A 60948-nucleotide genomic window follows, 5' to 3' on the forward strand; every position below is an offset into this window, starting at 1 on the left:
GTACAGCAAGTTCTCAGACTTTATGACCTGAGTATACCACATCTAAAATTGGAAAAAAATGTACTTGGTGCACTGCCTTTGTATAGTTATAATATATTTTTGTTCTGATAAGCCAACCCTGCTTACCTTGTGACTGGCCCATGTGCCATTAGTTTTGAAACCACTGGAATCTTATATGTACCTGCTGCACTTTCATGAAACTGTTCAAAATCATTGATAATTAATATCACAATTTAACTACAGTATACAGGGATGGGTCAATTGAGAAAAAAATTTTGCTAAATGCTATGCATGTTAGTACTATTTCCTCAGTGTCAGTAAACAAGTTGCAAAGGAGGCAAATCTCTTATTGTAGCTGGAATTTTGCCAGGTATGGAAGTGAGGACTCTAGCATTCTCAAATTGCCATCTCAATAGCAGAACTTCCTGCAGCTTCACTTGTGTCACTGCACTGTGCAGTCTTCTCATTAGACAGGACAGCATGTCTGCAATAAATGGATAAAATTCAGAGATTCCAATGCCAAAAAGGACCATTGTGATCATCCAGTCTAACCTCCTGTATAACACAAGCCATAGAACTTCCCCAAACTAATTCCTAGAGCAGATCTTTTAGGGGAAAAATGCAGTCTTGATTAAAAATTTGCCAATGATGGAGAATACACCATGACCTTTGGTAAATTGTTCCAGTGGTTAATTACCATCCCTGCTCCATTATCAACTTTTTGGTTTCCCATAGAGGTACTTATGGATTGTAATCAAGCCCCACCCCCTTAACCTTCTGTTTTTTTAAAAGTTAGACTCAAGGAGCTCGATCTATTTATCAATGTAAGGCATGTTTTCTAATCCTTCAGTGATTCTTGGGGTACCTCTCTGAACCCTCTCCAGTTTATCAACATCCTTCTTGAATTGTGGTCACGGGAACTGGACGCAGTGTTCCAGCAGCAGTCACACCAGTGCCAAATACAGAGGTAAAATAACCTCTGTTCCTACTCTATATTCTCCTGTGTGTGCATCCAGGAGTCACATTAGCTCTTTTGGCCTGAGCATCAAACTGGGAGGTCATATTCAACTGATTATCCACCACAACCCCCAAATATTTTTCAGAATCACTGCTTCCCCAAACCTGCAAATATGGCCTTTATTCTTAGGTCTGTACATTTACAATTAGCTGTATTAAAATGCATATTGTTAGCTAGGTACACTGGGCACAAGCAATCCAGATCACTCTATCAGTAAGCTGTCCTCCTCATTATTTACCACTTCCCCAATTTGTGTCCTCTGCAAACTTTATTGATTGTCCTTATTGTGGTCCTCAGATGATGGGATTATTGTATGCTAAAAGAAATAATAATTGGAACAACACTTTCTGCAAAAGGAAACAGCTGCCAAAAACTGATCTAATCATTCCTTGGTTTTAAAAATATTTCAGTTCTGGGGGCCATAAGTAAGGATTCTATGGAACACTAGTGATACTCTGTGGGCTTCCACGTAAGTAAAGGGGTTCTACAGCACAGAGCATCTCTGCTCATAAGTTAGTGCAACCCTATGCTATTTTGGCTTCTGATCTGATTTTGTTTATCTGGTACTAAGAAGTTGCTCTGGGCTCAGCCAGTTCCATCCTGCCACACCCGCAAGGCATGCACAGGCTGCAGAAAGAGTTAAAAGGGAGCAGAACAGCTCACTTGTTGGCAGATTAGGGAGAAGCACAATAAACACAACCCTCAGCTCTTGAGGAAAGGGCTGACCTGAAGGCAGAAACTTCCCAGACAACCACTCCCTGAAGTCCCCTCCCTGAGGAAAGGGAGGGCCAGATCCCAGTGCAGCCTGAGAGGGAGTCATTCCCCTCTCTCTTATTAACTCTGTTTGTTTGTTTTTTCCCTTGCTGTTCATTTATAGAATACCCTGGAAGGGGAGACACTTTGAAGTGACTTGGCTGGAGGTCCAAGTCACAGGAATTGCAGAAGTGGAGCAGCTGGTGGCAGCAGACTCCAGCAGAGAGGGAACTGCCTTGCCATGCATGGCCATGAAGAGGCACTTGTGGTGAGTTGATCCCATCACAAGCACCCATCACCAGAGCATCCAAGTACCTGTTGGGGGGGGGGGGGAAAGATACACAACCACCTGAGGCTCACTGTCTTCCTAATCTTGAATCCTGGATCCTGCATAGATCTGGGGAGTTGTCATAAAGGTGGCTGACCCCTTATTCTGCATGAAGAGGGAGAAAGCCCAACCTGCTGATCGGGTCCATAGTTTTAAAAAATAATTCTTATTATCAAAAGGAAGGCAAATAAGCAAATGGACAGACCTACAGTTAGTGATGCTATTGGGACAAATAAATCAGTGTCAGAATTGTAACTATCAGAGGACAATGATTTCCACGTGAAAGGAGTATGTGAAGGGTTGAGATTCTCCAGCATGCCACCTTGTGTCCCGACTGGTGCATGCTGACCCCCTCTCCTTTCTCCTTGAGTTCTTTCAATCAATTATAAAACTTAGGTTGGTCAAGATCATGCACCACTTTTGTGGGGTCTGCTGTATTAAGTTTTCTACAAAGGGTGATTTACTTTGTTAGTTGCCCCAGTTCACCCCCAAAAGGGTATGTCTATACTGCACACAACTGGTGGGGACATGGAGGGTACTTGTGGCTAAATGCTGCAGTGAAAAGCAGGCTGAATGCATCATATGTCAGTGAAAGGCTCTGGCAGTGGGAAGATGCCCCAGTAGCAGGGAGCTTATGGGGCCTTTCCATGCTACCGCTCCCCTACCAGAGCCATTTCTTCACATCAGAGAGACTCCTGCAGCAGGGATATAGCACAGCACTACACAGCTAAAATAGCAGCATGGATGGGGGAGGCATTGCTTGGGTGAGTAGAGAGCTGTGTAGGGTACATTATCTAAGGATCTGGCATGTCTTTACTCACCTAAGCAGTGCCTCACTGCCTACACTGTTACTTGTACCAATGCTGGGGGGTGGGGGATGTGCAGTGTCTGCACTCTACACATCACTGTAAGAAGTGGGTGCAGTGCAGATGTACCCTAAGAGTCCTGCATTCTGTTCTGGTTCAGGAGACCTCTACGCCTCAGTCTCCTTCCTGGAGCTGAGGTTGTACTTTAAACAGCCACTCTCTCTCCTTGTAGGAGGAGGCCCTAGCCCTCCTCCTTAGGGTCTGGGTTATAATTTAACCAGGTGTAGGGCATAGGCCAGCTTCTGCCTCAGCAGGCAGCTTTTTCCTTGATTAATCTTCAAGCTAGGAGGATCCAGCAGGAAGCTACCTCCTGCTGGTGTTTACTCTCCCTGCTAACTCAAGGGCCTGCTGGAGTCTTCCTAGTCCCTGCAGGCATCTGCCCTGATATGGAGGAGGGGGTAGGGTTACCATATTTCAACAATCAAAAAAGAGGTGCCGCCCTAGCCCTGCCCCAGCCCCACCCCCTCCCACTTTCCACCCCCCTCAGAATCCCCCTACCTGTCCCCCCCACTCTAATTGCCCCCAGGACCCCACCCCCTATCTAAGTCTCCCCGTTCCCTGTCCCCTGCCTGCCCCAACCACTCTCTATACCCCCTTCTCCTGACAGCCCCCCAGATCCCCCGACCAATCTAACCCCCCCCCCCGTTCCCTGTCCCTTACCTGCCTCCCCTACCAGGCTGAGGGAGAGCTGCAGGCTCCACGTGTAGCCAAACAAATAAGGCACTGCTCTGCAGGGGAGGAGGGAGCAGGGGAGGGGGAGGGACTCTGGCTGCTAGAGGCCCCAGTGGCTGCCAGCAGTTTTCAATCAGGCACAGCCATCCAATCAGCCACACCGCACTCTGCATGAGGGGAAGGGGGAACTCCCGGACATTTCTACCTTATTAGAAATCCTCCCTCCCCCCCCCGGACGGCCATTTAAAGCTACACATGTCCGGGGAAACCCGGACGGATGGTAACTCTAGGAGGGGGCAGCTGGTCTCCTCTCCTAATTGGTTGGGATTGTTGCCAGCACAGAGGCCCAAGGACAGCAACAGTGGGGTTCGTTGCCCGGTGTGCTTCGCGTCAATAAACATACCGGGGTGGAGAAACAATCAAAGTTTATTTGAGATCTCCAAGTGGTGCAAGGAGACAGGCAAGTCGCAAATCAAGCACACCAGCAAAAAGTTTCTCTCCTTTATACATTTTACAACTAAGCCCCCCCTCTCTACCACTCCCCCTCCCCTCTCTACCGAAGGCATGTTTATACATTTAAGCAATTAAATCATTCTAGGGCTATAAATCTAGCTTGTTAGTAACACTCCTCTAAACCGTTATTTGGTTCTGTTTACCCTTAGTTTATTACCCCTTCCCCAGCTAGAAACATGCAAAACTCATCATTATCGTTTGGTACCTGGTATGAGCAAGGTCGTAATTGCTAACTAGCTGTTTACACATTCCAATTCCTGTCCTTGGTTGTTGAGGTCGATCAGAGTTAAACATGGAAGGACAGAGTTTAAACATGGAAGAACTTTGGCTCAGGTAGGCCTAGTGACCCCAACAGGATGGTTGGGGGAGTCTTGCCCTGCTCTTTCTGCATGACCCCTGGTCCTGGGCCCTTAAAGATAGTGACAGAACTCTCCCCCCCCCCGCCAGCATTGTTCATTCCTGAGACCACTTCCTCTCTCTCCATATCTTCCTCAGGTCCTTATATTGGACCTCACACTCCCTTAAAAGGCCATGCCACATGGCAATGTGGGTTGTTGGTGAGTAGGCTCTACTACCTTTAAGGGGGAGTCAGGCAGACCACCCCATCACAGAGCATACACACTGGAAACATTGCCTCCACCCCATAAAATTTAACTTACAGCAAACAAGATGTGTAATTTGCAAGATCCTGTGCTAAAATCTTCAACTTTCTAAATATCCCTTTAAAAAAAAAAATTAATTTCATGCAGAAGCTGATATTTGACCACATTTTGCATATTCGCTTCAGCCTCCTGTAGGCTTTAATTTTTCCACGGCACATGACAAGCACTGGAGTGTCCTAAAGCTGTCATCCACCTATGCAGTACAAGAACATCTGGACCTAAAAATTGTAAAGGCTGTGACATTTTCCTGAGCAGAAGCAGTAAGTACAGAAGACATCATAGGAGAAACAGAGATAACAGCAACCTCTAGCTTGGCACATTTCCTTTTGCTTGCCATTTTGAGTATGTGCCTTCATAAAGATTATAATAGAAAAAAATACCTCAGCAGATTAGTAATTCAGATTCTTTTTTTTATTTAAAACCCTAATACTTACTGCTATTATTCTGCTACCTGGAAAACATGAAAAGTGGCACTTTAATCACTTTACAGTGAAGTTCCTGCTTAAAGCTGACCTACAATCAAAAAATATAGTAGTTCTTCTGCCTTTAGCTTTTTAGCAATACATAAAGAAATCCTGAAAGGCTTTTTGTTTAAAAAAAGGAGTGGGAGGTAGGAAGGGGATGGGACATGAATAGGTTTCTCCTTGTTTCGTGTACTTTAGAAAACTTTATGATGAATTAAGAACAAGTGAAAAAACATTTTAGGGCAAGGCCAGCAGAAGAGAGGAGTGGAAATATGGGTTGCCACAGGTTACACTGCTCAACACTGGGGCACTTCCTTGTGGTTCCATCTGGGGAATAACTCCACCAGGTCTGACATCCCTTCCTGTCTCTCATTTGCACCACAGGCCCTCTCATGCTCAAGGAGTTAGTGCTTCCCCTTTGTGAGTTAGGATGCTCCCTCTTTCTGGCTTGGCCCTCTGGCCAGGTCACTGTAATTTTCCCCTTCCAGGAAATCAAACTATCCCTGGACTGACTGTCTGGGTATCATTCAGGGCAGTCATCCAATTCAAGGCTGGTAGGGGAACCTGGGCCTGGCCATTATACCAGGCTCCAGTGCAGTGACCCTACAATCAGCAGCCAAGATCTGCTCCCTCCCAAACCTTGCTGTTACTTCCCTGGACTGGTTCCTACTCTATCTCTATCAGGCTTCTTTATCCACATCTCTTCTGCGTAAAACCCTTCCCTCTAGATCAAGAGCAGAGGGCTTCTACTCTCCCCAGGGCCGGCTCCAGGCATCAGCTTGGCAAGCAGGTGCTTGGGGCGGCCAATCCGGAGAGAGGCGGCAGGTCCAGCTATTTGGCGGCAATTCGGCAGACAGTCCCTCACTCCCGCTCCGAGCGAAGGACCTTCCACCGAATTGCCGCTGCAGATCGCGATCGCGGCTTTTTTTTTTTTTGGCTGCTTGGGGCAGCCAAAACCCTGGAGCTGGCCCTGACTCTCCCGCAGGTTGCTAGCACATGATGGCATATATCCCATTAGTATATGTGCAGTTGAATGAGTCCCTGATGGTGTGACTGATGTGGTTAGGTCCTCTGATGGTGTTGCTAGAGTAGATATGGGGACAGAGTAGGCAAGGTTACAGGGATCAGTTCCTGGGTTAGTGTTTTTGTGGTGTGGTGCGTAATTGCTGGTGAGTATTTGCTTCAGGTTTGGGGGGGGGGGGTAGTCTGTAAACAAGGGCTGGCCTGCCTCCCAAGGGCTGTGAGTTAGGGATTGTTTTCCAGGATAGGTTGTAGATCATTGATGTGCTGGACAGGTTTTAGCTGGAGGCTGTATGTGATGGCCAGTGGTGTTCTGTTTTCCTTGTTGGGCCTGTCCTGTAGTAGGTGACTTCTGGGTACCCATCTTGCTCTGTCAATCTGTTTCCTCACTTCCCCAGGTGGGTATTGTAGTTTTAAGAATGCTTGATAAAGATCTTGTAGGTGTTTGTCTCTGTCTGAGGGATTGGCGCAAATATGGCTGTATCATAGCCCTTGGCTGTAGACAATGGATCGTGTAATACGGTCTGAATGAAAGCTGGAGGCATGTAGGTAAGTATAGCAGTCAGTAGGTTTCCGGTATAGGGTGGTGGTTATATGACCAGCACTTATTTGCACTGGGAAACTTTTGAAGGGAAAACTAGCAAACAAAACACAATTCCTAGCCTGAGCTCTTTCTCAATTCAGGTTGAACCTATTGCCACAAGCACATTCCTTTCTTCCTTCACCATAGTCTCTCACTAGATCTCCTTGGATATCGTTAACAGTACTATATACTGAGTGTAGGAAACTGAAGAGGCAAAAGATGCACTCTACAGTAGACTGTATGCCTTAGTCATATAATAAACGAAAGCCAGTTGCATATGATGTGACGCGTGCTAGGGAGGAAAGCAGCTGCAGATACACAAAGCATAACATTCATTGAAAAGATAATGTTTCAGGGTTAGATGGGAGATAAATGACAACTGTTTGATACAGTACTAACTATTAATTTTTTTTAAAGCCTCTTCTGCATGATTTAGTTTTTTCTCTTTCCATAGAAGATTATGACTAAACCACAGCTTTAGATAAAGGAGCAGACTGTTTGGCTGATACCCATAGTCAAAACTTACTATGCCTACACAGCAACTAGATACCCGCAGCAGGCCCATGCTAGCTGACTTGGGCTGCAGGACCCTGTGAGGTGGAAGGGTCCCAGTGCTTGGGGCTCCAGCCTGAGCATGGAAGACACTGCAATGAAACAGCCCCTTAACCTGAGCCCCTTAGCCTGAGTCAGCTGGCACATATTAGAGAGACACTGTGGGTGAGGGAATATACTTTATTTGACCAGCTTCTGTTGGTGGCAGGGACAAGCTTTCGAGCTACATATACCTGAAGAATAGCTCTAAACTTGAAAGCCTGTCTCTGTCACCAACAGAAATAAAAATGCATTTACCCTCTCCCCCCGGCTTGTTTCTTTAATATCCTGGGACCAACATGGCTACAACAACATTGCATACAAAGACCACTGCAGTTTCATTAGTTTGTCAAAAATAGAAGTTAGAAGCATTTATAAAGTAGGATTTTCAGTCTTTTGAAACAATGCAGATCTATTTTAGAATTGCAAGAAGGCACTCCAAGATGTATGTTACCTTGCATGTGTCATCTAGGTGAAATAACTTGTGGCAAAATCTTGGCCACAGTGAAATCAGTGACAAAGCTGCCACTGACTTCACTGGGGACAGGATTTCACCCTTCCTCTACATTCATCCTAGTGCCTGACAAGGCACCAACAGCACATTATTGTAGGAGAAAATCATTCCCTTGTTACTGAAGTATGGATTGGGAACACTCTGTTGTTGCTCAGTTCTCTCTATATATCACTGTATAGTTATAGTCATTACAAAATATTAAATAGTACTGCTTGTGCACTTTGAAAAAGTAAAATCAATTATCATTTGTGTAATTTAAAATGCATTCCAAATTCACTGATGGCATAGAATGCTCAAGTTGCTATAGTTGATATTATTTTTAAGAAATCAAGCTTTTAATTCCTATATTTCTGGGAGATGGAAGACACATGCATCATTATAAAAGGGTTGATTTCCTTTTGGTTATAGGGTATAACTTATGCTGATAAGTAATGTATGCCTTGATGTTTTTTCATGCCACAGTTTGTCAGGCAGTGAATCCAATTGGTGTGCCTTTTTAAAAAAATACTGGAAAAATCTTTAAAATCTTATTTGTCTCTAGCTTTCAAATTTAAGTTTCCCATTCTCATTTATCATGCAGTCTTTAATAATAAAAATATTGACATTTTGCATATAGGTTTAAAACACTGCCAAGAGTACATATATATTTTAATGTTGAGCATGAAATGTTTTCATACATTGGAACATTTGATTTTACAGATCAGTATTATCAGCTTGAGCAGTTTCTGACAAGCTATTAATCTTTGAAATACTTGGTCCAATGCAAAGATGGACTGTCAGACAGGAATTGGTACCCTTGCTTCAAAGTCTCCCTCAGACAGAAATGGAATATCATTGTCTACATTTATCATCCTCCCCCTGCACCCTCCTTTATTACACAAGGAAAGTTTGAGTAAATGAACTGAAGTTAGGCTTCATGTTGGGTCAGCTCAGTTAAAGGCACCTAGACAATATAAGCAAGAATCAAGACAGATTATTGTGATGTTCTGGGGTGGCACCTGATGTTCTGGGGTGGCACTGAGTAGCCTATTCTGCCAGTCTGGGTCCCCTTTACCTGGCCTTGCTGGGTTAGGCTCACAAACTTCCTCCATATCATAAGCATATTTTCATAAAGAATATGGAGTGAAACATCAGTTATGAATTACTGTCTTTGTTCAAGCAGTCTAATACTTATTCCTGTCACATTTGTCAAACTTTAGCTTTTTGAAACTCTCATGCTTCAACTCTGGAAATTTCTAATATATGGAATGTGTTTGTGGGATACCTATATATTATCATCATTATTATTTATTTATTTATATCACAGGAGTGCCTAGAGGCCACAACTGAAAGCAAGGCCCCTATTCTCCTAGACAGTGGACAAACACATAGTAAGACAGCCCCTACCCTGAAGAATTTAAATTATTATAATTAACAGTTATTATTAATCTTTATTTAGGTAGCAAACACACAATGTTCTAGGCTCTGTACAGACATCCAGAAGACAGTCCTTGTCTTCCATAATATTTCTGAATTGTTTTTATCACACTTTTTCTCCCCAAACCATAGCTTTAAAATTCATAAAACCTTTAAGCTCTGAAGAATCCCATATAGTGGGAGCTGTGAAATCCTGCCAAACCAGCTCATAGGTTAAAATAGCTCCCACAATAGGCTAGTTACTTTCCGAATATATAAAAAGATGTAGTCCCTGCTCCAAAGAGCTCATAAACTACAACTGCTATTCTTAAGAAATATCTTCTTAGCTAAGTCCTCACTGCTCCTGTTAAAAGTATATAAAAGCTCTGAAAGCTCCCAAGTTTAAACAGGCTTTTATTCATCCATACATATTAAACAGCCATTATTTCTCACTACTCAGAAAGAAACTTATCATTTTTTTAAATAAAGTGATGGCATTGTACATATTACATTATACATATCCATGAGAGTTCTAAAAATAAAACACTTAGCTACTAAAGGTCTTATTTCTTCAGGAACTGAGGCAAAGGGAGATTAGAGGCTTCCCCAAGATTATGCAGGGAGCCAGAATTCAACCCAGATTTCCTGAGTCCCACTCTAGTGCCTGAATCAGAAGCTCGTCATCCTTCTTTCTATCGGACAAGGCTGACTTGGTCTGGAAAAGCACCAGAGTTAGAATTGCAATCTAAATTCTAGCCATTCCTAGTGTTTCAAAGAGGGCTGGAAATATCATAGAAGGGGAAATTGCATCCAGATGGACCTCTTGACCCCTGTGGTCCCTGTACTGCATAATAATGGCCATACTGGATTAGACCAAAAGTCCATCTAGCCCAGTATCCTGTCTTCTGACAGTGGTCAATGTCAGGTGTCCCAGAAGGAATGAACAGAACAGGTAATCATCAGGTGATCCATCCTCTGTTGCCCATTCCCAGCTTCTGGCAAACAGAGGTTAGGGACACTGTCCCTGTCCATCCTGGCTAATAGCCATTGATGGATCTATCCTCCATGAATTTATCTAGTTCTTTTTTGAACCGTGTTATGGTCTTGGCCTTCATAACATCCTCTGGCAAGGAGTTCCACACGTTGACTATGTGTTGTGTGAAAAAATACTTTTGTTTGTTTTAAACCTGCTACTTATTAATTTCATTTGGTGAGCCCTAGTTCTTGTGTTAAGAGAAGGAGTAAATAACACTTCCTTATTTACTTTCTCCACACCAGTCATGATTTCATAGACCTCTATCATATTGCTCCTTAATCATCTCTTTTTTCCAAGCTGAAAAGTCAGTCTTATTATTCTTTCCTCATAAGGAAGCCATTCCATGCCCCTACTCATTTTTGTTCCCCTTTTCTGAACCTTTTCAAGTCCCATATCTTTTTTGAAATGAGGCAGCCACATCTGCACTCAGAATTCAAGTTGTGGGCATACCATGGATTTATATAAAGGCAATATAATATTTTCTGTCTTATTATCTATCCCTTTATTAATGATTCCCAACATTCTGTTTGCTTTTTTTGATTACCGCTGCACATTGAGTGGATGTTTTCAGAAAACTATCCACAATGACTCCAAGATCTTTCTTGACTGGCAACAGCTAATTTAGACCCCAGCATTTTATATGTATAGTTGGGATTATGTTTTCCAATGTGCATTACTTTGCATTTATCAACATTGAATTTCATTACCACTTTATTGCCCAGTCATCCAGTTTTGAGAGATCATTTTGTAGCTCTTCACAGTCTGACTGGGACTTAACTATCTTGAGTAATTTTGTATCATGAGCAAATTTTGCCACCTCACTGTTTACCCTTTTTTCCAGATCATTTATAAATATTTTGAATAGAACTTGTCCCTGGGGGACATCACTATTTACCTCTCTCCATTCTGATAACTGATCATTTATTCCTAACCTTGCATCAAGAACTACACACTGGTGCTCCTTGTGAGTGCATGCTTCTGCTTGTAGGACTGGGGCCTATAATCTCTATTTATGGATATATCAAATGGTGTATCAATGGCTCGGTAAAATGGATATATGTTTCCTTAGATGAAACTGACGCTAAAGCCTTTTGGCCAATGTAGACCCAGTGTTACCAAGTGAAATGCCATTGAAGTCAATGGAATTGCACCTCCTTACATCAGAAAATGGCACTTTATCACAAAACGGCACTACTCTGCCCTGAAAGAGGCAATGGGACTCTGAGTGCCAGCATTCCACTTGCTTCCCGCTGGCTTCCACTATGTATCTGACAATGAGCCATGAGAAAAATCCCAGAATGCACACAACTCAGAAATGAAGCAAAGGACCATGTGATACCTGCCCAGAATGCCACAAACTTAGTGCACACCAGTCACTTATCAGGTGTACACGGTGTGAATTGAAACAGGGCACAGTTGTACCATGTGTATGCTATAACAGTGGCTTATGTACTGGGCACCAGCTACCATGATTCAACTCAGTGCACATAAACTCCTTGTGTAGACAAGTCCTTAGGTATATACTTCATATCTTCTTTTTAATAGTTATAAGTAATAATAATAATAATTAATGAAAAGCCTTGTGTTCAATTTTACAACTTCCATGATAAACATGTTAGTTACAAGACAACTTAATTTATTAAAACTAACGCATCTGTTTATTTGCTACTACTTGCAATTTGTCTCATCTTTATTTCCTGCTAAAGTAACAGTGGTTCCAAGCAGCATAGATTGCAGTGACAGATAATGATAAAAATGTAGAGTGGGAAAGGATCTCAAGATGCCATCAAGTTCAACCCCCTATGCTGAGGCAAGTCCAAGTAGAGCTAGACCATCCCTGCCAAATGTTTGTCTAACCTATTCGTAACAACCTCCAATGATGGACAATGCACAACCTCCATTGGAAACCTATTTCATATCTTAACCACCCTTATAGTTGGGTTAGATATTAGGAAAAACTTTAAGTCTCCCTTGATGCAGATTAAGTCCATTACCTCTTATCCATCTGACATGGAAAACAATGTCCTCTTTATAATAACTCTTAACATATTTGAAGACTGTTATTAAGTCTCCCCTCAGTTTTCTTTTCTCAAGACTAAACATGCCCAGGGTTGTGGGTTTTTTTAAACTTTTCCTCATTGGTCAGGTTTTAAGCCAATTAGAGTGAGACAATTACCTCCCATGTCTTTCATATGATACTCCTGTTAATACACCCCCCGAATGCTATTAGCCTTTTTTTCGCAACTGCCTTACATTGTTGATACTCATTCAATTTGTAATGCACTGTAACCCCAAAATCATTTTCAGCAGTACTACTGCCTAGCCAGTCAGTCCCCATTTTGTAATTATGCATTTGACTTTTCCTTCCTAACTGTAGTACTCTTTATTGAATTTCATCCTGTTTTACAGACAAATTCTAGTTGTTTTGAATTCTAATTCTGTCCACCAAAGCACTAGCAACCCCTTCCAACTTGGTGTCATTCACAAATTTTATAAGCATATTCTCCAGTCCATTATCCAACTCATTAGTGAAAATACACCTCTACCCCGATAGAACGCGACCCGATATAACATGAATTCAGATATAATGTAGTAAAGCAGCAGGGAGCCCTGAGCTCTTTAAAGCGCCACCCACGCCGCGCTGCTTTACCGCGTTCTATCCTAATTCGTGTGGAGCCCCAGGCCCTTTAAATCCCCACCCGAGCCCCGTTGCCAGAGCTTTGGCGGTGATTTAAAGGGACCGGGGCTCCCCACAGCAGCTGGAGCACTGGGCCCTTTAAATCCCCACCGGGGAAGCCAGTCCAGTCCAACACGGTGTACCCGATATAACAGTTTCACCTATAAGGCGGTGAGATTTTTTGACTCCCGAGGACCGCGTTATATCGGGGTAAAGGTGTATTGAGTAGCATTGGACCTAGGACAGACACCTGCAGGACCCCACTGAATGTCTCCTAGATTGACAGTGAGCTATTGAAACTCTTTCAGTACAATCCTAGCTTGCCTATGACAACATCCTGTGGTACTACGTCAGAAGCCTTACTAAAATCAAGATATATCTCATGTAGAACTTCCCTCCATCCACTAGGCCAGTAACCCTGTCAAAGAAAGAAGTTAGTTTGGTTTGGCATGATCTGTTCTTGATAAATTCATGTTGAGTATTCCTAACTCCCTATTATCCTCTAGGTGCTTACAAATTGATTGTTTAATAGTTTATTCCAGTATCTTTCCAGGTATCATAGACTTTAAGGTCAGAAGGGACAATCATGGTCCGTAGTCTGACCTCCTGCACACACACCATCAACGTTAGGCTGACTGGTCTATAATTCCCCTTGTCCTCTTTGCTCCTCTTTTTAAAGTTAGGTACTATGTTTGCTCTTCTCCTGTCCTCTGGGACCTCACCTGTCCTCTGTGAGTTCTCAAAGATTGCTTTAGGTAGTTCCTTAAGTATCCCTAGTATGAATCTGGCTCTGCTGACTTGAAAACATCTAATTTATCTAAATATTCTCTAATCTGTTCTTTCCCTAATTTGTTCCTCCCCCTGGTTTTTAATATTAATTATATTAAGTATCTGGTTACAATTTGCCTTTTTTAGTGAAGACTAAAAAAAACCAGATATTAAACACCTCAATTTTCATTATGTTGTCCATTATTAGCTTCCCTTCCTTCCTAAGTAGAGTTTCTACACTTTCCTTTCTTTCTCCTAATATATTTATAGAACTTCTTCTTTTGATTTTTTTGTCACTTAATAGCTGTAACTCATTTTGTGCATTAGCCTTTCAGATTTTTTTCCCCTCCATGTTTGTCCTATTCTATTCTACTCATCCTTATCAATCTGTCCATTTTTCCACTTTTTGTAGACTTCCTTTTTGATTTTTCAGGTTACTCAAGAACTCTTACTGTTCTTTCTATTTTTCCTTTGCATCTGGAAATGTTTGCCGTTAAGCCTTTAATATTGTCTCTTTGAGAAACTGCCAGCTGTCCTAAACTCCTTTTTCCCTTATATTTTCTTTCCCTGGGACATTATCTACAGATTTCTGAGCTTTTGAATACAATTATCCTTATTCTGCCACTCTCAATCCTTCCTTTTTTTAGAGTCATGACATCTATCATTTCTTGATCACATCAGCCCAAATTGCTTTCAGCCTTTAGCAGGGGTGAAAGTAACCTACAGGACTTACCAGTACTGCCGGAGTCCTGAGGGGGCATGGTCTCATCCGGAAGAGGCATGGCCTCAACCAGAAGAGGCAGGGCCTCTCAAGATTTAAAGGCCCTGGGGCACCGGCTATGGCTGGGAGCCCCAGGGCCTTTAAATCAACCCGGGGCTCCCAGCTGCAGAGGTGGCTGGGAGCCCCTGGGGCTCAGGGGCAAATTAAAGAGCCCAGGGCTCCGGCCGCCACGGAGCTCCAGCTGCTGGAGCTGCGGGGGGGATTTGAAGGGCTCAGGGCTCCCTGCAGCAGCAGGAGCTCCGGGCCCTTTAAATCCCGGCCCCAGCTCGGCAGCTGGGCTTGGGCATGGATTTAAAGGGCCCAGAGCTCCCACAGCTGCAGGGAGCCCCGAGCCTTGCCGGGCTGGGGACAGGATTTAAAGGGCCCGGAGCTCCTGCCGCTGCGGGGAGCTCTGAGCCCTTTAAATCCCGGCCCCAGCCCGGCTGCCGGAGCTGCGGGCGGGATTTAAAGGGCTCTGGGCTCCCCGCAGGGGCGGGGAGTCCAGAGCCCTTTAAATCCCAGCCGCGGAAGCCTGTGCGGTCCGGCACGGTGTACTGGCTCTTGCCGGTACATCGGATCGGACCGGCTTACTTTCACCTCTGACCTTTAGACTCACAACTAATTCCTCCCTATTTGTCAGAATCACATCTAAAATGGTGACTTCCTCCCTCTTCTGAAATAAAAAGGTATCCCTAACACATTCCAATAACTTGCTGGACAATTTGTATTTGCCGTATTGCTTTCCCAACAGATGTCTGGGTAGTTGGAGTCCCCCATTACTACCAGTTTATTCCAGTATCTTTCCAGGTATCATTTATTTTGGATGTTTCTCTTTTGTTCTAGAAATGCACCATCCACCTTTTCCTCCTGATTTGGTGGTCTATAGTAGATCACTACCATGGCATCACCCCTGTTTTTTTCCCCCCTCTTTTATTTTGACCTATAGATTTTTCTACTAGTCCACTTCTTAACTCATTCAGGACATCAGAACACATGCGTATATGTTCTTAATTTATATTGCAATACCTCCTCCCTTTTTAAGCTGCCTGTCATTTCTGAACTAGTGTTCTATACAACAAATGCTCCTTAATTTTTTGTTCATGAGAGACATGAAACATTTCATTTATTCTTTTATTACTTGTTTTATTTGGTCTACAAAGGGAGTCAGAGGAGCTCTTAAATGGATTAAACTTCCCAGAAACTTTGAAAGAATAACCCTTTGTGATCTCAGCTGCTGTAATCTTGCTTCGAGGAGACAATTCAGGCAGAAGCAAAAGGGCAGATCAGCTCCCTGCCATATTTCAAATGATTACTAACTCTTGTCCTTCAGCAATACAATGGTATTGGTCATGTCTACAGAGCAGCTGGGCACATGCTTCCCAACATGGATAGACAGACTCATTTCAGCTCTACTTGAGCTAGTGTGCTAAAAATAGCAATGTGGTCATTTCTTCTCCACTTAAACTTGCCACACCTCTCCCTTTACATTATTCTCCCACTCTTACATTCATATCTCTCTGTCTTAGGCTACATCTCTATTACACAATACTGGGAGCAGCATGTACATACCCTTACAGGTAGCTACATGCTGCAGTGAAAAGCAGGATGAGTCCATCCTTCGGTGTGTAGCTCCGTGTGTGTGTGTGTGTGTGTGTGTGTGTGTGTGTGTGTGTGAGAATGTCTTTCCTCTGCCAGAGCCTGTTGGGAAAGGTTCAGCCTTTCCACATTACCTCCCCCCTGCCAGAGCCATTCCTCACTGCTGGAGTCTTTGTCTGCAGCAGGGAAAGGCTCCAGCAGCTCCCTGTGGGTGGGGGAAGGCTCCAGCAGCAGGGAGGCAGTGGAACACTATACTGCTAAAAATAGCAGTGTACATGGGAGAGGCATTCATTTGGGCGAGTAGGGAGCCATGTAGGGTATGTAGCAGGGCCAGCTCCAGGCACCAGCCCACCAAGCTTGTGCTTGGGGCGGCACCTTGAGGGGGGCGGCGCGGTGCTCCAGCTCCGGCCGCCGGGGAGAGCGGGGCCCCGGCCGGGGCTCGCCGCCCTCCCCCCGGCACTCTGGCTGTCGGGGAGAGCGGAGCCCTGGCCGGGGCTCGCCGCCCTCCCCTCGGCGCTCCGGCCGCCCGCCCCTGCCGCGCTGGCGGGGGGGGGGGGGCAGCTGGAGGCTTTTTTGCCGCCCCAGGCAAAAAAGCCAGAGCCGGCCCTAGTATGTAGCCTGGTATATACCCATACCCTTCAGGTGAGGCTTTGCTTGCTTAAGCCATGCCTTATGGTCTAAACAGAACTGTATACCTGTGCTAGGGATCTGCACATGTATTCACACTACACTCTGCTAAAAAAAGCATGCAATGCAGATGTTCCCTTATATAGCCCCTTTTCTTAAACTGGCCTTTATATCCCATTGAGACACACCATTCAACTTCATTTAAAACTACTTTTAGAACTCAGTTCTGCGAATCATACCAATGTGCACTCATGTCAGGAGAATTCTTCTAGGACGGTGACCCAATGGATCCTCTGATTCCTATCCTCTGCCTATTTTGGCTGTATTATTCGACTAGTCAAATTTTGTCCACTGAAACAGTTTTTGAAATTGGACTTGTTAACTTTAGGTTTTTTGTTTTGTAAAAATGTCTCCTTTCGATGGATTTTTTTATCACAAAACTGAACCAAAATATTTTAGCTGAAAATATAAATATTTCAATTAGGATATTCTGCTGTAGTGCATCATCGGTGTCGTAGTTCTATTTCTTCATGTCCCTCCCCCATCCTTCTCTATGGAATAGGTTCCTCAGTTGGACTACATCTCCTATGATGCACCATGGTTAGGGATTCCCAGGAGGCAAGATGGTGATGTATTGTGGGAGATGTAGTCTGACCAAGAGACACAGCCAATTGGTGAGAATGTGTGGGGCTGCTGAACTTCAACTCCCACGAGGCACAATGACAATATTTTGTAGCAGAAATTGTTCAGGTTTGGGCTGTTTTTTTGGTTTGTTGGTTTGTTTCATTTTCCATTAGTATACTTGTTTTTGAATTTTTCCAGCCAACTGTGTGTGTACATGCATACATACATTTGTATGCATCTATGTGCATACTCTGCCTAGCACAATGGGGCTCTGATCTTTGGTTGGGACCTTTAGCCAAAATGCTGATTAATAGTAGTACTTGGTGCTGTGCCTATGTCTTCCTCATTTTATTGTTTGAGACTAAACTTACTGGCAGTGCTTATGCCTTCTAAAGCAGAGGTTCCAAAACTTTTCTTATTGTGTACCCCCTTCCAGATCTACCCATGTACCCTACCCTTGTCATCACTGATACTTTTTGTGTTCTTCTTAACACTACCTATATTGAGCCCCCTGTGCATCTTTCACTGTTACATACAGATATAGTTATAGTGTGACATACAAACAAACCAAAAAAACACTGACTAAGTTCTGAGCTCAGTTAGACTGTATAGTTCCTGGGCAACTGAACCTGCATTGTACCATGATTGGAGGAGAGGGCTCTGTATGTCAGTGACTCTGTATAGCTGTGTTCTCATTGGTACAGCTTGAAGTAAATTACATAGCATATTTTATATAAAAAATTCCCACAGTTTTAAAGCTTCTTCTGAGTAATGTGACAAAGTTCCTCCTCTATCTTGGTGGGTCCTGCGCTTATTGGCGGATATTCTTGTCTTAGAGATTCACCATGTGGGTTGGAAAACAGCCCAGAGACCTTCCCCTCTGGAAGAACCCACAGTCCAGGTCAATTGGGAGGTTTGGGGGGAACCCGGGCCTGCCCTCTACTCCAGGTTCCAGCCCAGGGCCCTGTGGACTGTAGCTGTCTATAGTGCCTCCTGTAACAGCTGCATGACAGCTACAACTCCCTGGGCTACTTCCCCATGGCCTCCTCCAAACATCTTCCTTATTCCCACCACAGGACCTTCCTCCTGGTGTCTGATAACACTTGTGCTCCTCAGTCCTCCAGCAGCACACCCTCTCACTCTCAGCTCCTTGCACCCCTTGCTCCCAGTTCCTCACACTCGCATCACAAATGAAGTGAGCTCCTTTTAAAACCCAGGTGCCTTGATTAGCCTGCCTTAATTGATTCTAGCAGCTTCTTAATTGGCCCCAGGTGTCCTAATTAGCCTACCTGCCTTAACTGGTTCTAGCAGGTTCCTGATTATTCTAGTGCAGCCCCTTCTCTGGTCACTCAGGGAACAGAAAACTACTCATCCAGTGACCAGTATATTTTCCCTCTACCAGACTCCTGTACTCCACTGGTCTGGGTCTGTCACAGTAACCTATTATGAAAACACAATAAAGAAATCCACCATTTTACAATTTCTTCCATGTAACCCCCAGAGATGTCTCTGGGGAACCCCTGTTCTAGAGTATTTCATTACATTTATCCAAGGGAGCATACTGGTTCCTGTATTTATACAGCTGTCAAGTTCTGGGGTGCAATCCAGTCAAGGTTTGTCATTGCCTGCCCTGTAACCCTGGGTGCCTTGAATGCTCTGCTGCTGTGGCTCGCAGCCTGGACACTGACAGCCTGCAGACAAGCATGCACTATTTGTGTGATAAACAGCTCTGAACCAGGAATTCTAATTTAGGCAGCCTACTTATTACACCGCAGCCACACTCTCTTATAAACCAACTATGGCAACACCTGGCAAGGTGACCCCAATACCCCCATCCCAAATTTTCTCAAAACTGTGTGCTCTACAATGTCCAGTCCTCTCCTATTATTCTTCACAGGAATAAAAAGGTTTTTTGTTCCTCTAAAAAGACTGCCCCTCTATGTAATGGTAAATAGCATTCTCATTGTCTCTTAATGTACCTTCAAGGTGGCAGAACCACATTCTTTGTCTAGGGTGGGTTTAACTCAAACACAGCACTGTCCTGGTTTAGATTAAAAGTAAAATGTTTTTTAACGAAATAAAAATAGGTTCAAGTGAGTTCAAGTACAAATGAGAGTGCTAGAAATGGTTACATGCAAATAAATGAAAAATGCTGTCTAGGGACTAAAGCAGGGGTCAGCTTTTCAGAAGTGGTGTGCTGAGTCTTCATTTATTCACTCTAATTTAAGGTTTCGTGTGCCAGTAATACATTTTAACATTTTTAGAAGGTCTCTTTCTATAAGTCGATAATATATAACTAAACTATTGTTGTACGTAAAGTAAAAAAGGTTTTTAAAATGTTTAAGAAACTTCATTTAAAATTAAATTAAAATGCCGAGCCTCCCAGACCAGTGGCCAGGACCCGGGCAGTGTGAGTGCCACTGAAAATCAGCTCGTGTGCCGCCTTCGGCACGTGTGCCATAGGTTGCCTACCCCTGGACTAAAGCATAACAAAACTATAGTCTTGGTCCAAGGTGAGATTCTTATCACAGTACTTTTCAGCCAGATGGCTGACCAACACTCTGTTGAGGTTCTTCCACAAAGTCCAAAGTGCTTGGTTCCTTTGTCTTCTTAAATGAAAGATAATTTGAAGTTCTTTGTGCATCTGTTTTATAGCCCGGGTGAACCTTTGAAATGGATTCTTCTGAAGGTTACCCCCAAAAGTAAAGCTCATTCAAGCTGTGAGGAAGGCGACATGGAGTCTCCTGGGGAAGGAAGTTTTGTGTTGGTTTCTTCTCCCATGGGTGTGTTGTATCCACCAAGAAAAGTATTAACAACTTCAACAGAACTTTATTTACAGTCGAAGTCTCTTTTCCAAGCTGTAGCTGCACACTTTGTAACTCTCCCAGCCTCCTCAACTCCCCCCCTTCCTGTTTCCTGTCCTTTCAGACTTCCAACAGCCAGTGCTCTGAGTTCCAATAATCACATGCAGCATCTAAACACCCCATTCCCTCCTCTCTTAAGAAACTTTACAAATTAAAATAAACATTGTTGTTCTAACCACAGAGGAACAGGCTGTAATGGAAGGGTACATGTCACTGCTGTCTTATCATGCATTTGGCAAGTGACACAGGATTTTATGAGTGCTTCAGTTTGAGCGTCCATCCCTGGCCACCAATAAAGATCCCGTAGTCGTTTGTTTGGTTCTGACAATTCCTTGATGAGTATCGTGTGCCAAGTGTACGAGTTTTGACTGTAATTCTTCTGGCACTAGTAGCTGGTGTGTACCTCGTAGCACACAGCCATCAAGCAAAGGAAGTTCATCCCGAACTCTAAAATAAGGCAGCAAAACTGGGTCAAGGTTTTTAGGGTTACTGGGCCATCTCTTTGTCAGAAATTCCCATAATTTTTGTTGAATTGAATACGCTGAACAAGCAGCTTGAAATTGTTCTCTTGTAACTGCAGTAAGAGTGCTTGTAATAAGCGCAACTACTACATCCTCATCCTCCGGTGGACCATCTGGTGAAGGCAAAGGCAGGCGAGAAAGGCAATCAGCTACCACATTTTGGTTTCCAGGCCTATATTCCAGTTCATAATTGAAAGAAAGTAGTCTTGCAGACCATCTAGCAATACGATATCCTGCTCTTCCTAGTCCTTTCGTGGTGAGCAAATTTGTCAAAGGGCTGTGGTCTGTGCGCAACTTGAACGTGCAGCCCCACAGGTAAGTTCTCCGTTTTTCAGTAGCCCCCAGACACAAGCAAGTGCTTCTTTTTCAACTGTAGAATATTTTCTCTCACCATTACTTAGTGTCCTTGAAGCAAATGCAACAGTCCTCACTGTGTTGTCCTCATGAAGTTGTGTGAGGACAGCCCCAAGTCCATAATCAGAAGCATCAGTAGTTACAATTCTGGGCAATGCAGGACTGAATAATGCAAGTACTGGACTATGTACAATCAAGTCTTTCACCCTTTCGAAACTAACTTGTGCATCCGTTGTTCACACTAAGGTTGAACTTCTCCGTAGTAATTCTCGTAATGGTTCAATGACAGAAGCATAATTGGGAATGAATTTTGCATACCAGGAGGTAAGACCCAAGAAGGAACGTAAGGTTTGCAAATCTGTTGGAGGAGGAGCATTTGAAATTGCCAGGATATGATCTGGATCAGGTTTTAGTCCAGCCTGTGAAATTGTATCTCCCAGAAAGGAGAGTTCAGTTTGTCTAAATTTGCATTTGGACCTATTGAGCTTGAGGCCTGCTTTGCTGATGCAGTTTAGTACAGACTGCAGGTTATTGTCATGCTCCTCATTAGTATTTCCAAACACAATAATATCATCCAAATAGCACTGAACTCCATGTTGATTCTTCAGAATCAATGACATCATTTTTTGAAAGGCACTTGGGGCTGATGCAAGACCGTATGGAACATGTTTAAAATGAAATAGTCCCTCATGTGTAATAAATGCTGTGAGGTCTCTGCTATCTTCATGCAACATAACCTGGTGGTATGCGCTCTGCAAATCAAGAGTAGAAAACATCTTTGCTCCACAGAGTTCTGCAAATACTTCCTCTATGTGAGGAAGAGGATGGCTGTCAATCACAATAGCTTTATTTGGCTCCCTTAAGTCTACACAAAGGCGAATGTCTCCACCCTTCTTCTGCGTCACTGCTATAGGTGAAACCCATTCCGAGGAGTTAATCTCTTCAATAATGTCCTTTTGAACAAGTTTTCTAAGTTCCTCTGAAACTTCCCTGACTGAAAATGGTAAGCGCCGTAATTTCTGTCGTACAGGCAACACATTATTCCGCATTTTAACTTTATGCAGAAACCCAAAAGCACAGCAGTTTCTCCTCGACCTGGAGCTGGGTCCCAGCTGAAACTGGTGTGTGTAGCGCAAGAGTGCTTTGCTGAGGAAGATCAATTTGTCCATTAACTACCCTGAGATTTAAAGTGGCTAATAAATCTCTGCCAAGGATAGGAGTGCCTTTGTGAACAATGTAGAATTCCGCAGTTACACAGCGATCACCAAAAGTAACTATTGCTGGCAAGCAGCCATGTACTGGAATATGGTTTTTCAAATAGCATACCAAGTGAAGTTTGGGTTCAGTAAGAGGCACATCTTTAAAGTAATGCAAATAGATGGAATCAGGTAGTATAGATACTGCTGAGCCAGTGTCCAACATTAGCTGAATAGAATGTGATTTGCCTGAGGGTATGGCAGAAACATTTACAATGCACTTTATCTGTTCTGGAATATGTGCAGTAGTGATTTTGTCTACACTCAGCACAGTAACGTCTGGTATTGTAACTGTATGCACCTGTTGATTGAACTGGCTACTGCGACATACTTTAGCAAAATGCCCAATCTTTTTGGAATGATTGCACTGAGCTACTTTTGCTGGACATCCTGTGTAGCTTGCAAGATGTTGTGGGGATCCACAGCGAAAACATCCTTTTACTGTATTTTGCATTTGCTGATTCAGTGGCTTTTCATTAGTTTTCCTTTTGCAATTGTTTGTCTGCAGTGATAGTGAACTTTCTGCAAAGGAGTCACAGCCTGGACTGGGCCTCCTGTACCCTGGCTCATTATTTTGGCTTCAGCTGTAGCTGACTCAATCTGAGTAGCAATGGTTATTGCTTTTTCTAGTGTAAGTTGTGGTTCTAGAAGTAAGCATTCTCTTACATGAAGCATTGTTGTTTTCTCAATGAGCTGGTCTCTAATCATCTCATCTGCCATATTCCCAAAGTCACAAGTTACAATCAGAGTCCTCAGGGAAGCCATAAACTAGGGTTACCATACGTCCTCTTTTTCCCGGACATGTCCGGCTTTTCGGCACTCAAACCCCCGTCCAGGGGGTATTGCCAAAAAGCTGAACATGTCCGGGAAAATGGCGGCTCTGCTCCTCCCCTGACTCTTCGGCTCTGTTTAAGAGCCGAGCTGCCCGAGCGCTACCAGCTTCGGGCAGTCCCCTTGCCTCCGGACCCCAGCCGCCGGCGGGCACTTCCCCTCCTGGGCTCCGGCGGCGCAGGGTCCAGAGGCATGGGGGCTGCCCGAAGCCGATAGTGCTGGGGCAGCTCGGCTCTTAAACAGAGCCGAAGAGTCAGGGGAGGAGCAGAGCCTCCGGCCGCGGCGGCTCTGCTCCTCCCCGACTCTGTAAGAGCTGGGCTGCCCAAGCGCTACCGGCTTCACGGTTTGCCAGGCAGCCTCCAGACCCTGCGCCCCCGGCTGGGCGCTTCCCCTCCCGGGCTCCAGCTGCGCTGGGGAAGCGCCGGCTGGGGGCGCAGGGTCTGGGGCCTGCCTGGCAAACCGTGAAGCCGGTAGCGCTGGGGCAGCCCTTTCCTCGAGGCTGGGAGTGGGAGGGAGGAGGGGGCGGAGTTAGGGCAGGGAGTGGTGGAGTTGGGGCGGGGCTGGGGAAATGGGCGGGGCCAGGGCCCATGGAGGGTCCTCTTTTTTTATTTGCTGGATATGGTAACCCTACATAAACTGCATTATAGTCTCCCCTGGTTTCTACTCACGCTGGCGAAATCTGTAGCGATTAGCTACTACATTCACTTTTCGAACAAAAAAGTTCTTTAATGCAGTGAGTGCAGTCTCATATTTATCATCTGCAAGGGGAAAAAATGTAAAATATACGCTGCCCTTCTGCTTCAAGGCAGTGGATTAGCAGAGCACGCTTTCTTACTTCAGAAATCTCTGTAGCACTGATTGCAAGCAGATAAGTCTCAAACATACGGATCCAGGCAGTAAAAGCAACTGGAGGCTCACCTGGGCTTTGCAGAAAGGGTGCAGGTGCGTTCAGAAGATCCATCCTCATCGCCAAAATGTTGTATCCACCAAGCAAAGTATTAACAACTTCAACAGAACTTTATTTACAGTCGAAGTCTCTTTTCCAAGCTGTAGCTGCACACTCTGTAACTCTCCCAGCCTCCTCAACTCCTCCCCCCTCCTTCCTGTTACCTGTCCTTTCAGACTCTCAACAACCAGTGCTCCCAGTTCCAATAATCACATGCAGCATCTAAACACCACAGGGTGATTGCTAAATGCAAATTGATCTTTCCTGCAATCTCCTCCCTTGTGTGATGCTGAGTGTGTGTCTCCTCCCTTGTTACCTTGGTGTGTGTTTCACCTGTTATGTAAATTGCATTACCATTGTCTCTGAGAGTATGTCTACACTGCAATTAGACACCCATGGCTGGCCCTTGCCAGATGACTCGGGTTCGCAGGGCCTGGGCTATGGGGCTGTTTAACTGAGGTATAGACATTCAGGTTAGGGCTGGAGCCTGGGCCCTGAGCCCCTCACCCCTCTTGGGATCCTACAGCCTGGGCTCCAGGCTGAGCCCAAACTTCAAAACAGCCCCTTAGCCCAAGCCTGAGTCAACTGGCATGGGCCGATGCAGGTTTTTAACTGCTATGTAGAAATATCCCTTATGTATGTTGGAAGTACATTCAAAGTGGCAGAACCACATTCCTTTGTCTAGGCTGGGGTAACTTCAGCCCAGCCTGGCATAATTCCCAATAGGTTTGTAATTTTTAATTTGTGCTCTGTACATCCGCCAAACAATAATGTTAATGATCACTATGTTAGCTTTCTAGTGATATTAGATACGGGTTATGACATTAGTGTCTCGATCAGGCTAGTTGTAACTCACCAGCAGATACCAGTGACCCCTTTGCATTGAGATGCTGTTGCAAAAGCATTGGTAACTTAAAAGAAAACTTTTAGTAGATTGGGTTGGAAAAAAAAGGTAAAAAAATTGGTGAAACTTATTATTTGGAGGGACGGCGGCAAAATCGACCTCTGCTGCTTCCCGTCAACGGTGCTTACTCCCACCTCCGCTGGTGGAGTAAGAGTGTCGATTCAGGGATCGATTGTCGCGTCCCGACGAGACACGATAAATCGATCCCCGAGAGGTCGATTTCTACCCACCGATTCAGGCGGGTAGTGTAGACCTAGCCTCAGTGTGGTACCTGCCCACCTTACACATGAAATAAGTCAGTAGTAAAAGTCCCAAGTGGGTTTCTCTTTCTGGGATACAAAACTCTGCCTAGAGTAAAGGTTTTTTAGATTTTTTTTTTCCTGCTTTGTTTCAGGATACAGGTTTTTTGTTAGGGTTCTGGGATGAAGACACTTGTCGTTAAATACTATGCTGATTCAGTATTGTTGCAAACATATTTACATGACTGTTAGGACACACTTGTTCAAAATACTGACTAACTTACTCTCTAATAGTAAAGTATTATGGGCTGATTCTGCAGCCGTTATAAGCTCTAATGTCTGACTAATGCCAGTGCCAGTTTTTTTACGCATAAAGACTGCATGATTTGGCAGTTTAAAAAAAATCATATGTATTTAAATACAAAGTAAATTGTGTCTTTATAACTACTATAACATTGTATTTATCAATATTAGCACTATAGGGGACATAAGTAACTGGATCATATGATTAAAACTCACTTGAAATGCTACTTGATTTTAATATTTAAGAAAAGAATGTGCTTATTTACATAATATTTTACAGCAAGATTACCATTTATTACCTCTTACTGCTTTTACAATAGTAATTTCTATAATGTATGATTTTTTTTTTTTGCAGTTTTAAAAATCATAAACTTTAATTCCCTGAATTCATTAAAGTATAATTGAATGACAACTGGGGACTTAAACAACTTCTAGCATTTTTGGTAAAATAAAAAGACCGTGTTTTATAAATTCATGGTTTAAGATATGAATTGTGGACCTAATGCTATTTTTATTTTTGTTCTTTCTTTAATTAACTGATAAGTTCCATAATATAGCATCAACTTGAGAAAGTTAATTTAAAGTCTACATTTTCATTTAAAGAACCAATTGCACCCTATATTGAAGACTTAATTAACTGCAAATGTTCTTTATTATTACTTGAAATCATCTAAGCACACAATTATTTTATCTCAAATTTGGGAGAACAGTTAAGAATACATTATTTTGTAAACAAGGGGCCTAATTTGGATGTGTCACTAGTTCTCAATTGGAGTAATTCTAAGTTTCAATACAGTTACTCCTTCTCTTTACATTGGTGTAAATGAAAAGATGTGGGCCCGAGTATGTGGGAATAGGGAATGTGGGATCATATTTTATCCCCTTCATGCTTGGGGAAAGGACAATAAATATGTTAACATTTACAAAATAATTTATTATTAACAAAAGCAAATAAAATACATGAGAACTATTTTAAAACTAGCCTGAGAGATATTATTCAGTATTGTTTCTTTCTGTTATTATATATTTTGTTACAAGCCTTGTGGGCCAAATCTAGCAGAACGGTGTGCAGATCACTTGCATAACCATATGCACGCCTATAATTATTCATGTGATTTTATTCTGATGACATGTGTTTACATGCATATACACAATATAATGTATAATATAAATATTTTGAAGGAAATTAGGTCCCTCATTAACTGAGCAGGATATTTTGTGTCTTGGATATTTTTGCTGTAAATTCCACAGCATCAGCTTTTTCTTCAATTGGTTGCCAATCCCAGCAGGAATCAGGAAGCCCTAGAGGTAGATAAATATGGAAAATGATTCTAAAAAAGTTAATTTATATGAACTTCAAAAATGATCTGTTTCAGCTTCAGTTCAAATTTGAGGCAAGTGGTGAGATTGGTATGTTTATCTGAGGCAGTTCATTTCCCCCCTAACAAATTACTGAATATTCACCATGTAAAGACGAGCAATCAGAGTCAAGCAGTTCTTCTGCAGAAGTGTCAATCTGTTTTTATCTGACTTGGACAAAGGGTTCTGTCACTGATATGAAGATCATATCAGGCTAGGGTTATCCAGTATCACCTTGCAAAGGCAAGTGTCTTTCCTAAGCGTGTTTTTTCTACCTCGCCCAATGCTGTTTATACACATTTATTTTCTCTTGCCTATATAGTCCCATATATCTGTTACTTCCTATTCTACATAGAGGAGAAAGCTGTGCTATCTGCAATACCACAGTATGGTAACAATTGCAAAATGTTGAAGAAACATAGGAACTACCATACTGGATTATACCTGAAGTCCATCTAGTCCAGCATCCTCTCATGTAAAATCGGCAAATATGGGTTATATCCACCCCTCCTATTAGATCTCCTCCTGGACTCTACTGGAGAGATTCTAGAGGAGAGCAACAAAAATGGTAAAAGGTTTAGAAAACCTGACATATGAGTGTGACGTTGCACTCTATATGATTTTATGAAAATATGCTAATGAATATAATGTAACTGGAATATGCTTCATGCAAAAGGTCTTTGTAAGGTATCATTACAAAGCTTATAATCTACTGAGTGTGGTCATCCTATTTGTAAAAGTATCACTCTGGTATCTGAAACTAGAAATATGAAATATAACTCTGAGGTTCTATTGTAATTATGCGAAGTGTGGGCCATTAGTGGTGGTTTGGAATCTTGATGGCTCCCATTAACCAAGACAATTGACTGTAGATGGCTCTGTTTACTTGTAAATCTTCCTGTATATCTGTGTGCTGGCAAGTGGGTAATGAAGTGTTACAGTGACATGTGATCATGTAATCGGAACTGGAATCCATCTTTAACCTGGTGCTTTTCCATTTAGAAGGAGAGGTGGGAACCCAGAGAGGGACAAAGGATTCCCACCTTGTGCAAAAGATACATAAGGGGGTGGAACAGAACAAAAGTGGCTGCAGTCATGAGAAATCCCCCTAGCTACCACCTGAGCTGGAACAAGGACTGTACCAGAGGAAAGGATTGTGCACAGACTAGGAAGGTGTCCAGGCTGTGAAAGAAGCTTATTGAAACATCTGAGGGTGAGATTTTATCTGTATTTAGTTTTCTTACTGTATTAGCCTTAGACTTGCATGTTTTGTTTTATTTTGCTTGGTAATTTACTTTGTTCTGTCTGTTATTACTTGGAACCACTTAAATCCTACTTTTTCTATTAATCACTTTTTAACTTGTTAATTAACCCAAAGTATGTATGTATTGGTCCTGCTTTGAGCAGGTGGTTGGACTAGATGACCTCCTGAGGTCCCTTCCAACCCTGATACTCTATGATTCTATGATTAATACCTGGGGGGAAGGGAGGCAAACAGCTGTGCATATCTCTCTGTCCGTGTCATAGAGGACAAACAATTTATGAATTTACCCTGTATAAGCTTTATACAGGGTAAAACAGATTTATTTGGGGTTTGGACCCCATTGGGAGTTGGGTGCTGAAGACAAGAGCACTTCTTAAGCTGTTTTCAGTTAAGCCTGCAGCTTTTGGGGACGTAGTTCAGACCTGGGTCTGTGTTTGTAGCAGGCTAGTGTGTCTGGCTCAAACAAGGCAGGGCACTGAAGTCCCAAGCTGGCAGGGAAAACAGGCTCAGAGCACATCAGGTGGCAGCTTCCAAGGGGGTTTCTGTGATCCAACCTGTCACAATGAGTAAAGGTTTAAAAAAACTGGGCATGTTTAATCTTAAGAAAGAGAGACTGAGGGGACCTAGTAAATTTTCAAATATGTTAGGGGCCATTATAAAGAGGAGGGTGATCGATTTTTTTTTTCTCCATGTCCACTGAAAGCAGGTCAAGCAGCATATAGGATCAGGTGGTAATTACTGTGTGCTGTGTTTCATTTTCTGACACCTATATTTAAAAATGTTTACACTGTATCCTTGAACTCTCAGATGAGGGAAAAAAAACCCACAACACAAGTTATATAGTCTTCTCTAGAAAGTGACTCCAGTCTATGGAAACCAAGAGTGGAATAAAAGTTGTGAATCCTTAATTGACATATTATAAATAAATGTGAATGATAGTGAACGTATAAGTAATTTTCATTAAACTACTTGTTTATGATTTGTATCTTTTTTTAATTTGGTCATCATTTGTAAATAGCCTTCTAGAAGTTTAAAAATAAATATTCTTCCATCTTTAACCTATTTATTAACACTTTAAGTGATTCTGTTCTCTGGAAGAACAAGATAACATGGCTTCATTTTAATTATTTCCTTAACTGTGCACCAACATTATTGGCAACGTGAGTGGGAGCATATAGACTCTGCATATTATATCTAATTGTTGGTGCAGAGCTGGAAACCAGATTTTTTTTAAAAAGGAGAGTAGATTTCACAGAAAAAGTAACAAGCCACCTTTGAACCTTCCATGCCAGGGGCCTGCTTTGTTCCCAAATAAATTCAAACTAGATCTGAGCAAAACTCAGAATTTCCATCCTGCGGGAAATACAAGGATTGCAACATTTGTGTTCATCCCAACTTGGGACAAAGTTGAAATATCAAAATTTTCCACATAACAAAATATTCCTAAAAGTGTTGATCTGGAAATGTTGAAACATTTGCATTTCTGAAACAAATGTTTTTTTGTTTTTTTGTTGAAATGACCCCAAAGTGGTGTTTTGAACCCTTTAACATTAAACTGTATTTCCCTGTTGTGATGAATTGCCTCATGGAAGTTGTATTTCAGGATTGTGATGTCCCCATTCTTCCTAATGGGTTAGGTTCCCTCACTTGACTACATCTCCCATGATGCACTAGACACCTTGGTCAGAGAGGTTTCCATGATGCATCATGAGATATTTAGTCCTCCATGGAGCCCAGCCCATAGAAGAGAATGGGACTCTGACCGCCAACTCCCATGAGGCAATATGCCACAATTGGGGAATGCAGTTTAATGTTGAATTCATTCAAAAGGATATTTCTGGGTCAGCTCAACAAACTGAAATATTTCAATGTTAATAATTTTTTGGGGTAAAATTGTAATTTTCCCGCTGAAAATTTTGACTTTTTTGAAAACTGCATTTTCCGTTTGGCTTACAATTTGGTGTATAAATTAATGTTACACACACCCTTAGGAATGTGTGTATATATCTATAAACTATGCTTGGATAGCCATAATGATTTGGGTTTTTTAAATATTTTTTAATGTTCTGTGTATTGGTGTATAAATGTTTAAAATAACTCTTAGTAAACCTGTGGCGCTTATATTTACATGTATTTACCTATCAATTTTTAATTGGTTGATAGTTGGTTTATGAGAGAATTTGAGTGGATGAAAATGGCTTTAAAAACAATGCAGTGTGAAACAATTTCTCTTGAAGCTCTGTGAATGGTGCTAGATTGAAAATATGGGGATTTAAGTCCTCTGGACATCTGTGTTATGAATTGAATCCACCAATTCATTTCAAGTCGGCCACAAATTAAATGACAGTCACTACTGAAATGTACCATGTTCAAACTGGTGACCTGGAGGGGAAAGTCTTCATATCCAATTGCCCAAATTCTCCTATTAAAAAAGCCAACAAAAGCCTTTACAAACTTAAAACCCTGGGGAGAATTTAATAACTGCAAATAAATATGCTCACTTCTACAATAGTGTTTTCATTTGCCTTGCATTCCACCTCTGTTTTGAGGGGGGGGAAAAAAAGTCAAAGTGGGAGAAGCCATATGACTGACAGGTCTAAAAATATAGACCTCGCAGCGGCAGAATTGTTAGTTTGATTTATATAAATTTAATATCAAATAATGATCTCTCCTCCTTTTTTCTCTCCTAGCTGCTGAATCTTACATCCTGGTCTAGCCCCACTTCACAAAAACATTTCAAAGCAATTTAAAAACTAAAAAGCAATCTTCTGTCCAGTACTTTTATTAGTTAATGACACTTTTTTTTCCCAATGCTTATGGCTCTCCCACACATAAATTACTTTTGCAAGAAAGAGAACACATCCAAAATAAGACCGAGGCACGAATGTGTTATATGTATTAAGTTCTTAAGGAAATCTATTTCTTTTTCAACTGGAACTATGTAAGCGACACATGCTGTATGCATTTATCTATTTGCTCCTTGCCTGACAGTATCTAAATGAAATGTTCAGTCCCAAGTTTTATTTAAATGTAGAATGTCCAAGGAAGCAACTTTGTTTATCTGAAATATATAGTACATATTTTTTTCTGTCTCTGCTTAAAGTTTGCATATCTGGTGAACAGCTTACTATGGACCTACAATGAACACATTGCAACTGTATAAAACCAGGCTGCTACTGACATTTTCTTGATAAGATTTGCATTAAAATATATTCACAGAAATCCTGTCTTGCAAATATATCACTGCACAATCTTTATCAATTTCAAACACACTTAGTCTTTTCCATGCATAAAGCTTACAGAAACATTTGCCAGGAACAGTTACCCTAAAAGGGAGGAAGAGGGAGAGAAAAAAGGTAAAGTATTTTATAACTATCAGTTCTCTGTAGTGCCAAGATGGAGCAAAGAATAAAAGACATGATAATAAATCCTTGTTTTATTCATCTACATTGATTTCACAGTAAATGTCTTATGCAAATTTAGAGCATTAGCATGCTCTTTTTAGACATATCTGCTCATATATTCTACATGGCTTTTCCTTACTCTCTCTGAAGTGCAGGGAAGAGAAAAGTAACTGTAGAAGGGGTTGTTTTTATTCCCTTAAGAGTCTATTATCTCATCATTTTCTGGATTGTGCAAAACACAAAAAAGTTACCATTTATCATTTTTATTTATCAATTTTGCAATGTCACTTAGTTTCACAGGGCATATGCATAACCATGGAACAATTACAGAATATAGCAAAAGACATATACTTACACCCAATAGTTGGAAGCAATCTTGTTGATTACATGGGGCCCGATCCTAATCCCTCTTGAGTCAATAGTGAAATGCTCATTGACTTCCACTGGAGTAGGATTTGCAACAGTGGACACTATTTTTCAAGTAACTAATTTGTTCATATATATATTAAGTACTGATAGTTGCTGTACTAAAAATAAGGGCCAATTTTCTTTCTGATGTAACTTGATTATCTGGAAAAGAATTACACTAGGGCATAAATTTGTCACAAGTTTTAATTTAGCTGAGGGAGGAAGGGGTGTATGTATAATCAGGCTTGGCAAAATTCGACTTTTTTTGTAATTTTGATAGCTAACTGATTATTTTAAGCAGTTTTTACATTTTTATCAATTTCATATTTTTACAGTTGCAGGCAATTCTGGGGGCATAAAAATGGGGAGATCAGGCAATTTAATAATTACAACACAAATGGTCAGCATTACGTCAAAGTACACAAAGTAAACTTAAATCAAACTCTTAAGTTCTCAAAGCATAAAAAAATACTGATAAATGCTATCAGTAAATTTTGAGTATTGATGGAAATATTTTTTCATTGGTTTGTGTGTATACAGTGAAATGGATGTTTAATGACTTACTAATGAAGGATTTGATTTTTTTAAGCCTATATATAATACTTATACACAAAATTGCATCCTGTGATTACACTGTGGCTACTTAGTGTGATGCTATGTGTCTATTTAAAAAATGTATATATTTAAATAGTCAATTGTTATGTCATATTCAGAGTTCATGTATCTTTATTTTCTATAACTTACAACTACAAAATTTACTGCACATAAAATTTTTTAACCAAATTCTTTGTTCACATAAATTGGTTCATCTGCATTTACTTCAACTGAGTAGTACCCATATGTACCAACAGAGAATTTGACTCAGCAGTTTTTCATGTAACATTATTTAAGATGAATGGTCCTAAGGAACTTATGTATTTGTGAAGCAAACAGGTTTGTTCAGGTAAATCAATATTTATCCATTGCTACTTGAGAAAACCTGTAACACTGTGACTCTATATATCGAATGCTCCTTCATCCAGACCACACCACTCGATCCATTGTCTACAGCCAAGCTCTACAATACAATTGCATTTGCTCCAACCCCTCAGACAGAGACAATCACCTACACGATCTCTATCAAGCGTTCTTACAACTACACTACCCACCTGCTGAAGTGGAAAAAACAGATTGACAGAGCCCGAAGAGTACCCAGAAGTCACCTACTACAGGAGAGGCCCAACAAAGAAAGTAACAGAACGCCACTAGCCATCACTTTCAGCCCTCAACTAAAACCTCTCCAGCGCATCATCAAGGATCTACAACCTATCCTGAAGCTTGATCCCCAACTCTCACAGGCCTTGGGAGGCAGGCCAGTCCTTGCTTACAGACAGCCCCCAAACCTGAAGCAAATACTCACCAGCAACCACACAACTGTCACAAAGCTAAGCACTGGTAATGTTGACAATGGTATTTCCACCAGATTATATGTCTCCAGCATCAGCCCCACCAAAAGGATTAACTAACTCCATTTAGGCTATGAAAACTGCTTTTGAAATCTAATCTTTTCCTGGAATAATACTTTGAAGCAATGATTGTGGATCATCTTTGGAACCTATATTGGCTTGGATCGGGATTCTAGCAGTCACCACATATAACTCATCTCCTGTATGATATTCTTATTATCTATGAAATATACTGCAGTACTTTTCTTTAGGTATGATGAGGATGTGATTTGCCAGCCTGAGATAAAGTTCTTACTTTCAAATTTCAGTTAGAAGGTGGTTTAACTGTAGCTATTTCTTATCTCTGTCACTTTCACCTTGTGATCATCAGCTGAAATACTATCAGCCATCTCAATCAATTTTAAAGCAAAGCAGCTAATGCTAATCAGACATTACTACTTTTTCAAGGAAGAGAGGCTGGTAAATCAAGCCACATGCATTAAGTTTCCCAACACATAGCATAAGAAGTAAAATATTAAACAAAAGAATACCGAAAAGTATTAAAAGCAAGTCAACAATCGAACATTAAAGGCCTGATCCTACAAAGCAGATTCCAATTGTGTGCCCCCATTTTTCCAGGTGCAACACTTTGTGGGAGCTTTTTATAAACGTGTAAAATTCTAACTACCATACTTGGTTGAAGAGCAAAATTAGACACTAGTTACACCACTAAGTGCACCTGCAATATTAGAGTCTCAGATGAGGCCCCTTCTGATCAAGAGTGCCGCCAGCTTTTCTGCCGCCCTAGGTGGCGGAAGGTCCCATCCCGAAATACCGCCCCCCACAGAGGCGGCGGAAGGTCCCGCCGCCGAAATATCGCTGCGGTCGCCACCCCCCAAATTGTAGTGCCCTAGGCAACCGCCTAGGTCGCCTAATGGGTTGCGCCGGCCCTGCTTCTGATAAACATGATCTAGAAGTCCCAATTTTTCACTATCCCTTGGAGGGTGTGGAGATAGGCCCACTTGAGGCTTCCTGATGCAGACACCTGGCCCTAGCACAGTTAGAACTGCACACGAACAGCTCCAACTTGCCCAGCTGGCAAAAGGCCCCTCTGGGACTTATACAAGTAAAGGGTTCGGTCCAGCAGAGCTTTACTTGACTATGTCTTGTCCTTTCTCCTGCCCTGCTCTCAGCACCTTCCTGATATGCCCCCTTTATGTCCAGGGGAAGGGTATGGCAGGTGGAAGAGGCAGCTATGTCACCACCAGCAGATAGCCATGTGGTGCAAAGTGGCCTTAGCAGACCAAGTAGGCATTTACATTTCAACACAAAATACTTAGAACCTGCAAGCACTCTACTGTACATGTAACAAACATTTCTGTTACTTCCCATATTTCTGGGGCGGGGCAGGGTGTGGGAGGAGGGAAAATACACACAAAGGAGTCTCTCTTTTGTATAAATCAGATATAAGTCTGAGTTATTTTAAAATGTAAAATTCATTTTCTATTCATTCTTTTTAACTGCCTCCAATTAGCAGCTAATCTCCTCTGCTTAGCTGCAGGCTCCAAACTGGTAAGTATTGTGATTGAGTAAGAACTAGTTGGGCACTTTCTTTTCTTCTAGTTATGAGATATAATTACTTTGGAACTTTCCAGACCTTCCCATGATTAGTGAGGCTTTTGGAATTCATAATCATAACATGTATATTTGTAAAAAAAAAAAAAAAAAACCAAAACCTGAAAACTTTTACATTAAAATAAAAGGCTGCAACCCCCCAAAAGGAAGGCAAGTTGGAGGCTAAAACTGCTGGAGTGTTATTTAAGAGAAAGGAGGGAAGGGTTAATTAGCTCTGGTACATCTCTACCCCAATATAACGCTGTCCTTGGGAGCCCAAAAATCTTACCACATTATAGGCGAAACCGTGTTCTATCAAACTTGCTTTGATCCGCCGGAGTGCGCAGCCCCGCCCCCCCGGGAGCGCTGCTTTACCGCGTTAGATCCGAATTCGTGTTATATTGGGGTAGAGGTGTATTGTGATTATCAGTCAAATTGCAGTAAGGAAATGCAGAAATCATGCCAGAAAGATAGGGGAATCAGAAAAGGTGGTGGGCAGGTAGTGGCATATTCTGCTTGTGTGTGATATTTTCCCCAGAAATGATTATTCAGGGGAGAGGAGGTAAGAAAAAGAAAACTATGTTCCTATCATCATTTTATGGGACTTACTCACAGATCACAGTGAGGAATCCAGGAGCTGCAACCAAGCTAAGTGAGTGATCAGCATTCAGAGCAAGGCTCAGGACAGGTGTTGGGAAAGGGTAACTAACAGTCTTCAGGCTTCAAGTCCACTTTTATGCTGATCTTAGCAGTGCCAATTATTTCTTACTTACCTCCCCTGTTGTCTGTACCAGGGCCAACTGCTGAAGCCCCCAAAAGAAGGCAAAGCTAGAAATAAGCCAGTCACTAAAACCATCTGATCAGGAATACCAATTGTGTTGGAGGGGAGTATATGATTGTGATGTCTGCAGATTCTGTATGATTTCAAAATGCCTCTAGTTGAACAGTAACAGCTTGTCTATATCTCAGTGGCACTCACATGGTTCAGAATTAACTGGTTCTGAGACACACCAACATCAAACTCTATTCCAAACAATTCTGATAATGCAGGTAAAATGGTTGGATCTCTTCTGTGCACAGACAGTGTTTTGTAGGTGTTCAAGGAAAGCAGAGCAGTAATTTTCCTGTTACATTTTTTTAGCCCTTTCTATTTTTCTTACTCTATTCATTTTTTGAGATGAGTTCATTTGTACTTCTTGGTAACAGGAACCTGTCCATCATACCTATCTTTAACAGCCACCAATCCCTTCCTCCCTGAGAAAAATACTAGAAGGGTCTGGCTGGAGCTTTAATCCACTTCAGCTTCCACCTTCTTAAAAAAATCTAGAAAAAATAGCAGAATTTCAACCTCTAGATTCACCTCTATTAGAATAACGAGGCGGGGAAGATATGATCAATTGAGATTCCTTTCCTTTTAAATTGGAGGTACTGCTAACTGAAGAGGCTTAACTAATTGCAACTGCTGTAGTATCCTAGAATCATGGGCAGGGACCTCAAAAGGTCTTTTAGTCCAGTCCCATGCACTCAAGGCAGCACTAAGTATTATCTAGACCAGTGCTTCTCAAAGTTGGGCTGCCGCTTGTTCAGGGAAAGCCCCTGGCAGTCCGGGCCGATTTGTTTACCTGCCGCGTCCGCAGGTTCGACCGATCACGGCTCCCACTGGCCGCGGTTCACTGCTCCAGGCCAGTGGGGGCTGCGGGAAGCGACGCGGGCTGAGGGATGTGCTGGCCATCCTTCCCGCAGCCCCCATTGGCCTGGAGCGGCAAACCGCGGCCAGTGGGAGCCGTGATCAGCTGAACCTGCGGACATGGCAGGTAAACAAACTGGCCTGGGCTGCCAGGGGATTTCCCTGAACAAGTGGCGGAATGGCTTTGGGAAGCACTGATCTAGACCATGCCAGACAGGTGTTTGTCTAAACTGCTCTTAAAAATCTCCAATGATGGTGATTCCATAAACTTCCTAGGCAGTTTATTTCAGTGCTTAACTACCCTGACAATTAGGAAGTTTTTCCTAATGTCCAACCTAAACCACCCTTGGTGCAATTTAAGCCCATTGCTTCTTGCTCTATCCTCAGAGGTTAATGAGTATAATTTTTCTTCCTCCTCCTTGTAACAATCTTTTATGTACTTGAAAACTGTTATCATCTCCCCTCTCTATCTTCTCTTCTCCAGACTAAACAAACCCAATTTTTTCAATTTTCCCTAATAAGTAAGGCTATGATTTAGTCACAGGTATTTTTACTAAAAGTTATATACAGGTCATGGGCAATAAACAAAAATTCACGGCCCATGACTTATCTTATACTAAAAATACCTGTGTTTAAATCTCTGGGGGTGGGGGCATGGGAGTGGGAGGGGGGCCTGCTGCTGGGGGAGCATCTTGGGTAGGGGGCACCCAGGACGAGTGGCACCAGCTGCCGGGGCAGTCACAGACTGTGACTGTTCTGGCCAGTTGGCCGGGGACCACAGCTGTTCCGGCCAGAGTCTGCCTGGGGCTGTGGATGCTCTGGCTAACAGACCGGGGACTGCTGCTCGGGGCCAAAGACCGTGGCTGCTCCAGCTGGGGCCCACTGCCTGGGGGCTGGAGCTGCGGCTGGTGTGGCTATCCCCAGGGTCACTCCAGCAGCAGCTGGTCTGGTTGTCCTGCGCAGGGCCGGCACTTCCATTTAGCCGACCTAGGCAGTCGCCTAGGGCATCAGGATTTGAGGGGTGGCAATTCTGCAGCGGGGGGTCTTTCTGCACTCCGGGTCTTCGGCAGCAATTCTGCGGCGGGTTCTTCACTCGCTCTGGGACCCACCACCGAAGTACCCTGAAGACCGGGAGAGTGGAATTGCCGCCGAGGACCGGGAGCGCGGAAGGACCCCCCGCCTAGGGCCGCAAAAACCCTTGCGCCGCTCCTGGTCCTGAGGGCCACCTGAGCAGCTGGTCCTGTACCCAGCTGCTTGGACAACCCTGGGATCAGTCACACTGGACCCTGCAGAAGTCACGGAGGTTGCAGAAAGTCATGGAATCTGTGATTGTCATGACCTTTGTGACAGACACGGAGCCCTACATATAAGTCACATTTTCTAGACCTTTAATCATTTTTATTGCTCTTCTTTGGAATTTCTCCAATTTGATCATATCTTTCCTGCAATGTGGTGCCCAGAACTGGACACAATACTCCAATTGAGGCCTAATCATTGTGGAGTAGAGTGGAAGAATTACTTCTTGTGTCTTGCTTACAACACTCCTGCTAATACATTCCACTGTTATGTTTGCTTTTTTGCAACAGTGTTACACGGTTCACTCATACTTAGCTTGTGATCCACTATTACCCCCAGATTCCTTTGTGCAGTACTTCTTCTTAGGCAATCATTTCCCATTTTGGACCCAACTCATTCAGAGCTTCATAAGTCAAAATTAGTACATTGAGTTGTACCTGAATTTTCCCCGTTAACTACTTGCAATTTTTTTTAAATGTCTGTTTTCCCTCCAATTAACTACTTTCCCATCTTCTTTTGTTTTCCTTCTGCCTCTCATTCTTTATAAATAAATAAATTAAATAAATTTAAAATTAAAGAAACTTTCCTTGTTTCTGTCTCCCCTGGACACCTTACTTTCTCTTCTACTTTCCTTTTATACATCCCTTCTTCACATCTTTCCTTACCGATTCTGGACCATTACCTGGACAGCCAGAATATGCAGTGCTGTACTAGTGGCTCCTCCCTTGCTCCTTGCTCGCCTGGAAGCAGAAGTCATAGCTCCTTCACACCAGTGGATGGATAGTCAGGAATGAGAAGAATGCTGTTCTCAAGCCCCACAGGAAGAGACAAAAGTGGTGTGATGGGGTTGATTAACCTCACACTGGAAAGAAAGGGGTGAAGGAATAACTTGGGACCCAGGAAGCCCCTCTCTAGCAGGCCTTTTGGAGGAGGACCTTAAAAGGGAGTCTCTTCAGCACAGCAGGATGACCAGCAGAGAGATCCAGATCTGCATTTGCTGCTATAGAGGGATTATATCAGGAAGGTATCCCCAGGAGAAGGACTGCTGCACAAAGCCAGGATTCCCTGGCCTGCAGAGGTCTGTAGGCCAGGTTGCAAGGAACAATCATACGTTACAATACACCCTGAGGAATGAATCTAAATACCAGGTGGAAGCTCAGTTGCCAAGCTGCCATATATCCTCTAATTGATGCTTCTTTCTAGATCAATTGGTTATCCTGAGCCTGACCTTACCATCTGTGCCTCCCACTGGAGGCTCAGATTTTATGAAAATGTAGCAAATACTGTAACGTTGAATGCCATCATCCTCAGAGAACCAATATTGAGAGCAAGAAAGTTCCAGCTCAGTTTAGGACTCAAGTTTGGCTGTCCTACCTCAAATTGGGCTATGCAAAATGCCTTTTTCACTTCAGTAGTATGTGCGTACCATGACAGAACTTAATTTTGTGGGAGTTCATGAGATGTGAATTTCACTGTTAACCAGAGGTTTTGTATTTCAAACTGGTGAATTATTTTTGTGGTTTATGGAGCTGCCAAAATATGATCTTCCTTGAACAATATCAAGCAAAAACAAAAAGTGGGTTTTCTTTGTTTGCAAAAATGTCATTTTTTTTGTTTGTTTTATGGATTTTCTCCTTATTTTGTTTTTAGTGACATCTTTTTCAGATAGCTCTGACCTTAGTCATAGGATTGTTGTCGTTGTAGTTGTTGTTGTTTGTTTTGATACTTGTTATCCATCTATTAGAATTATGGGTGGATCAGAAAGTCTGGGATTTTTAAAGGACCAGTACAATTGATCTAGTGCAGCCATTGTCAACCTGCGGCCCAATTAGCACACAGCTGGGGCCCAGCTCAGCTGTGTGCTAAAAGCCAGCCCCCATGCCCAGGGTCCCCCGGGTCCCCAGCTGCCCAGTTTAGAGTGTTTTGAGCTGCCCCACTACCTGGCACAGAGGGGTCCAGCCCCGTGTGGCAGAAGTCAGTTGGCCCTCCAGGGTCCAGGTCCAGGGCAGCTGGCCGGCCCTGCAAGTTCTGGAGTCCGGGGCAGACAGCTGTCCGCCCTGCAGGGTCTGGGGTCCAGGGCAGGCAGACGGCTATCCCACAGTGTACTGGGTAGGGGCTGCCGCTGCCCTGCCACTCGGTCCCTGCGGGCCAGGTAACACATTGTGGGCTGCATGCATTTGAATAAAGCAGCAAGTTTCCAGCCTTCAGACATGTTAGTAGAGTTGTTTTTGTTGCACTGAATGGATTCCTTTACAAAATAGGGCACTAGACTAGGTTGCAGGAGATTGAGGTTCAGTGCCTGAATCAGCCACAAAAAATATCCTCTGTGACTATGGGCAAGTGACTTAAACCTGTCTGATGCTTCAATTTCCCTTCTGTAAAATGAGGATAATATTTCTCTCTTTCCCAGGTTTAGTCGGAGGATAAAATTCATTAATGAGCATGCAGCTCTCAGATACTATGGTAATGAGGGTTATAGAAGTATCTAGGTGTATGTCAAACTCCCATTTCCTTTTCTCCAAAAGGAAACTGAGCTGCAAGTTCATAACATGTACTGCTGCTCAGCAAAGGGTCAGCATTGCTGTCAGGAAGTGAGGGAAACTCTGATCAAGGGAATTTGAGCTCCTAAATCCCAGCTAAAACCCTTAAAATGGTAATAGCCCTTAAAATGGGATTGGCTCACACTGCTGTCTCCTCAAACAATATTGCTATGGAATTATAGTCAACTAGTCATGAAAAGAGGCTGATCCTCATATTAATAATATTATTATATTTCACTGGAAAATGCCAATGCCACAAGCTATGGTCCAGACAATATTAACGTAGCCCCTGTTTCACTTAGCAAGGCAGATGTGCCCCAAGAAAAATGACACCCCTTATGGGTCCCCTGGGATCCATGAGAAAGTTCTGTGCTAGTGACTTCCCCCAGGGCAGTTGAAGGGGGAGTTGTGACCCCCCAAGTCACCCTGGTGACCCTGCTCCCTTAAGCAGTGGGAGGAAGGGAGACCACTGGCAGCACTGCAAGCATTCTCTGACCCTGTGCAGAGCCCGGGGTGCCTGGGAAAGCAGGAGGGAGGCTGTATATAGCTTTGCATTCCCTCTATGTGGCAGAGACCAGCTGGGGAACAGAAAGGAGAGAAGGTGTCCAGGTCAGTGCGTTTAGGCCCAGCAACTGGTCTGTCTTGCCCCTCAGCCCGCAGAAAAGCCTCAGGAGGGGACAATCCGCTCCTTCTGCAACCTGTCTGCCAGTAAGAGGAGGAAACAGCCCATCTTTCCTGCCTCTGCCCACAGCCTGCTCAAACTGAATCCAGGATTTTGTATCCAGAGACCTCACCTGGTTCCATCTGAACGTGTGGGTTCCAAGCTATAACGACTGTTAACACAAATCCGGTTCGTCCCTCTATAGCAATCCCAAGGGAGGATTTGCTTGCCTTCACCCCAGTCTCCAGTCCGCTCATCCAGAAGAGTGAGTACCCTGTATTATAGTTAGATAGGTAGTTAGGGTTTAATCTTGCACCACTAAGGCACATTGAATGTGTAAAAGGGCTTTCATCTACCTGGATCATCAAGACCTGCACTGCCAGTTCCCAATATAATAAAGCAAAGTTTCCAGCAAGTTTCCAGCCTTCAGACATGGTAGTAGAGTTTTCTAAAGGCATCTCATTATAGGCCCGCAAAATGTTCACTTGCACCACCTGGGTACCTGAGACGGTACTGAGGCAGGAGACACATCTGGTTAGGAACACTAGCGAGTGTGTGGTCACATGACCTAATGTGCATTTATTGTTTTTAATTTGTTTGCTTGTGTGAGTTTGAGTGATTTGGGAGTTTAAGTGTGGTAGCCATTGCCTTACAGTGGTTACCTCCTTGTCTCATTGGAGGCAACACCAGCTAGCTATATTCTTTAGCCACCAGGAGGAGGAGGCAGGCATCTACCAGCAGCACTGTGAAATGAGCCCAGGTGACAGAAACTTTAGAACTGTCCAAAGACTGCACGATACCCCTCTCTTATTTGCACATCATTCCAGTGCCAAAAGTTGTATTAAATCAAGAAATGTGCCATCAGTTTGAATGAAGAAAGTTTCAGCAAGGTCTTCCATGTAATCAATACTACAAGAGTGTTTGTATTTTTCAAAGATCTTTCATAAGTGTTCAAACACCAAACTGTTTGGTTCATAATTTCCACTATACAGAAGATGTCAGCTGAACAACCTTTAATATCTCTTTGTATCTCACGGTTGTTGACAAAGGTCAGGTCCTTTGACATTCAGAGATTGAAAGATCACATCTTACTGTTGCTAATATCACAGGGCTTAGACCTTATTCCATCATGTTAGATAAGGGATAGGAGGCAGGAGAATGGATTATTACTTTGAAGCATTTTTTATTTTATTAATTTTATGCAAGTATTCCCCTTTGTTTGCTCTTGGAATATACTCATGTATTTTATGTATGCATATGCATTACAGCAAATCCTGTTAGGAAATGCCACGAAACATCACTTCTGTTAACCCATTAGCTATGGCATATCAACTTTCAGTCCAAAAACAAACTGACACATCAAGAGCTACTTTAAGTCAAGTTGTGCCAAGTAGATGGATTTTTGCCTGTTACTTCTCCCAGTAGAGAGAGAAGAAAAATAATAATAGTCATAAGATTAATGCTGGGGCAAGTGGTAGATGAAAGCAGGAGAATTTTTCAATCACAGCATCAATGGGCACTCAAAAATATGACTTATCTACAGCCCTTAAAAACAGCCACTTGAATATCTTTAGAGACTGTCACCATAAGGCTGCCTGTTTCTTTTATTGAGCTTCTCAGTCATCAATTAGGCTTGCTAAAGCAGAAGAAAATGAATGGTCACATTTGGTGTATTTCTGGCTGACTGCATTGATTTTTGGCTTGTGAATAGATTCAATTATGTGGTGCATTCCAAGCTTTTTGTAATTGTAATTTTGTCAGATCTCCTCATTCAATAACTTCTTAATTTCCTAATTCCCTATGAGGTCAAAAGAGACATTGTAGGGTACGTTTTAAAACACCGTGCATAAGGTACATTCATAAAACTTATTATTTTTACTAAGTTTAATGCATGCATTCAAACACAGTGTTCTCAGTTCTGGAAATGTACATTAACTTCATAATATCCTGAATTGAAAAGTAGCATGGCTCTGATACCTTTGGTGCTGGGCAGCATGTTGACTTTAAATAGAAAACTATTGTCATTCTCTTGAGTTCTGTGCAAGCTCTGAATATATGGCACTTGAGGTCTGATTCTCCTTTCAGATCTATGGCCTGTAATACTGGCAATCTGAATATTTTCTGCTTGTACAAGAATTCTCCTTCATGGCAACTCCTCACCTACCTTTTCCACAACATATCCTGCGAGGTTCTGTATGTGGAAGAAAAATCAAGTATGTAAGTGTGTCTATTAGAATGGATTAAAAATGATATGACAAACATTTGTGTTAATAAACTGCTGCAGTTTAATGGGGTCATGCTATTATGACAAGTATTCATGATCCAAGAGTGGTCCTTAACGTTCTTCTCGATTTACCAGCTCCACTGGCCAAGAGCTTCAAGTAGGCAGTGTGCTGGTGTTCACAAAAAACATGGCAAAACACTGTTTACTATCAAACTGACAGGGAGACAGGGGTAGGCATTGAAAAGGAGGACATATCTTGTTTTCAGAAAATGTTGTTACCCTATTTATTGAGTTAAAACCTGATTTTTTTTTAATTTTTTTTTTAATTTATGTTACTGCAGAATGGGCTCAATCATGGATTGCAAAAGTCAGGTTCTTTGTTTGTTGGGAGAAGTAGGGAGGGGAGGAGCCAGTACAGTAACTCCTCACTTATCGTTGTAGTTATGTTCCTAAAAAATGCAACTTTAAGTGAAACGATGTTAAATAAATCTAATTTTCCCATAAGATTTAGTGTAAATGCAGGGGTTCCAAGGACATTTTTGGGGGCAGACAAAAGGCATTATATACTGTACAGTACTGTACTGGGGAGGTGCCCCTGGCTTACCCCTGGGGTGCCCCTGGCTTATCCCTGGGGCTCAGGGCTGGGGGTGCAGGATCTGGGAGGGAGTTAGGGTGTGGGAGGGTGCTCAGGGTGGGGGTGCAGGAGGAGGCTCAGGGCTGGGGTAGGCAGGAGGTGCAGAGAACTTACCTGGTGCAGCTCCTGTTTGGTGCAGGGGGTGTGCACATGGCTCTGCGCAGTGTGGCACCGCCCCCATGGCTGTGATTCTGGGAGCTGTTCCCCCCCCTCCTGGGCCCCGCAGCAGGCAGGGCCACCAAGAACACAGGGGCTGCAGGGCCCTGGGCTAAGGGGGCCCCGGGACCCTGGCCTGCAGCTCTAAAGCCCCTTTTGGAATGCGGCCCTGCGAGCATGGGCCGGAGCACTCAGGAGGAGCAGGGGCAACCGCGCAACCAGCGGCCGAAGAGAAGCGGCGCTTTACCCTTCAAAGTGCCGCTTCTCTACGGCCGACTTTGAAGGGGAAAGTGCCACTTCTCTCTGGCTGCGCGGCTGCCCCTATTCCTCCTGAGTCCAGTTGGAGGGGCAAATTCTGCCTCCCACCCCCTCCATGACCCCTACAATCTCTGCCCATGATGGCTGGTGACTAAATGTTTTGCAGGCCTGGCAAAAGTTTCTTACTTATTATTATTTATTATTCTTTGCATTATCTGCATTACTCTGAGGCCCCAAACAGAATCAAAGCCCCATCACACTAGGTGCACAGGCAGACACAGTTCTTTCCCTGAAAAAAAATTACAAGCAAATTTGAAACCAGGCACAGCAAGTGAGTGTGACACACACCATTGGGTGCCAGGGTTCGAGGCTCTGGGCTTCAGCTGCGGGCACCAGGGCTTGGTGCTCCAAGCTTTCTGCCCTGGATCTCAGACAGTCTAACACCGGCCCTGCTTTGCAGACCTCCTGAAACTGGCTCATGCACCCCTGGGGGGAGGGTCAGGGGGCTCAGAACCCCCAGTTGAGAACTGTTAGGCTAAATCTCTATAGCACAGTAAAAGTGAGTCTTGTTTTGAAGCAGAGAAGGATAGTGATATTACAGTTTAATTTAGGAAAGGCATGGATTGAGGACAGTAGGGAAGGGTGGTCCCGTGGTGAGGTCATTTGTCTAGAATAGGGTGACCTGGGTTCAATGCTCTGATTTGCCACAGACTTCTTGTGTGACCTTGGGCAAGTCATGTAGTCTTTCTGTACCTCAATTTTTCATCTGTAAAAGAGGGATAATAACTTGAAGATAAACACCTCAATGTATGGTATAATACAGGGATTGGCAATCTTTGGCATGTGGCCCATCAGGGAAATCTGCTGGCAAGCCGGGACAGTTTGTTTACCTGAAGCGTCCGCAGGTTTGGCTGACTGCATCTCCCACTGGCCGCGGTTCGCCGTTCCAGGCCAATGGGGGCTGTGGGAAGTGGTGGCCAACACATCCCTGAGCCCACATATATATCAGAAAAGAATTTCCAACAGCAGACACCCACCAGCAGGAAAGGGCCAGGAGACAAAGTGAAGAAGAATGTTCATAATCCAAACTTAATATTACTGCTGTGAATCATCTTAATGCTTAAAGCTAACTGATATTACTTCAGGATGACATGCATTTTAACCTCCCTTCCCTATAATCCACAGGTACAAATTCACACTGTCTAATCAACACCTAACAACACGAGACTACACAAATACCAAATTTACAGACTGTGCACCTCCTTCTTGATTGCACTGATATTTTAAGATTCATATCAACAATTAGGATAATTAAATCATTCAGTGCCAGCCTCTTATCCAAAAGCTTTAACATAGCTGAATAATTGCCTGGCAAGCATTCATGAGACAGCTCTGGGTGACTGAGTTGCTTGCCTTTGAGGTGATTTGTTACTCCCATGTATCATGCTCTGTGTATTACACTGAATGCATGGTTATAGCATCCAAAAATGTTAGTTTTATGCATTTTTCTGTAGAGAATTTTAAAATAAAAAACAATCTCTCTGAGGCATGCAGGAAATGGAAAGGCATCTCCAATGCCATTTCACAATTGGTCAAAACACTTACTGTTTATAAGAAAACATAGTAATATGTTTATTCATATTGTTTATTTCTTTATACCACACCATTCTGCTGATGGTAGACAGCTGATAGGACACCCTGTGGAGCATTCTCTCCATCTGTTCATCTATCAACCCTCCCTTGGCATGAAGCATGAAGATTTTTGTCCTTAGTCTGCACTGCAAAGGCAAATGTATATATACAAAATGGTCTCAGATGTAAAAACAATATTTTATCTCTGTCATTTCCCTGCTGGGCAGAATTACATACAGCCAGGACAATGTAAGTGGTGATTGCCACTAGCACTTTTGTTACTCCTTCTCCTATGCCACCTGATGTAGGAGGGGATGGTAGCATTTCCCCCTCTGCTTTTAAGTGAGGAGAGGAAGATAGGAGTGGAAAACCAGCTCAAATGGACAAAAGTACATTAGAGGGAGGGAAGTAGAGACTGAAGACCATTGATCCCTCTCTGTGTTCAACTCTGTACAGTTAGGTCTCACTGGATATAACCGAAGTCCACCCCCTTTCCTAAGTTTCAGAACCAGAGCCCCAGCCTGAATAGCTACAGGGCTATATTTTAGTGCCATAGCTCAAGCCCTATGAGTCAGACTCTGTACGTGTGAGCTCTGAGACTCACTGGAGTGGGCTGCTGCTTGCTCTGTAGATACACCTATTGTGGCTGTTTCGAAAGGGATAGGCAGAGGGGGAATGCATCTGGGTGAGGAGAGAGTGAAGGAGAGCATCTTTTCTCCAATCCAAAACCATGGGATGGCAAATGACCATGTGTTAATATACTGGAGCAGGACTCAGGACCCTAAACAGGGCCGGCTCCAGGCACCAGCAAAGGAAGCAGGTGCTTTGGACCGGCAAATGGAAAGGGGTAGCACGTCCGGGTCTTGGGCAACAATTTGGCAGCGGGTCCCTCAGTCCTTCTTGGAGCGAAGGACCTGCCACCGAATTGATGCCGAAGAATGAAGTGGGGCGGTAGGGCTGCCGCCGAAATATCGCCTATCGTGGCTTTTCTTTCTTTCCCCCCGCTTCGCTGCTTGGGGTGGCAAAAAAGCTGGAGCCAGCCATGACCCTAAAGATACTTATATTTAATTCAATAAGATTTTCAAGGAAATTGCCATATCTGTCACAGGTTAACAACTCAGCTGGTTGGGGGACCTTGCCAATGCTGTCCTAGCAGAACTTAGGATGTCTATCCTCTCTAGAATAGACCTCAACTTGTCTGAGGACAGGGCATGATGGTCCAGGGACTCAGGGAGGCCACCTGAGAAGGAATGATAATGGATTTGCCACAAGATAGCTTGTGTCAGTAGCCCCTGCCACTGTCTCCACCATGGTGGGAGGGGAGACAAAAAGTGTCATATTTGTGGTGTTCATAGTGCCCTAGAGTGCCTTAGCCTGGCCTAGTGGAGGCAATTAAAGGGTTTTTGTAGGGTAAGCCTTAAGGAAAGTCCTGCTTAACCTATGGAATCAACTGATGGTCATTTTTTTTTTTTATTACTGGGTTTTGCAGAAAAACTCTGTTAAAATTGCAGGTTTTGACCTTCACTTTCATTTTGGGGAATCATTCAAACAAACTCAAAGTAACACTAACATGGCTCAAAATCAAAGACTCGAATTACTCAATGAGCTGAACGAACCTGCCATTTCTGCACAGTTGAAGTCTATAACTTGGCAAAAAATTGCCATGGCCACTATGCAACTGACTGTATTTACTGCTCTGGATTTTTTTTTTAAATACTAGCTTTCCTTCAGATTTATTTAAAAATAATGAGTGCATGTTTTTGTTGGTACAATATATATATATATTTAGCATATTTCAGTATTTTCTTTCTCCAAATGCTCAGATTCTAGCCTACCTCGCAAAATAAAATAATATATTTTAATTTTAAAATCACACCTAATAGTCAATTCTGGAGGAGTTACAGGGGCACAGAGTGTGTTGAAAGTGTCACCCTTTATATTGGAATACAGGAGTTTGTGAATGCTGAAAAAGCTATTTGGGGTAGGACTATATTTTTGTTCTGTGTTTGTACAGCACCTAGCACAATGAGGTCCTGCTCCATGACTAAGGCTCCTAAGCACTACTACATAAATAACAACAGAAGGGTGTATGCCGTGGCTAGAAGCAGGCTCTGTCTCCTGTGATGGACATAAAGAAGAATCAGAGAGGTAGCCGTGTTAATCTATATCCACAAAAACAATGAGGAGTCCGATGGCACCTTAAAGACTAACAGATTTATTTGGGCATAAGCTTTTGTGGGTAAAAAACTCACTTCTTCAGAGGCGTGAAGGATGTAAAATATCTATGTGATATATACTAGCATTCCTTGTTTTCATAAAACACCACTGCAGTGGAAGTGATTGTAGAAGAGATCTCTGTTTCTCTATCATTGGGTTATGCACCACAAGCTGTGAGTACTATAGAAGAAGCATGGCTCAGCCCTGGAGGGAGGGACCACCTGTGTCATACTCAGATGACTCCTTCAGGACAGTGATCAGAGCAGCACTGATGAGCTCTGGAGTCCACTGCAGAAGATGCAGAGCTAAGGTTACATTAAGGATGAATGAGGAGAATAAGGGACAAAACGGTGCGGGGAGGGGGAAAGGGAATTCCAGAGGGCCTGGAGAGAGAGAAGCCTCTTCAGCCACAAATCTTGTTTGACTACTCATGTGGTTAAAAAAAGATCCTAGTTTCTGGACCATGAAAAGCTGTAAACATGGGTTGCACAGAAGGCTGACCTACTGTATTCATTAGGTCTGCCTGCTGTGGTAGGTAATAAAAAAGATCCCCACATGCATGGGAATTACAGAGCTGTTTGTAGGGAGAAGAGCTTAAACAGTGAGTTTTCTTCCTTCTTTGAGGACATCACTTCTCCCTGTCCTGGACTTTTCCTTTTCCCCAAATCTGAGGCTTCACTCTGCAGACAGCTGGAGCTAGTACACCCAGAGCATGAAAACTCCTATGCGCTGGAGAGGAGAGAGAAAGTCATAGACCATGTGTAGAAAAAGGAGTTACCTGCTTGAGAAGGGGAAGAGTTCTCTACAGCAGGGATTCTCAAACTTCATTGCACCATGACCCCCTTTTGATAATAAAAATTGCTACATCCTGGGCGGAGGGCCTGTAACCTGAGCCCCTCCATCCATGGGAGAAGCTGAAGCCCTCAGGCTTTGGCTTCAGCCACAGGCGGTGGGGCTCAGGCTTCGGCTTCAGGTACGGGCCCCAGCAAGTCTAAGCCAGCCCTGGTAACCCCATTAAAACATGGTCGTGACCCACTTGGGGTCCTGAATCACAGTTTGAGAACCGCTGCTCTACATCAATCCATTATACAATCTTAACATCACTCACAGACACATGGGCAGGGAAAGGAGCTTACCGCTCTTCCATTAGGAGCTCTCTCTAACAACTGTTGGATTTTATTAGACATGGGGCAAAGCCATCAAATTTGGATCCTGCAAGCTGAGCTGTGCACTCCTAAGCTGTAGCCAAGTTAGCTGAGTATTTGTGCCAGGATGCATTGACAGGAACTGCTGAGCGAATGGAAGGACTAAAGTGAATGAGCTGCTTTTTCTGTATCTAGCCATCCCCAGGTATTTCTAAGGCTTCTATCACCAGGGCATCTAAGCTCTGTACAATGAAAGATAGCACTGAGTATGCCCTAATTAGGCTTTACTTTCCTGTTCCTAATTTTTAACTTTTCTCTTCTTCCTCTTTCCTTTCTTGTGGTGGTTCATTTTCTTCTTGCTCTGTCTTTCCATCTTTGCCACTAGTGACTGCTCATGGTGGGGAGATACTGAGGGAAATGGTTCTTGCATTTAGCCCTGGACATACACTTGGTCTCAGACCAGTGATCACAGCTAACGTTTTCCACACCTAGGGTTCCACCAGTAAGAATGCCTCAATGTCTGACAGTCTGAAAACAGGCCTATGTAAAAAAACCACAATGTAAATGAGTGCTGGTAAGATAATGATAATTATTTCTTGACCCCAGTCACATGGCATGGGTCAAAGTCATGAAAGGTCATACCTGTGGCAGGGTCAGCGGCCACTTTACTTGTGTTGTCCATTCTGCTACTGGGGAAACCCAACAAGATTTGTCTGTGTCCCTTAGGGAGAATAAACAAGAGAAGTGACTGTATATCAGCTGCCTCCCCAGAAGGGAATCACATTTGGGGGGACGTATGAGTGACAGAAAAGACTTATGCTATATGAAGTGAGGAAGCAGGTAAACTCAGACTAGTTTGCTTCACCCAATAAACTTTTAAATCACCATGGGAAAGCCTTGAACCTTCCAATTTAGCCTATCTACAGCATATTATGCTAAAGAGATACTTTTTGGCAGAGTGAATATCCTATTATTATCCTGAATACTACAAAAATATGTGCAGATTTGATGAAAAAAATGAGGGTTGATTCACTCTGATATTAGAAAAAAGATTAGACACCATTGCAAATTACAGTTAGTGAGTAGATGGGTTTAACACCAATAATAACCTATATTAAAAACAAATAGATGATTCGGAAATCATACAAATATACTATTTCTATTTTGCAGCTTAAATATTTTAAAAGGCGCATTAATTTCCAATGCAATTGACACTAACTGTTTGTATGATAGTTTCTTCCTCAGATTTTCTGTTGCCAGGCATTTTGTGTGGTCATTTACTCTGGAGCAAAGCGTGTGCATTGGGGGGCGGGGGGGGGAGAGTCGGGGAGAGAGGAAATGCTGATGTAAAGCAAATGGATATGATGTAGAGATGCCAGTGATAACACAAGATATAAGACAGTAAAAAATCAGGCCCAGAATGAGTACCATATTATAGAACATTTCATATTCAAGCACCAGGGAGGAAGATCTAAGGAAGAAACACATACCATGCTTTAAAGCCAGATTTTGGGTGTCTCTAAATTGGGGTTTTGTTCCCCATTCCATCGATGGCTTTGTGTGTGTGTGTGACCATATGTCTCAGTTTCCTCAAGGAAGTACTCTGAGAAGCTAGCAGTCTCCATGGAAAAATAGTCAAAAGGGGTATTGCATTGGGTATTTTTTAACTATAATTAAAAGAAAAGACTCACTGTGTCTGACAGTTTATGTACCACTCTGATGATTTGGAAATCCCTGAAATACAGAGTTTGTAATAGGAACATCCAGTACACAAACCTGGCTATAATATAGTGAATAATGTTACTTAGTAGCTGCGATAAAGCGCTGGAATTGGAAAAAACAAAATGCTTTCTCAACAGTAACAATCTCATTATTTCAAAGAAACATCTCAATCAAATCTAAAAATAAATTCTGCTATATTTATTTGGGACACACAAGAGGCCCATGTTGATGTAGTGAAAAAACGAATCATAATCAACCACTCTTTCCATCTACATTATGGTAGAAAAGAGTTGACTATATATAACTCGCTTTAATTAGCATTTCATTAAAGTAAACAGTGTAGTCAGATGCTCTGTTACAGAAAGGTAACAAGCTACTGTGTAATAAATTAATAATCCACAGCATAGCCTTTTCTGCCTCTAAATATAGAAAGTTCTTCACAGCAAGAAAGGAGCATTACGTCTGCTGGCAAAGGAAAAACAACATTTAGAAAAGGAGAAGAAAAACCTCCTGTTTGAGAGCAAGCTAATTTTGTAAATTTGGGCTTTGCATTGCGAGTAGCTGCTTGTTGGTTTTGATTTTACGTAATTCTACCGTTCATAGTGAATATAGCTTGAATTGATCTTTTTCCTAAAATAACTGAGGGCCTCATGGTACCCCTTGTTCTGTATGAGCCTTATCCCTATCCTTCCACATAAGAGTTGCTTCCTTGGCAGTGACATCACCTGCCTCCATGGAGAGCTTTCTGTGGGTCTGTGCCCTTTGTCTTCATGCAGTTCAGGGTGGAATCATAACTTCAGCCCAAGGCAGAATGGTATGTTAAGGTTTTCTTCAATAACATGGGGTATAAATTAATAATGGAAAAAATCAAAAGGTTTCATTTGGTTTGATTAGGCTCCTAAAAATGCAGATATTTATCCACATTTCTTGAGTCTGCAAAATTAGGGAATAGGATGGAAATAATATGAAAACAGATTTCCGTGCTTTATTTCCTCACTTCTGATTCCAAACATGGTCACCATAAGGAAACGTAGAGATGCTCAAAATGAAAGAATAATAGGAGAATCAAGTTATCCAAAATCACTTGGGTTTACATTATGTTTTGAGGGAAGTTTATGGTCTTATTTACCCTTTTTTAATTGTACCAGCGAGTTTCTGACTGTTGTATGAGTAAGATCGCAGAAAGGAGTTTTATGACCCAGCCTAATGTAAACAGTCTGCTCTGCCTCCAAACCATTTAAGAGACAGAGGAAACCCACTGAAAGATGGTTGGTTGTGAAGGGTTCAAGAAAGCAAATGGTCAAGCAGGAATGCAAATGTTCTCATTTGGGCATCTGTAGTACCAGACCCTTGGGCCTCCGTGCTGTCTCTGCTCTGAGAGAGAGAGAGTTCTGCGCTTTGGAGGACTTAGACCGTTGACAGTGCACATATGGCATTATGGTATTAAGTAAGGCAGCAGTGTTTCTATTAGGACCAAGGGATCTTTTGACTTTATTACAGGACTTACTTATCTTATTTGGTGGAATAATTTATGGCAATGGTGAGAAGCTTCTTCTTGATTTAAAGAAGAAATGTTTTTAAAATGAGAATTTATATAAAGTGTTGGAGTGGAAGGATTTTTGCACTCTGGAAAAATGGGGGGTGGCAATTTTGTGAGCTAGTGACTGGGAGAATAAGTAGGTGTGTTCTCCTGTGCCTTTAGTGCCAGAATGAGGAGAGGAGGTTGCTCTTACAAAAATGATCCATATATGCACTTATTTTAAAGATATTATAGAACATAAATCTAAATTGAAGGGTTCTTGGGGGAAACAAGCTAATATAACAGTGAGATTGCATTTACACATTTTGGTGATCTTAAACTGGATGTGAGACCTCTTTTATCTAAACAATGAGAGTAAGAACAGGGAAGATGTATTAGTTTCAGACTAATTTTGTTTTTGTAGTGGGGAATTTATGGCTGACCCAGTCTTAAAAGTCTATCCTTTAATTACACTTTTTGTTATTGGAGTTCTCTAATGTATCTTTTCTCCACTCCTGTTTTATATACAGTAACTACTCACTTAAAGTCGTTCTGGTTAACGCTGTTTCATTGTTACATTGTTGATCAATTAAGGAACATGCTCGTTTAAAGTTGTGTAATCATAGAATATCATGGTTGGAAGGGACCTCAGGAGATCATCTAGTCCAACCCCCTGCTCAAAGAGGACCAATCCCCAGACAGATTTTTGCCCCAAAGCCCTAAATGGCGCCTTCAAGGATTGAACTAACAACCCTGGGTTTAGCAGGCCAATGCTAAAACCACTGAGCTATCCCTCCCTTCTAATGTTGTTTGACAGCTGCCTGCTTTGTCTACTGCTTGCAGGAAAAGCAGCCCATTGCAGCTAGCTGCTGGGGGCTTGGAACCAGGGTGGACCCACAGCCCCTTTATCAGCACCCCCAATCAGCTCTCTGCTCCCCTAAGTTCCCTGTGCAGCAGCTGCCTGCAGTTCAGCTGTATCCCTCCTCCTACTGCCATGTGCTGCTCCTGCCCTCTGCCTTGGAGCTGCTCCCTGAGACTCCTGCTTGCTGTGCAGGGGGGGGAGGGAAGGAAGGGGGGGGCTAATGTCAGGGTGTCCCCCTCCCCCTGCTACTGCACCCTGCTTACCCCATCTTCCATAGAGCAGGGGGGACACACCAGGGCTCAGGATGGAGGGAGCTTGCAGCAGCTGTGGTATCAGCAAGCCGATCTAATTAACAAGGCAGTGTACTTAAGGGAAACGTGCATATCTCCCTCCATTCCTGCTGCCTTGTGTAGAGAAAGAGTTAACCCTTGAGGGCTCAGCCAATTGCTAGTTCATCATTTAGCAGTAAGGGAAATATCCCACCTTCTGACTCCTCCACCCCAACCAAGCTTCACAATAATTGTTTAAAACTTATACTGTGTGTATATATACATATATATGTTTTTTGCCTGGTGAAAAAAAATACCCTAGAACCTAACCCCCTCATTTACATTAATTCTTATGGGGAAATTGGATTCACTTAACATCGCTTAAAGTCGCATTTTTCAGGAACATAACTACAACATTAAGTGAGGAGTTACTGTATGTGATCCTGGTTTTCCACAGGTGTAGAAGTCTTCACCCTCTGCAAAAATCTGGTTTTGTGTAATCTACTAATATCTTCTATTAACTGCTGACACCAGAAAAGAATGCAGACCAGAAACTGCTCAGTCCAAAATTATTCTGTTAAAAAAAAATTGAAGACTTGCCATACTGTAATCTTGCTGCCTTAATGTAGTTTTTGCACATAAGAAAGTAACCACTGCATTTGAATGAGAAAATTATTGGGAAATGGATCCACAGAGAGTTAAGACATTTTAAGACTTTATACACTAATTGACTGTTTTATTTTGATATTACTGGGTATCTTGCCTCTCTTTCTTGCCTTTGTAAAGTCACATGCTTGCAGCCAGATTTTTTATATGTACAGAATAAGGATAGATAAATTGGTTTTGGGAATAAGAACCAGCTGAAAACACAAACAAGACCTGAGTGTTTGTTTTGCTTTGGATACCCTTCCTTTTTTATCCTTACTAGGCCCCCACTGCACGTTTTAAAGCCTGTGAGTTATTAGTATAAAATGAGAGCCCACAAGGGCCTCTATGCGCAGAACAGGTATAGTATAGCTTTCCACATCTCCTGAACCAGGGTGCCTCCCCCTGACCTGGAGGAACTATCTGATACCATAATGAGTAGTTAAGTTTCTACATGCCCTTCAGTGTCAACGCAGTGGTGGTTCTTGTCACATGTGCACTTGGCAATGGATCAGAGACATAAACCCACTTCAGCAAGGGCACCAAGCAGACTACACCATAGTGATTTAGTCATTACTGTTTTGAATTGGAGGGGTTCTCTATTCCAGTGGATCTCAGCCTTTCCAGACTATTGTGCCCCTTTCAGGAGTCTGATTTGTCTTGGGTACCCAAGTTTCACCTCACTTAAAAACTACTTACTTATAAAATCAAACATGAAAATACAAAAAGTGTCACAACACACTATTACTGAAAAATTGCTTACTTTCTCATTTTTACCATATAATTATAAAATAAATCAATTGGAATATAAATACTGTACTTTACATTTCAGTGTATAGTCTATAGAGCAATATAAACAAGTCATTGTCTGTATGAAATTTTAGTTTGCACTGACTTCGCTAGTGCTTTTTATGTAGCCTGTTGTAAAACCAGGCAAATATCTAGATGAGCTGATGTAATCCATGGAAGACCTCTGTATACTGAGAACTACTGCTCTATTCCATTGTCGTTATAGGCCCATGCGGTAATCTCTGTTAACTCAGCTAGGGTCTTCAGATTTTGTGAGTTCCAGAATTCCTTTATGGTGAAAGGGAGATTGAGCATATGCAGTTGCCTTTGATTTAAGGAACATTGAAATATATAAGATATGAGCCCAGAAAACTGAGTGCAGTATGCTGTTTGTCTTCGAGATTGGGAGTAGGGTATACAGGAGTATTGCCGATGATTAAAGGGAGCATAATGGGAATCAGGGGAGTAGGAGTTGTCACTCAATAACAGGAGAAAAATTGATTGAGTGGAAAATGTGAAAATATCAGGAGGGGAAAATGAATAACTAAGAGGACAAAGTCAGCATCACAGTAACACTCAGAAGCATCCAAACTTCTCTGGATTTGTCCATGTATTGTCAGTCAAATTTCTACTTTTACTTTTCTTGTCAGGTTACATGAAGTCACTGACCTTGTGGCTTCTCTTATTTAAAAAACAAAACAAAACAAAAACCACAGATGAAAACACATTAAATATTTTTAAAAATCCCATATTTGACTTGTTGTTTTACTTTGACTTCATTCAATGACGTATCAGTGACACAAAAAGTCCACAGCATTTAAACAAACAAACAAACAAACAAACAAACAAACAAACAAACAAAAGCATGCTAAGACAAATCAGATTGTCTAAATAGGTTCTTACTATGCAAATAGATTCCAAGGCCAGAAGGGACCATTGTGATCATCTGTTCTGACCTACTGTATTGCACAGGCCAATCATTCCTAGATCAGATCTTTCAGAAAAAAAAATCCAATCTTGATTTTAAAATTGTCCGTGATGGGGAATCTACCACTAACTTCTATAACCCTTATTGTTAAAAATTTAAACTTTATTTCCAGTCTGAATTTCTCTAGCCTCAGCTGCCAACCATTAGATCATGTTATGCCTTTGTCTGCTAGACTGAAGCACCCCTTATCAAATACTTGTTCCCCAGGAACTTACAGATGTAATCACATAAACTCTTAACCTTCTTTTAGCTAAGCTAAATAAGACTGAGCTCCTTGAGTCTGCCACTGTAAGTCATGTGGCATTCTTGTAGCTCATCTCTGAACCTTTTCTAATTTATCAACATCATTCTTGAATTGTGGACAACAGAACTGGACACACTATTCCAGCAGTGATTGCACCAGTGCCAAAACGTAAACGTAAAATAACCTCTCTACTTCTACCAGTAACTAGCAGTAGCTGGTATAGTCTTCAGAATAAAGATTCCTTTTCCCTCTGTGATGACTTAATTCAAGAACTGCATCTAATTCACTTCACACTTGCACTTTGTGTGGTAGAAGGCACTGACCATTTAAACTAATTCCTCAAAATGCAGCCGATGCACATAGGTAATTAATACAAATGTAAATATATTTTATTCTGTGAATACTCATTTCCAGATTTCTTTATGCTTTTCTTTGTGGATAATTTCTCACTGAACCACTCAGTTGACTCCCAGCATCTTTAAGTTGACAGCAATCACACTATCTCCAATCCCAAGCATTGAAAAATCATGAGACAGGTTCCTAAAATCATGAGATTAGCTTAAAAATAATGTTTTTTATTGACCTTCTGAATTTTGAACCTTTAGGATACACACAGGATACATTTTCTCTGCAACCAAGTGGAGCAAATATTTACTTTTTTAATGAAAGCTGTGTTTCTCACAAAATAAGACACCAAGAGCTGAAGCTTTAGTAATAAAACACCATCACAAGAATTGCAATAAAATTGTGGGAGTTAACTTGTCTATTGCAGTTTTGCCAACTTCCCAATGAACATACTGAGAACCTGTGAGGGTAGACTTTGGTAGGAGGAGAGGGAAGGTTAAGGACAGTACTCACTGGTTGCTTGGACTAAAAACAACAATTGGGGGCGGAGGGGGAGAAGGAGAAGGAGGAAGGAGCAGGAGAATTAGGTGCTGGCACAGTAATTAATAGACCTGGGGTGAGAAAGGAAGCCAGTAACTGGAAGAAAATTGTCAGGGATAGAAGAGAAGGAGGACTGAGAGAATGAGACGAAGGACCTGTATTTGCTGCTCTCTGCTATAGAAAGAGGACGGACCTCACACTGGTTTTGGAAGCACTTAAGGAGTTTAGCTGTAGGGAATGTGCCCAAAACCAACAAATTAGCAATGCAAGTGCTACCTTTTAAAATAAGTAAGTTTTAGATAAAATGGGATGTTTTTGTTTGCTGGGTAATGCCTCACTACCAATCAAGAATTTATGGCATAACCTAATAGTCACCCCATCTTGGACAGAGTGTTAGCTTGTTTGGCTAACATAGCACAAGATCTACTGGAAGATACACAAATCAAGGGTTGAATTAGAAATGTCTTTATATAAATCACTTACTTCATACTAGTATATACTAAAGTTTCTGAATACTCAAGAGTTGTAGATATATTTTTGGGGAAATTAAATATTTTCATCTTATTTTGCGTATCCAATTGTTCAAATTAGTGCACACACTTCATTTGTGACTATAGACTGTATTTAAAGATGCTGAATAGAAAAAAGAGACACATTTTAACAGTGAGGTGATTAACCATTTTGGGGAAAAAATCAAAATCAATTTTTGGTGAAATTTTTAAATTCTGATAAAAGGCCAGTATTTATTTTTAAAAATGTTGATCAATTTTGATAAGATGTAATTAAAATGATGTTGCAGATTATCCAGAGCCTCCAGTTTCCCAAAAATATTATTGTAATTATTGCCCAGCTACATTACCAAAAAGCTGTAAAGGTTTCAGTGTTGAATCAGAGCCCTGGTACTACAGTAATATGATAGAGTATTCTTAACAAAACAGCAGACACAGATTTGTTCTGAATTTACGTTAACAAATATGTCTCTCTCAACACCTTTTCTCTTTTTCTAACATACTTCTAGAACAGTAGTGATAAACACTGAGGCCAAGATCTTTAAAAAATGAGTAATGGTTTGTGGCTGCCACAATTTTTGATTGAACAATATCTTAAAAGGTCCTGAATGTCAAAAAGTGCTGAGCCCTCACCCTCATAAAATCATACCTCTTTAAGGTGTCTCAAATGGGGCACCCAAAATCCAAGGCTACCAAAATCAGTAATCACTTTTGGAGAATCTTTCACTAAGATTTTCTCTTAGAATCAACTGGAGAGTTACTTCTTTAAATTTGGGGTTTGCACTTTCATATCAGAAGTGCTGCCTTGATTCCTTTCCTAGTCCTTTGTACAGAATGGTTCATTTCCTTCTGGGGAGGAACTGTGTTCTTTATTTGAACTTTCATACAAGACTTTCAGTTTGCTGTTCGGACTTTGCCACCCAACCTCTGGGGAAAGCTTGCATTCTCTGGAGGAGTGCCTGTGAGATGCAAACCTCCATGGAAGGGATCAAATTGGTTGTCTTTTCTGAAGAACTCCACAGGCATAAGATGCTACAAATGATGGCCTGTTACAGTATCATACTGGATAAGTGTGATGTGTCACATAGAAGATAAAAAAATGTTACTGGTCACAGCTAATGAAGTTACTTCTTTAGACAACCTGGTGGAGGCTTGTGCTTTTTAGTGCTAGTGGTCCTGGCTTCAATCCCCTCTGATGATCTCTGGAAGGGATTGTGATAAAATGGTGATCCCTGCAAAAATTTAAATCACTGTAGACTTCAAATTCCCAGGATGTGCTTACCTTGAGGGGGAGTGTGTTTCACACTGGCTAAGTGTGTCATGTAGTTCTCCGATGAGTGATCTGCATAAAGAATAAGATTCAATTGAATTATCCCTTTAGCTCAAATGGTAAAAGTCTGTGGTTTGGTGCTGAAGGTCCCACTATCAATCAGTCTATAGTTTATAATATTACAATGGAGAACAAGAATGTTAGACACATCAGTGTTCTGACCAGTTTTGAAGTTGAGTGATCTCTGATTTAATGGTAGAAAAATGAAGGAATAAAAAGAAGATGTATAATTAATAGGTTAAACAGAAAGTAGAAAAAAGAACAAATGCTGTGGACATGAAGGCAAAGGCAAGGGTAAAAAACTAGAAATAGAGAACAATGATTTGCTGGGTGACAATGAATTTGATCCTGCAAGCTGCTAAGTGGCCATTAATGTTAGTGATACTTGAAGATCAAACACGGGGACACTCTAGCCCACATTGTAGACAACTAGAGGAATAATGGAGAAATATCAGAGGGGTAGCCGTGTTAGTCTGGATCTGTAAAAAGCAACAGAGAGTCCTGTGGAAACCTTTAAGACTAACAGATGTATTGGAGCATAAGCTTGCGTGGGTGAATGCCCACTTCACTTGACATGCATCTGAAGAAGTGGGCATTCACCCACGAAAGCTTATGCTCCAATACATCTATTAGTCTTAAAGGTGCCACAGGACTCTCTGTTGCTTTTTAATGGGGAAATAGAAGAAGTGAACATGGTGTCCAACAAGCTCTCTTTTTCAGTGAGCTTTTTCCCCCTCAACAGAAAATCTCCTTATTTTTTTCTTTTTTAAAGCAAAATAAGGAGCTAGGGACACTAGTGTTACTCCAGAGAAGTCAGTGGAAATTTTGTCATTCACTTTACTGGCATATGATTGGATGCTAATTTCTGTAGCAAATTCTCCTCACTTTTTGATTGATTTGTAACTATTTCTATATTTCTATGGTGTTCTTTCATACGGTAATTAAAATTTACGGTTAAGCTGTAAATCAGGGATCGGCAACCTTTGGCATGTGGCCCATCAGGGAAATCCACTGGCAGACTGGGACGGTTTGTTTACTTGCAGCATCTACAGGTTCAGCCGATCGCAGCTCCCACTGGCCACGGTTCGCTGTTCCAGGCCAATGGGGGCACATCTCTCAGCCCCTCCCGCTCCTCGCAGCTCCCATTGGCCTGGAGCGGCGAACCGTGGCCAGTGGGAGCTGCGATCGACTGAACCTGTGGATGCTGCAGGTAAACAAACCATCCTGGCCCGCCAGCGGATTTTCCTGATGGGTCACATGCCAAAGGTTGCCGATCCCTGATCTACTCACAGGGTATCTAAAAGTTTTAGTTTAGCTTCAGCTAGATGTGAAGTCTCATGATCTAAATGCTGTCAACATCCTAGTCCAAAAAAGAAAAAAACAATAATTCAGTGGGGAATTTTCAGCCTCTTGACTATAAAGAAGAAAAGCCTCTCTGGTTGCAAATGAAAGCAAGAAAATAGTTTTTCATGTTTCTTCATTTTTTTCTGTTAATTAATTAATTTATTTACTGCACATAATATAACAAAGACATGTCTTTTCAATTTACCCAAACAGTTCACTTAGAAAATTAAAATA

General features: G+C 42.3%; 1 long non-coding RNA gene across 1 annotated transcript; it reads right to left on the reverse strand.

Moving 5' to 3' along the window:
* Positions 1-27494: 27494 nt before the first annotated feature.
* LOC128833493 (uncharacterized) lies at positions 27495-59376 on the reverse strand. The gene is made up of 3 exons (XR_008444254.1): positions 59323-59376; positions 50251-50329; positions 27495-27590 (listed from the first exon to the last, which is right to left on the reverse strand). It is a non-coding gene; the product is annotated as an uncharacterized LOC128833493 (long non-coding RNA).
* Between the last annotated feature and the right edge of the window lie 1572 nt (positions 59377-60948).

The sequence above is a fragment of the Malaclemys terrapin genome, chromosome 3 (genome assembly GCF_027887155.1).
Source record: "Malaclemys terrapin pileata isolate rMalTer1 chromosome 3, rMalTer1.hap1, whole genome shotgun sequence".
Taxonomy (NCBI): Eukaryota; Metazoa; Chordata; order Testudines; family Emydidae; genus Malaclemys; species Malaclemys terrapin.